This window comes from Nuphar pumila, chromosome 2 (assembly GCF_984573655.1).
Source record: "Nuphar pumila chromosome 2, dmNupPumi1.hap1.1, whole genome shotgun sequence".
Classification (NCBI taxonomy): domain Eukaryota; kingdom Viridiplantae; phylum Streptophyta; class Magnoliopsida; order Nymphaeales; family Nymphaeaceae; genus Nuphar; species Nuphar pumila.
Genome location: NC_143250.1, coordinates 111,608,650 through 111,680,738, shown reverse-complemented (window position 1 = coordinate 111,680,738; position 72,089 = coordinate 111,608,650). Strand labels below are relative to the sequence as shown.

Genomic DNA, 72,089 nt, shown 5'->3' with positions numbered 1-72,089 from the left:
ATCATGTCCGTCGCTAATCTGTCGCAACTTAGCGACGGAAGTAGCGACAGATAAGTTCTATCGCTAATTAGCGACCAGAATTATGCGACAGACGCTATCTATCGTTAATTCGTCATCAATCCGTCGCTAAACTGTTTAGCGATGAATTAGATACAGATAGCGTCCGTCGCTAATCCACGTTTTTCTTATAGTGATTCTTAATTAGTCCAACTAATTAGTTAAATAATAATAATTAACAAATAGCAATTTTTCATGCAACTAATTAGGTAAATAATAATAGTTATGCAAGTTACTATGTAATAGTTATTTTATTTTTAAAAAATATTATTAAAAAATTAATAAATAACTTAAACTCGGGCTTAAAATCATGGCCCAAACCCAGCCCATGGCAGGCTGGGTCGGTTTGGCCCATTAGGCTGCCGAGCCGGTTGCCCAGTACCCCTAATTTAACTTAGGTTATCACTAACCTAAGATGAGTTAAGAGTAAATTTACTAGTTAACCCTTCAAATAAAGACTCCTTCAATCTTTTTTATATGCGTTTTTTAAAATATGGAGTTCTGCCTAAATTGATAGTTTTACATCACATTTAACAGGAAACTTGACTGTAGTTATAAACTCGCGAGCCTTTATAATTAACCAGTGTTTTAATGCCCAAACTTTAGGTGCCTGCAGAAATATCATCGAAGGCACCCAATTCAATAAACGAGATTAAAAACACAAAACTTGGGGATAAATGTCTAATACAATCTTGGGAAGTCGTATCAGATGCAGTCACATTGCATAAAGTGCATGCGCTCCTGCACCTGACTGCCACACATCTATCAGACAGCCTGTGAGCGATCGTGCCCAAGAGCTGATGGACGGTGGTCAGGCGCAAAGGCACATGCACTTTATGCAATATGATTGTACCTGAATCCAAGTCAGAAACAAGCTGCAGAACTACCTGCCAAATGTCCCAAACCGGAAGTGCCCAAGGGAACCACCACATACTTTATGGATCAAACACCAGATTCTATTATGAGCTACCCATATATAATAACGTGGATTAGATAAACTGAAAAAACTTCAATATTCCATCAACCACCTTCTATCGGAGCCTACAAATCATATTTATAAGGGGAAAAAAACCTTAACCTAAAATGGACTTTGGAGAGATCCAAACTTCTATAGAAGTTCAAGCAAAACAAAATAGTAATTAGGACCCACACAGATCCGGGATCTTCAGTAGCCTCCCATCTTCTTCTTGCCCTTCTTCTTTTTAGTGGACCGCCCTGGAATCGGTTCTGCTGGTGCAGCAAAACTTTAACCAGCTTGCACACTTAATTTAGCCATGATTTTGCCTCTTATCAGAGCACATCGTAGAATTAATTTATGAAATGGGCTGCCTTGAGAGACCATGAATGCCAGTTATTTATTTGCAAAGCTATAGACTTGGAATCAATACCATCGTATCTCCTACTCCAAAAGCTTGTTCCAGGTTATCAGAAAGATTCTCCATACCAACCACCTAATGAACACTTTTTTTGGGGGAAAACTTAAGAGAGAAACCACCATTATGATTCAAAGATCCCATTAGATTCAGAGCATGTTTCTTATTACCAAACAATTTATAACAAACATCCTATAATGACATAAATATTTGTTACTAATGTGCATACCATAGATTTTATATCAAAAAGCAAAAATCTTATTACTCAATAAACTTTTAATTAGTACATCTAACCACATGTATCTGTCATAGTTTACTGTAAGACATATATACTTGGAATCAGTAAATTTAAAATCTAAGCTACATTTTAAAGAAGGATACATAAAGTTCATGGGTCTAAAAATATAATAAAAAAAGTTCCCCAGATCTAGTTTGTATTGAAACATGATTTGTACTAAATAATCCATGGTAAACAAATCTAGATCAGGTACGATCACATTTCACACATTAAGTGTGCCGCTGCAGCTGAGCACCAGGCATCTGCTGTTAGGCCTCACAGATCATATGATGTATCCCAAAGATGTGTTGTGCTCTAGGTGCGGAGGAACACTTAATGTGTGCAATGTGATTGTATAGTCTGTATACTTGAAAAAACATGAATAGGTGAGATTCCATATTTGTTGATATTTTATGCACATCGATCTACACCAGAAACTTATCATAAAAGGGGGATTAGCAGTTTTTCCAAAAAAATTGAACATATCTTGTTATGCTTACAGTAAATGTTTTTCCTTTTCTGGGTTACATGGCTGGATCACCAGAAAATGAATATATCTTGTTATATTGTTTAATATAATTCTTAACAAATTGCTCACAGGCACCTTGATTTTAAATTTTAAGATAGATAGATACCCTTTGTATTTATTCCAACCAACCAGCATTGGATGGATGGAGCTCATGGCAGTGGGGCCCACTGTCGGTGGCATCTCCACCCTCCACCAACCTCAACCACCCCCTGATCAATTTGAATATATATATATATATATATATATATATATATATATATATATATATATATATATATATATATATATATATATATATATATATATATATATATATATTGTGGTGCCAACAACAACAACAATCATATGGGCAACTCTATTTCATTGAAGAAAGAGTACGGATGCCCTTATCCCTATGAGAAATGAGGGGCAGATCAGGTCACATTGTACTTAACTAGATTCCCTAGTTATATTAAATTTCCTTTGGCACATCTCACTGGATGGAGATGTGAGCGAACCAGGCCAATTCTCATGGTTTCCGAGTGAGATGTCCGGTGAGGATTGAATACGAACCTCATTTCTTCTCGAAACGACGGTAGCTAGATTCATTGATAGGGGATGCTATTCTACTAAAGATCATGAATCGAACCGCGGGCGTGCTGCATGAAAGTTCGGGACGAAATCCAGTGATCAGACTGAGTACCTTAATTGCATGCCGCTCCCTCCATATCATTGTTAGGTACTCTCAGCTGATGACAAAACAAATTTATTCATTTAAATCTCGATGGGTTTCATTGAAAATTTATGAAGGCCAAGCAAAAGTACAGCATATCGATCCTTGCAAGGAACTCTCGGCTGATGACTGAATCTGCTCCTGCCAAGTTGTATCAGTGAGAAGTAGAGAAAATTCCAAGAGGCTGTGTTCTGTTTGGATGGATGAACAGTGACAGCCATTTTGTTTTCAAAGTCCTTGTTAAACGTACAAAAGGGGAATATTGTGCAAAAATGGATGTTAAACACAGATCACTGAGGAAGAAATAGTTGGCAATGCAAAGATTATATCAAGACATTCAAACTCTTTTGGTACATACATGTATGTCACTTGGACACGTCAATTTGGTTGTGTGTTTGAACTTGCTAGTCCAACCTGCCTCACCTATCAGGTCGTACCCATATCAATGTGACAGTGATGGAAATTTGAAACTTTCATGCAGTAATTAGTGGGACCGAAGCTTGGAGGCATGCCGCAGGACGTTTTCTTAAAAGTGATTGTTTTTCACTGGGGTTGGACCTGGGTGCAGTAGGATTGAACACTACATCTCTTATGAGATACAAAAGTATGTAACTCACGTGTAATACATGGCTATCTTTAACAACTTTACTGAAAATTGAGAGAGAGAGAGAGAAGAATTAATGATTAAGCTCATTGACAGACCGACATGAGGCAATTGTGGTTTATATAGACCCTGACAGAACTGCCTAGATGACCATGTTCATGTGTCCATAAAAGCTAATTAAAAGGGTGGCATGCATCCATTTGAAACTCAAACACGTAGTATGCACTCATTAAAATCCAAATGGGTAACAAGTAGCTATTAAGGCCCAAATGACCATCTACAATGGGCTGCATGTACTCACTAACATGTCAACATGTTTAGGGGACATTGAAACAAACTATTAAGGCTAGGTGTCGCTACCCAGTAAGTTATAAAATATCCTTTGACAATCTTGGTCAACGACCAAAATGATTTAGAAACTAAAAGCTTTTAAGAGGTATAAAAATTATAGAAAATAAGTAATAAAAAGACTTGTCCGACCAAGACCGAATCAAATTGAACCAGGTTATTCGAATTTGAATCCGAATCCAAGTACAAAGCTAAAGTCAAATCCAAGTTCAAAACCAAAGTTAAATCAAGTCCAAGTCTGAGTCTAAAGTTCAATTGGCATGCTCCTTGAGGGCCTTGCCCTCTAAGTCAACTCTACATATTTTTAAACCCACGTGTTTTCTCAAAAATATTTAATATGAGACTAAAAAATATTTCTTAAAGTGAACATTTCCTCCAAAACCTGTCTTCTAAAAACCAAGGCAAAGAGAAGGTCATTTGGCCAAAGAACTTGGTTCAAAAAGCTATAAATTTTAAGCCATACAACAACACATATGGTATATAAGAATTTGATGTGGCATCATTTATATTTTGTTAAGAAGAAAGAAATTTTCATGTAGCATCAGATGTAACAGGAGGACCTCACTTGCTTGAACACCCAATCACAAAATAAATGTATGGATGTGACTGAGAATAAAAGATGGTTACTATTGGGGCATTGATGTTATTGAGGAGTATATATGATGCGAATACAAGGAGCCCTAGCGTTTTTAAGACCTAAAGGCAGAAACGGAAGTGGTCCAATCAGTACAATAACCTCAAATGAGTATAACTTTTGATGCTGATATGAGATTGGATCACTCTTGCATCATTGGAAAGCTTATCCAAGAAATGTTGAGATTGTAAATCATGCATCTTCTGGGTAGTGTAGAATGATAAGAATCATAAACACCAACTCTTTTAGGGGTTGATGGCCTTGACCAATAATTTGGTGTCAAAAGAAAAAGCTTTAGTGACTTATTAAGGAGAAGAGGATTGAGAAGCTTAATCAATGGTTAAGCATCTTACTTCAATTATGAGGTTTACCTTATAAGCATGACTAACAAATTTTCTCAGCTCTTAAGACCAATCACTGAAGTTTTCATTTTAATTACAATTATTTTCTTGTGAATTCAAGAGCATATTGTGCATTAATGAGTAAGGTTATTATTATTAATTTGTATATATGATGAGGAAACCCTCACCAACAACTGGATTTAGTAAGAGTTTGATTAATTTTAAGGAGACATTTTTCTTCCCTCATCTATTATTATAAAAATGAGCAATTCAGACATTCCTTGTCCATATTTAGAATGCACGTGGTCAGTTTAGGGTAAATATTGGTTACTAGAACTAATAAGCAGAAATCACCATTTTCTTTAAAAAAAAATATTTATTTTAGATGGTTAGGAATGTTTTTTTGTAAAAAAACTTGTTTTGAATCATGTGATTATGACAAATAAATAAGTTTTTAAAGGGGTTGAAAAATCAATGGCCTACAATGTGCCAAAATTTCACAACTCAAAAGATCACATTTTTACATTAGAAAAGCACAATCCAAGACTTGATCCTTAGCAAAAAGTTAGATTGAGTTGATACAACTTGCACCTATGATTTCTAGCTCATTAATTAGTAGCAAATATTTTTTAGGTTTCTCTTATCTGTGGAAGATCAAAACCCTGAACTCAAAGGTGCATTCTCATGATTATGATACTCTCTCGCAGAAACTCACTCTTATATCTTTATTTGATCAACCTGACCCTATAGATTCAACATGGTTCATTTATTAGAACACACACTTTCAGTTGAGAGATTTTGATATAAAAGTATCACTTGTTCGGTCATGAAACTCTAATATATTGTGGGCAATTGATTTTTGAAGCTCCTAAAAAATCTGTTTGTACAATGCAATCAGACGATCTAAAACAAATTTTTGACTAAAATAAACCATGTATATATATAGCATATCCATACGACTTTATTTTCACAAAAAAGACAACAGAGTGTTCAAAAAAATGGGTTCTTTCCACTAAAGAGTATGGTGCAATCTAGTGTAATTAACTAATATTCTCCTATGAGAAAGAGGTCCTTCTTTGAATTGCCACCTGTTGATGTGTATGTAGAGTATAAGTTTTGTTGAGGAAAAGCATTGGCCAAGAACAAATGAAAACGTTTGACTTGCTTCACATGTGGTGCAACAAAGCATATAATGTAGAGTTGAGTGATTAGGCACAGCCAGTTGCTAAGATTGTAGGGGTGTGTCAAAATTAAACAGCCTTTCCCTTGCAACATATATACCTCTTGTTTGGTAACGTCAGCTTGTGTTGGGATGTTGCAAGTTCGAATCCCAATGGTATATATAACTGGTAGGGGTCAGACTAACATCAGCTTGCCTTTCAAAAAACAAAAAATATCATGACTGGTTCAATCATGTAAACCCATGTATAACCCATAAGAATACGAGTGGGTATAGTAGTGGTACACTTTGCTCTTTAGGCTTTTCAAGAGCATAATGAACGTGTCCACTTAGACTTTTAAATTCATCGGATACGTAGCATACCAGCTAGCTAGAATTTTATTAGTTGAAACTTGTTTCCTTTACCCCTTTTTTCCTTTGTCATTGTTGCTGCTTGCTTGTCTGGCAGGAGCAGTAATTAAGTGAGCGTCACCTTGTGTTGGGACGTTGGAAGTTCGAAATCCAATGGTACGTTTGTATAACTTGTAGGGTCTGCTTAACCCAGCATTCCTTATATCGCACACCTAAATCCGAGAGCAGATCAAGTGATCAAAAGTGAATTGGCATCGTCAACGTCCACAAGGACCATGAGGAATGGACGGTGAAGATGTCAAAATCACTTTACGAAAGTGATTTGACAGATCACCGGATCTGCTCTCGTGAATTTCAATCACCACGTTTGGCATCGATCCCTACTTGGATTTTAGCACAGATGTGGGTCCAACAAATCGTTAAAGCACATTTTGACAGAGTTTACCTGAACACGGATCACATCATTTGAAATAACTTCAACTTTAAAACATTCGCCTTATTACGGGGGTTTGTACTGGTGCAATCTGGTCTTATTACACCTCCACCAATTAACCTATACTTTACCTGAAATTATTAAGAAAAAAAAAAAAACCTCTCCTGGTTGTGATTGGGATATTCTATAGGCTCCAACAAAGAAATTATATATTAGCTAACCAACGGTGGTTGTGGTGGAGATATTTGACGTCCCTACACTAAATTATTCTTGGCTAAAAGCATAATGACATTGGTGTCGGCAGGACGTAATTAAAAACCGCAAAAAAAAAAATTTATGAAAAACGTAAAAAAAAATGTGCAAATGCGTTAAAAAGGGCCTTTAGCGGATTTTTTGAAGCACCTTAAACGTCTCAGTTCCATTGGGACCTTTAGTGGCACCGCTAAAAGCCCTAAGGATGTGCCTAACATTTAAAAAAGGGATTTTAGCCATGCTTCAGAAATGCCGCTAAATTCCCAAAAATGCATTTAGTAGCATTTTTCAGCATTTTTTGCACACAAAAAAAAGTTGAGTGTCCATCCTGCGATCAAGTATGTATGGATCAAGCAGCTATCACTCTCTCTCTCTCTCGCTCGCTATATATATATACTAAATGCCCACAATGTAATAATCGCAAATTTTATAGAATTACCTAGAAAAATTGTGTATATACATATTTTTTTAGCATGATTTGGGCCTAGGATCCGTTACCCGAATCCAAAAAGAAAAAAAAAATGGGTATAATAGCAAATAAACTGGTCGAATCCAACGTTGGACCCAAGTGGATCCAACCCATGGATCCACTATTGTTCACACGACATAGATCCACATTTTTTTTTATTCCCCGGATCCAAATCGCTACCGGGTTCAGCGTCGCGGGTCGCGGTTCGGACCCGGACCCGGCCCACACCCTGTAAAAAAGATACAGGGGCTGCCCGATAAACATAACAAGAGAGGAGTTGGGAGAACCCCTCCCCCCCCCCCCCCCCGATATATCGGGTGTTAGGGTTCAGCTGAACCCTAACACGCAAAGAGATGGGGAGTTGGGGGAGCACCCCGCAGCCGCCGGAAAGGTAAGATTTCCTCCCTTTTCGGGAGGCCACCCACCTACATAGGGGGGGGGGGGGGGCGAACCCCTCTTTCCCTCTCTCTCGACATCCCATTCTCTCTCTCGATATCTCTCTCTTGTTCGAATCGCCCCCGAGCTCGGGCCTGCTGTCGAAGCTTTGTCAGGAGACGCAACCGACCTCCTCTCGTAGCTGCCGCAACAACTTCGCCGGAAAATAGTAGGATTCTGAAATTTTTCTTTTGGGTATTGACTGTGTTCGGTCATGTTGAGGTGGGTTGTCCAAAACCCAGATGGGTCGACTTGCAAGGGGGGGGGAAATCTTTAATGTTGGGGTTGTCTGTCAACCCCAAACCGAAAACCCCAAATTTTTAATTTGGGGGTTTCGGATTTCTGTTTTTTTTAGGGATCGATCATGTGTGTGGGGGGGGGGGGGTTCGGATTTTCTGTTTTTAGGAATCAAGCATGTGTATGTGTGAATACCCTGTACATTAGGTCCAGCATATACTTGCATGTTTGTTAGGTTGAAATCAACGACCTATCTGCGTGCGATTGTTTCTACTTATGGGTTATGTTATAATTAACGACCTAAGTGTGTGTGACACGTTGATTATGCTGTCATGTCAAGTTTTTTTTTTAGCCTCAGCAACATATACTGCTACTGCCTTTGTGCTGAAACGTTTATAATTGCTTGTGTTTCAGAATTTATAGTGAATAGTTGGTTGACTTTTTATAGTGATCTGCAGTTAAGTCAGTAGGGCTTTATCTACTTCAGCTTGCGCAATAACAAGATAGTCGTCGGTTAGTGAGGACATTCTGTTTTATATAAAGTTGCACATGGATCTGATGCTACTGCCCATTAGGAGAATATACTGTTTTCATAAGAAGCTGCATATAAATTTGATGCCAATGTATCTGGACATTTAATAGGCATTTAAACTTATGATAGGTTGCATGATAACCCTATAAATTATGCTTGTATAGAAATAGATTAAGTGGTTATTGGAATTACTATTTTGCTGTGCATAAATTTTATATGAGTATAAAGTTAATTTGGATGTTTGTTAGGTTGGAATTAACGACCTATCTGCGTGTGATTGTTTCTACTTATGGGTTACATCATGCTGGTTATGTTATAATTAACGACCTAAGTGTGGGTGACACGTTGTTGATGCTGGCCAATTGGTACAGCTGTTGCTTTGTGATTATAAGTCTTCCCTGCTAATTCTGATCACCCACTTGATATTCTTGTTATTGCTCAATGTTGATGGTTTAGTCTGTGAAGTTATGCTGAACTTAGCATAGTTATAATTAGCCTATGTTGATTTAATTATTATGTAAATCTATGTTAAACATAACATAATTTATGTTGACTGATGCTAATGGTTTCATCCTGTAAAATATAGCATGTTTATGCTGGCCGATTGACACTATTCCATTATGTAAACCCTAACTTGTTTAGGTAAATTCCTGTTAGCTTATTTTATCTATGTATTATGTTGGGAGATGTGGCATGCTTATGATAACTCATGTCAACTATTGAAGATACTGGTAGTTACCAGGTTTGTTGGAAATTGTCATAATGAGACCCTACATGATAATAAATTTTGCTGAGCATACATAGAAGTGGTTACATATTAGATGAACATATAACTTGGTGTACACTGAAATCTTTAGACATGTGCCTTGTCTAATGGGCAAGACAGATTGGACTACCCGATCCGGGTTAAGTACCTAACGAAGGTGTGTGGTCTGGTTCAAGTATGTTGGTAAGGAAATTAAATAATAACTTGTGTGCTTGACTGGTTTAAAGGCACCGGAGCACTGTGGGTGGGTTATGTAATTAAAATGACTGAGACTGTTATATACACCTGGGTAGAATGACTAAGGTTGAGAATCCTACTACTATGATAATAGAAAGAAGTTGGGGAAATGCCCCATACTTCGGGAAATGAACTAATGAAAAGAGTAACCCACTCAGTTTTGGGCTTACCTTGGAGAGGGTAAGTGGTACAAAACTCTGGGGACATGTGTTTGGTTTCGAGCGTAAAGCGACTCGTTGGTCCCAGTCCTCAGAGTCGGGGGACCCGGACTACCAATTGTGTCCTAGGCGGTAGTTCCATGTTCTTCTGCAGAAGTTAGGGATGCATCCTGTTTTGGTTTTGGCCTTTGGGAGTTTCTCTCGGTCACTGGCCGCTCCCTTGGGGATTTCAGTCACAGTTAGAATGTTCGGGTAAATAATACAACCCTGAATAATATACCCTCGGACATTCTCTTCTGTGATGGTTGCCTTGGCCCGTGTGTACCCGCGGGATAAGAAAAGATAAACATTAATTAGAACAGTTAGGTATCACTATGTTGGAGTCATTAAAGAGACATTTGCATACTCTTTCATCATGCTTTATACTCGGTATTTATGATGAAGCGACATCCTAAACTGTGCATAGATTAGTTAATTGAATTCATATTAAGGATGTTATGTTGATGTTATTCATGTTAGTGTAAGTTCTGCTTTAATTGCTTAATACCTTACCTGCTTAATTGTTGTAGTCGCATAAACTGTTTCTTTGTGCTTAAGTATAACTGTTACATAATCTACCTTTCTATTTAGACATATGTCTGTTATTGCTGTTGCTTCTAATTCCTTAAGTGTTTATGTTTAGACTGAAATTTAAATACGATACCCACATCACACACCTGACACATGATCTACTTGCAAGAATAATTACAGTTTTCCTACTTAGACGTGGTAGTCTAATTCCTATAATTTTTATTATTTTCAGGCACAGAGTAGTCTATGAGCGGAACGGGATGAGGCGCAGACCGAGACTTGATCCATTTGTTCCCTGGCGGTTCTGCTTACTTTCGGATTGAGATTTTTGTTTTGAGACTAAATGTGAAAACTCTGATGTTGGATTTTATTATTATTAAAGTGGAAATAAATGGTGTGGTTTGCTTTTACCTTCCTGTATCGTTCTGAAATGCTTAACCCGAGAATTATTAGTGTTTCCGCTTTTAAAAAAAAAAAAATTCCCTAAAAAATTGGGTTAAATTTCGGGGCGTTACACACAGTGCTAAATGAAACTGTTATTAGATTTTCAGTGTCTTTTAAAATTTTTAATCCCATAAATATGTTCAACATGATTGATTTTCTAGAATACAATACTTTGATCATGCATTTTGGATGAAAAAAATGATATTTGGAGCCTCCAAAATTTACGAAAATTATAGGCCTTTGATTTTTGAAACCTGATAAAAATATTGACAGTAGTAAACTCTTGGAACTTTTCAATTAATCACGGTATTTTTTAAGTGTATTTTTAATTTTTTTCAAAACTTAGGTGCTTTCCTCATTAATGCCCAAATTTTAGGTGCCTTTTTTAAAAACATCCCTTTTAAAATATGATATTGAGGGTAAAGTGATAATTTCACATCACATTTGACAGTAGTAAACTTTTGGGCCTTTTAAATTAACCAGAAATTTTTAGGCAAGTCTTTTAAATTTATCAAAGCGTAGGTGCCTTTTTGACTAATGCACAAACTTTAGGTGGGTTTTTGAAAAATTTCCTTCATTTTTGGGTTCTTTTTATCATTTTCTTAAAATAATTTTTACAAGAAGCTCCTAATGACCAATCCACCCTTTCTTTTAAACCCCTGCCCTTTCCCCTACCTCTTCTCCATGGTTGCCCACACATGACCAGACACCCACAGTGCTCAGCTTAGGCATGATTCATTAAGCCATTTAGCATATCTTTCTCTCTCTAAACAAAGAAGGGTGTTTTCGGTGTTCCATATCTAGGTTATGCCATCGATCCACTCAACCCTATCTTCACATCCCATGTCATACCCTTGTTAGATTTTATTTCAAAAAATTTTCAAATACCCCCCAAACTTTTTGGTCTACCGGTCCAAGTTTTCTTATTGCTTAATCAAATTACCTCAATCATAAAACTGACGTTGGATTGTTCTTAGGTCAATGCTAATTCATGTTTAATCATTTTACCCCAATAACTGGTAAAATAGAATTATTAGCTTACCCCTATTCTAGAAGTATGAATAAAATGTATTTAATGTAAAAGGTTTACTAACTACAATGATAATTGAATCATTGACCTCTCGAACAAATAATTAAACAAGATATTAACCACTACACCATATAATTTGTTGTTGGCAAGTTTTAAAAAGCTTATATGTAGTTAATTGCAGCAAGTCAATCAACCCAATTAGGGGTGTCAATGAGTCGTGTTTGGTTCGGACTCGGGTGAGACCAAACCCAAATTTGATTTAAGATGTTGGTACCGGATTCAGAGTTGGGTCCAATAGAGAAGTCACAATTCACCACCCTTTATATATATATATATATATATATATATATATATATATAGAGAGAGAGAGAGAGAGAGAGAGAGAGAGAGAGAGAGAGAGAGAGGTCATGATTCACTACCCTTGAGTTAAATGAAAAAAAATGAAAGTTTCCTAAAAACTAGGCCTCCTTAAATGAGAACATTCGGTGGATGGCATGGTCATTTTAATAAATTTAAAACAAAATTTATTAGGGGCAACTAAATTGGTAGTCATTTGATTAACCCAGGTAAAAACTTTGGTATGCATTTGCAAACTCTGAATCGTTGGTGTGCAAATGACAAAAAGTTTGAAAAGTATTTAAAAAAATTTCTTTCATTATTGTGGTTGTTTTTGTCAACTCCGACAACATAATTGTGATCTACATGTTCCATTTTGGCAACAATCAACCCTAAATCTGACTTGCATGCAGGATTTTTTGGCGATTTAAAAAACAACAGACTATATAAACGTCACAATTGCCCCAAAGGGGTTTGGTGTAGTGGGGTGGGGCCTTGGCTGTTAGACAGGCAGTCAAGGTTCGATTCTCATGAGTGTCACCCTTTTACGCAAGCCAATACTTATCATAGGCCGCAGCACGATGATAGTAGGTATGGCAAGCTGAGCCAGCGTGACTAGGTCTTTGTGCTGGGTGAAGTTTCTTCCGGTTATAAATTCAAAACATATATAAACAGCATAAATTTATAACTAAAAATTCATTATTAAAGGTCAATTCTTATCAAATTAACTATGCTAAATTAAACTACTGTGTCACAGGTTTGATGACAACAACTTACAACAAAGAGATCTCACATTGGATATGACATTAAGGTACGAAGATAAGGATGAGTAGATATTGTTCATGCATGAGGGGGCCCCAGCGACCCTCTCTATCTTGATCGACCAATCATGAAATCCATAACCTCATGAAATTAGAAGAATGAAAAGAAAGAAAGAAACAGAATTTGTAGAAGGGCAGTTGGGTTACACTCATCCCTCTCTTCATACCCCCATATAAGATCTCATTGACTCAAGTTGTTTTAATCAAATCTGAAAACTTATATGGATTTAGTGTAGTCAATTTGATAGGAATCAACCTTTGGATTGCAATTTTTTTTGGACAAAGTAAAATCCCAATTTTTTAAATCAACAAAATTTAGAATGTTTATAGTCGTTGATTTTTGAATCCTCATAAAATCCTATACAAAGGTTTGAAATTCACTAAATACACCATGTAGATCATATCTATGAGTTTAGATTTGACCAACACAATTGAGATCTCAAGATAAAATATGAAGATAGGAATGGCATTAGGGTATGAGGGATATGAATCTCTATTACTTGCACTGTTGCACAGTTGCGGGGCCCACCTCTCAGGAAGAAGTGTCGTTAGTTTTCTTCCTTTTTCTCTTTAAACAGTAAGTTATTCATACTTGACATGCATTAGATAATACATCAACGGCTCTGGAAATTTCCAGCAAAGCAAGAATCTAAAACGTTACTTTTGGAAAGCAATGAGTCATGTACATTTTCTTACATACCCTTTACAAGAACGACGCAAAAGATGATACCCATCAAATCATTGTGGCTCCGTTTTAGGTGATACATGGAAATAAATTAAAAATGAGGACCACCCTTTTCCTTTCTTTTCCATCCATTTTTAACTAGGGTGAGTATCTCTATAATTTTTTCTTTTTTTTTAAATATTTCTATAATTTCTTTTTTATGTGAAATTGATATTTCTATGATTTCCACAATCGTGGGGTTTGATTTGTCACACTGTCCGAAAACGAAAGATAAAAATGACCCATAACGCTCTTTTGCTTACTCCAGCCGTTACATTAGTGAGAGAGAGAGAGAGAGAACATTCACCATTCAACATTACCAAAATACATCCAACAGAGAGAGAGAGAGAGAGAGAGAGAGAGAGAGAGAGAGAGAGAGAGTATAACACCAGTATTCAATGCCAAAATACGCCGTTTCCGGAATAGGGTGCCTGAGATTTTGAGTCCTTGAAGATTCTTACCGTCCTAAACGAAACTTGGTCTCCACCTCAAGGGTTGTCAATGGGTTAGGTTGTGGCTGTTGGGGTCTCATTGTCATTGTTGTGCATACGAATATTCAGTCATTTCTCAGCTGCCATGAATGGGGAGTGGGCGAAGGGTGGGGGCCAAGAAGAAGATTCAGGCAACCAAGGTTCATGGCCTTCATGGTTGAAGCCTCTCCTTGAGACCACCTTCTTTTCGAGTTGCAGGTTCCATGGGGAGCCCAGCAACATGTATTGCCTGGGCTGCATGAATGGCGCATTCTGCTCCTCTTGCCTCATCTCCCACCGTGGCCATCATGTCATTCAGGTCTCTCTCTCTCTCTCTCTCTCTCTCTCTCTCTCTCTCTCTCTCTCTCTCTCTCTCTCTCTCTAAGTGCTTTGAGACACCCAATGATCTAGAAAAGTGGAATAAGTTGGGATATTGCATTGCATTTTGCTCCAAAATGCAATGTCCCAACCTCTCTCTCCCTCAATTTTGGGGCACCCATTTATCTAGAAAAGTGGGATAAGTTGGCATTATATGTGGGATATTGCATTGTGTTCCAAAATGCAATATCCCAACTTATCCCACTTTTCTAGATATTCAGAGAAGGCTTTTTTTCCATTTCTTTTGTCCAGCGGAAACAAGAGGTCGATATTATAGGACATGGGCAATGCAGATCAGACGGTCATCATACCACGACGTGATTCGGGTGTCCGAGATCCCGAAGGAGTTGGACGTATCCGGGGTGCAGACCTACGTGATCAACAGCGCGAGGGTCGTGTTCTTGAACGAGAGGCCCCAGCTGAGGCCCACCAAGGGAAGCGTCCCTAATGCCTGCAGGACCTGCGAGAGAAGCCTCCTTGACTGCTTCAATTACTGCTCCCTCGGTTGCAAAGTAATAACTCAAAACCTCCCTCTCTCTCTCTCTCTCTACCATTGTCCCAGGCCACAACCTCTGTCATTGATTCACCAGTACCACCAATGCTTGCCTTCATATTTGGTGCATGTCTCTAGCTAGCATACATTCTCATTTCACTTTTGTATTGAAGATCGCCGGGATATCGAGTAGCCAACACCCGAGACTGTCGCCGCCGACATGTTCAGACTCTGGGGACCCATTCTCCGGCCACCAGAAAGATCAACCGCCACCGGATTCGAGGAGAGAGAGGCGAAGGAAGGGGATTCCTCGCAGGGCACCCATGGGATGTTGCTAAGTATAGGGAGAGAATTTCATTCATTTTACACTGTAAAGAAGAGTAGTTGGGATGAGAGAGAATCAATTGTGATTGTGGATTCGAATTGTAAAGGTCCAGCACAAAGGTCAGTGATTTAAGAATAAGTGAAAGATTGTGGGGTGTAATTTAAGATCTTTTCCCAAGGGGATTGGCTCTCTCACATGCTTAATTGGCTCGAACGTGCTTCGAATGAAAGGGAGGAGCACGTGCACGTGCATGCATGTGGTGGACCATCATTATTGCTTAAGGGATACAACCCTTTGCTTTCCTTTTTATTTGCTATTTTTTTCCCTTTTTTATGTTTATTGATATCTTATCGGTCTATTAGTGAAAGGATCAGGTGCAATGTAATTACATACTTTTACTGTGCCGCTGCATGATCGCCTTTCATCATTGCTTAGGCCGCACAGCCCACAGGCTGTATCCTAAAGCTGAAGGGTGATCAGGTGATATAGCACACTAAAAGTGTGCAATCACATTGCACCTGATCCTCCCTCACTCAATGATGGCTATGCACCTTTCAAGTTTTACCTTTTCTCGTAAGTTATGGTTAGTGGGGGAAGCAGGGCGAGAGGATAGGTAGCGTGAGAAAGGTGCTGATGGATGTTGAGATGCATGCATGGCTGGTGTGACATTGGAGATGTGGATCCAGGAAATTGAGTTAAGGTGAAATGTGATTGCCAGTAGGGATCACATCAGTTGACATGCATAGGATGAGTTTCATTCCGCATTAAATTGTAGCCGTCCAATCAATAACTAAGATTGGTCCACATTTTCACTTGGATGTAGACTGATCTTAACCGTCAAATTAAGGCTAGAATTGCCATAAGATTGAACCCATATGTCAACTTATGGAATCGTTTCTGTGTGATTGCACACTTTAAGTGCCTTGCTGCACCTCATCAGTCATCACCCACCATCTTCAGCCCCACAGCTGAGTCTGTATTCGTGGTTGATCAGGTGCAGCAGCACACTAAAAGTGTACGGTACCATTGCACCTGATCCTCCCTCGATAGAGTGAGTACAACGTTGCATGGTCCCAAGTGGTGGGCTCAAGCCTCGAGAAGATGGCAAATTAAACATTGGGGCTGGTGTTTATGATATCATTGATCTATATACAAGGTCTGATAAATTTGATGCCTTCATGGTCTAACGGATGGAAAAGCCAATTAATTTTGGTGTTTTTGATACATGCTGCACAGGATCCGTGCTGCCATGGTTAGGTTGCATGAATACCATCAAACCATGTCCACCAATTAGCACTCTCTCTCTCTCTCTCTCTCTCTCTCTCTCTCTCTCTCTCTCTCTCTCTCTCTCTCTCTCCAGTGTAGCCCATTCTTGCCTAAGTCTGTTTAATTGGAGCAATAACAATGACAAAAATCATGATAATGATGCATGATATGTGGGTTAATAAGATGGCACCCAAAACCATTAAACAGAATAGTCTCCACCTAGATGGGCCTCACAAAATTTCTTTTTGTCATCCATTTTCTAGATGAATGGCAGCCGATTGCAGAAAAAATGAATGGTTGAAATTCATCCAAAACATCCACACCTTTAGTACAATTTTGGGTGCGGTTCATTTTCTTGATGTACGACATCCATGAGGCCTTGGACACCTTTCCGTCCAATGCCCCTTGGACCTGATCTGCTCTCCCATTCTTGGGTCTCACAACTGGCAGGCTGAATCTCAAAGATGGTGGGTGATAAGGTGTAAGCACATAATGTGTGAAATTAATCATATTACACCTGATCCTTCCTTCATTTCATGCTGGACCCTTGGTTTTTCACCTATCCCCATCTTGCCATGGCACATCAAGGAGGGCACAACTATTCATATTATCCAACCTTAGTTATGCTTTAAGGGATCTCCTAAGTGCATGGGGAATTATGAAATAAATGGCTATTTTAAGCATGATTGAGCTGGATTGAAGGCTATACATACATGGACACCCTATCTTTGGATTGTTAAACAAGAGTAGGGTTGACTCACCAACTTTTCTAGTCCAAATTCCACCTTTATTTTTTACGCCCTACAAACTGTAAGATCGATTATGTGTGCGGAACGTGTGGACCCAGGGTCGAAGGTGTGTGCAGTGATGCAAGAAATCGTCATGGATTGTTACAATACTCACAGCCTCTTGCCTTTCAGCCTCATTTCTTGTTTTCGAAAATTAGTAATCTCTACACTTGCATCATTTGTAGAACCAGCTCCGAGGGCCTTTTTGTAATCCTGAAAGGGGGCTGAATTGAGACATGTATAATGGAGAAGTGCCCCCTTCAACCCCAAAGGTTACAACCCTTGAGACAAACATTGTAATTATCTTTTTCATATGTTTTGTTTAACTTCATTTAAGTTTAATTAATTGTTATATTAGATAACTACTGTAGGCCTGTTGACTTGTCTTATGGTCATTTATCCATATATCTCCCACTTGGCCGAAAGGGGGTAACATGTGCTACCAAGCTTGTTCACAACTTTGGACTTTGCATTGGTACACATTCTTGAGTTGTATATTATTCGCACAATTAATATGGACTTATAAATTCACCACTTTAGACATACTTCGTCTGACTCACATGTCTAGTGAAAACTTCTTCAATGATAGCTTTTATCAACAGATTTGCCACCATGTCACCTAAAAAAATATATTTCATTGTTATTTTATTTTTCATAAACAAATCATACACATATTAATATTTAACCTAAATATGCTTACTCTTAGAGCTATCTTCTCTTGTATACCAGTTTTGTTATCACAATAAATTTGAATTGGATCTTTTGAAATATCAAATTTTAAGTTATTTAGGAAGCTATTTATCTAAACATCAAAAGTGGCTGCCATGTTACATGTCATATATTTAGCTTTTTGGGTATGTTGTGCTACACACCCTTGTATTATGCATGACCGCGCAACTGCTCAACCTCTTAAAATAAATACATAAATAGAGGTGAATTTTGTGTCGTCTCTATCACCAACAAATTATGCATATGAATAATCCACAAGCTTTCGCCTATATGTTTGATAGCATATCTTGACTTCTTTTGTTCTCTTTAGATATCAAAATATCTTCTTCATTGCTTCCCAATAAAGAAACCAAGGATTGCTCTAGTATCTACTTACTCAACTCACAAAAAAAATCAAATCTGGTCTAGTGTGTAGGAGAGCATACATCTGGCTTCTAATTGCCTGAGCATAGAAAATCTCTAATTTCTTTTGTTCATCTTTTAGACAATCATTCTTGCTTAGTCTTAGACCTTTAACCACATGAGTTGACTTTGCTTTGGGACCTTTTGTTCTAAACTTTCTTTGAATGTGATCAATATATTTCTCTTAACTTAGGCATAACAATCTTAATTTTTTATCTCTTTAAATTTTAATCCCAAGTATATATGATGTTTTACACATATCTGCACTACATAAAATAGATCATTATTGACCAAAAAAATAGCGATAATAAATTATCGTCATCACTAAGAATTTAATCTCAATGATATATAATGTCATAGTGAAAAGAACTATTGTCGATGATAATTTATCATCTCCCTTATCCTGTCGACAATATGAATAGAAGACATTGAAGATGGTCAAAAAGAGATATTACCGATGATATTATTGTTAATTTGAAATTATGATGATAATTAATCAGCATAACTTTTTTTATAATTATGACGATAATTAATCATTGCCAATTACCAAACGACGATCATTATCATCACTTTTAAAGTACCATAGATAACGAATATTTATCATTGGTATTAAGAATATAGCCAACCAGTTTTATCATCAGTTATGCCCATTTTTTAATTTTGAAACTAACATAGCCGATGATAAATTATTGTCGCTCTAAGAAAAATAGATGACAATTTTTATCATTGTTATATCTATTTTATATTTTCAAACTAACATAACTGACAATAAATTATCATTGGTATAAGAAAAATAATCAATGGTGTTTATCATCGGCTATGTTAGTTTCAAAATTAAAAAGCAAAAAACAAAAAATTGGATATAGATTATGATAAAAATTGTCCTCTATATTTCTAATACCGACGATAATAAATCATCGGCCATGTTAGTTTCAAAATTAAAAAAAGATGGATATAGCCGATGATAAAAATCGTCGGCTATTTTACTTATACTGATGGTAAATTATCCTCGGCTGAAAATTATATTGCTGACAATATTTATTGTCAATTTTAAGCTAACATAGCAGTTCATAGATTACAAGTAATTAGCATATAGATGATGATAATTATTTTCATCAATAGATTACAAATAATCATCATAACTTATTTTATTGAGTAACTAAGAGTGAATTTAAACAGAAAATGATCGTAGTGTATGGAAAATATCACTAAAAATGAAATATGCACAACGTTTCTAAGAAAATCACTAATTTTGCATGATATCTGGTGGAAAACTCTCGATAATCTTTGCAAAAATCCCTCATGAGTTTTGCAAATATACTACTATAATCACGACAATCCTTGCAAAAATCCGTTAGGTGTGAATTTCATCAAGAGTGCCATAATGGTAGTTGCAAAAGTGTACTTTCATTGCAAAAATCATGAAAATTTTATGGAATTGATGAAGTTTTGCATGTAGTAGACTTTAAGAGATGCAAGATTTTGTTTTGGCATGAAAATTTACTTGTGTATATATATATATATAGGGTTTGTGTTTATTTTTTTATTTTTTCACTTGTATGTGAAAATAGTGGTAACACTTTCCCTTTAGAACCCTAACCCTTTTTGTTGTACCCCTAGGATGATTCATGAAAGTTTTTTTGCTTTATTCTGTTGTTTAGAAAAACCTTTTGAAAACAACCATCGTTTTGAAAAAATTATAAAAAAATAGGACCCCTGTTGCAAGATGTGCAACGACTTCTTCTTGAAAAACCATCGCAGGGGATCAAAGGGCGAACGAGCCTTCGATCATCTGCTCTCGCCTCACCCATCGATCCCTAACCACCTCTCAAGCCTTCTCCCCCTTCTCAATCATTTTCCCCCTTCTATATAAACAGGCATCAAGAGGAAGGGAAGGGATCCATTATTCGCCAAAGACCATCCATTAAGCGCATCCATCATCATCGATCGCTCTTGTATCATTCTGCAATTCTCCTACCATCGCATTCTTGCTCCTGATCAGGTTTTCTCATAAGTGCTTCTAATCCCCTCTCCTTCTTGATACAAGAAAAGAGTTCCACGAGAAGGAGAAAGAAGAATTCCCTCCTTCAGAGCCCCTGCAGTGTTTCAGTGAGTACCCTTTCATCTCTCAAACTCTTTTGTTGGTCTTTTTCCCTTGGCCTTGTAGTGTTTTTGTTTTGTTGTTGTGGATGTATTATGTATGTTTCCTGCTGTGAATATTTTATTTATGTAAACCTATGTTTTATTTAATATTTGACACATAAAAATTAAGTCAACATGCATAGATGGTGTGTGGGTGAGCAGTATCCCCCAATTAAGTCCACCTGCATTCTACCATTTTAGCAATAAACCCAGTTATAATAGAAAAATAGAGTCATACAGAAAGAGAAATAAGAGTATAAGGGCCTAAGGAGAGGGTCCTTGCATGCATGAGTGAGCCATCAAAGAGCAGTCCCTCCTCCATGACATTCTCTGGTGTCTTGGGAGCCTTCCTGAACTGCATGACATCCTCATAGTCAGTATTTAGCTATTAGTTTTTAATGAGTATTCTATTATAAATTTTTTTTGTAATTTATATAAGGTTTTCAATGAACTAATATAAAGTTTTATGTATGTTGTATATATCTTAGGTATCTCGTGAAATTCCACTAGAGGGGGGGTGAATAGTGAAGTACGATAAAGATCGATAAAATAAAATAATCAGGCAATAAGGCACAACACATGAAACACAGAATTTATACTGGTTTGGTCAGTACCCAAACCTACATCCAGTCCCCAAGCAAACCACTTAAGCTTTCCACTATAACATCCGAGTCACTGGATAAATAGTACAACACCCTCTTCCTCAGAGGTCTTCTTCTCTCAACAGAGAAGGACAACACCCTCTTTCACAGAGGTCTTCTTCTCTCAACAGAGAAGGACAACACCCTCTTTCACAGAGGTCTTCTTCTCTCAACAGAGAAGGGCAACACCCTCTTTCACAGAGGTCTACTTCTTTCAACAAAGAAGGAAAACAGTGAATAACAGAGTTACAATACTTCCTATGGAACCTTCAGAATGATATGAATGCACGAATGAAGGATTCTCAGAATGTTCTGTTTGTCACTCAGAGGATGCTCTTTGTCAAAGAGCTGGACTTGACTTTTTCTCTTTTCTTTCTTTTCCTTTTCTCTTTCTTTTTCAAGGCGCTCTTTTCAAATATCGAATAGGAGTTTTTCTCGTTGTAAGCACACACGTCTATTCCATTCCATGTTTGAATAGTTTATTTGAGTGTGTTTATATAGCTTTAAAAAAATAGTCGTTACATTTTGAAATCGTAGCCTTTTTGAAATGTGAAATGTTATGTCATTTCAAAAAATATCTTTAGAGAAATTCGAGAATGCCTTTTTCTATAAAAGAAAAATATAGGGTACACTAGTCATTGTAATCTTTTTAGGTAATACATATTTTATGTAAAAAGTCTATTTCTTACAATAGTACATTGAACGTTGGGTTGTAGTTTTGTGTTTATTCTAATTAATGATTTGAGGTACATAAGTACTTCTTTACTTTAAATGAGTGTAAGTACAATGAGTGCTTTGAGATATTTATTTGTACATAGTCATGTCAAGTGTTTTCTTTATGTTGTGTTTTTCAAAGTCTTCAGAGAGAATGAGGACTTAAAGAAGGTCGACATTCTTTGAGAAGGATATTAACAAGGATTTGTTACAGGAGGTATTTAATGCTTTGTACAAAAGAGAATGATGACTTCAAGTAAGTCGACATTCTATGGTTTTGTAAAAAGGTAACTAGAGTCCTTTCAAAAACATATTATATTTGTTTTTCTTTTGTGTAGCCGATTTTATGTTTTTGTATTCTTCTTATATTAAAATCATTTCTTTAAAGAAGGTAACTAACATATTATATTTGTTTTTCTATGTAGTTGATTTTATGTTTTTGTCTTTTTCTTATATTAAAAACATTTCTTTAAAGAAGGTAACTAACATATTATATTTGTTTTTCTATGTAGTCGATTTTATGTTTTTGTCTTTTTCTTATATTAAAAACATTTCTTTAAAGAAGGTAACTAGAGTCTTTTCAAAAACATATTATATTTGTTTTTCCCTATGTAGACAATTTTATGTTTTTGTCTTTTTCCTACATTTCTTTTTCATGTTGTCTTGTATATAGTGTAAGGTACAATTATTACATGACAAAATATATTTTTCATAAAGGGTTGTAAGAAGGTACAATTATTGTTTTTCAAAAAGAAGCTTTTTGAAACTATCGTATACTTTTATGATATAGTTTTTATGAATGAGTATGTAATATGCAATATGCATGTTCCTGAAGGTTCTGTTACATATGACTCTAAAGAAGAAAAAGGTCTTCATCTTGAGGTAGCCGATCTCTTCATTTGAACTTTAGGAATGCATGGCTCATCAAGCTTTTTCTTCAAGGAGTATGATTGCACCATAGTTGTACTTGAACATGAAGTCTCCATCCTTATTGGGTGAGATATCCTTGCATCAAATACTCGTTAGATTTTATGGCAAAACATATTCAGTCATAATATAACATTTTTCAAGAGGACATATTATCATATCATATAAAATCAAATACGACAGTGTATCATATTATGTGACATCAAAACAGAGTTTCTCAACATCTCGCGATGTCTGCTACGTATAGACATGGTGCAAGAAAGGCCTACAAGTGTAGGCCACTAGCCCCAAGCCACCCCCAAGCAATATTTCATTTGAGGTAGCTAAGGTATAATTATTAATGTCGCGAGTTATGTGTGTATACAACCAATGGTACTTGCATGTATATGTTGATATTCAATTTTAATTGACGATGAAAATAGAGTAATGAGAATGAAAAAGGTATGCAGAAGCCAAAAATTAGTGAAGTGCTTTTGTTAGGAGAAGAACAGTTATTGATCAATGAAGTATATCACGTCGTTTAGTTGTTTGTTTGTTATGTTTGTATTTGGATTCATTTAAATCTAACATAAATGTATCACTTATTTTAATGATGCAGTACCTAGAAAGATTCATAGAGATACTTCAAAATTTGCATATGGAGAATTCCAAAAAGATACATGACTATAAAAGACCATTTACCTTGCCCCGTATTTCTTTGTCAGTCTTGAAGTGATGTTTCTATTATTTTTTTATTATCAAATAGAAATTAATTGGTAAATATTGAAATTTATAACAAATGCTCAATAGGCCAAAAAATCGAGAAGGGGCTCGCAATTTCTTGGAGGCTGACCACTTGTCATATCCATTCTATGAATATGACAAGGTATGCTTAATGTTTACATTTATATAACATAAATTTTTAATTGCACAATGACCTTAAACTCGATTTATGTTACAAATCTTGATTATTGTCAACTGGAGCAATTATCATTGTGTTCTTTGGAAAATAAATATGAATGTAAAGGAGTTTGGGTTGTACAATTCAACGAAGTCTACAGATCTTGTTGATCAGAACCTTAGAGATATTGTATGTTAACATTACTTATTCAATAATGTGCTTATTTTTTTCAAGTACTCATCAAGTTAAATGTTGTATTGCAAGTTATTTTTTTATAGGGTGGTTTGGCTACGATGTTTACATCGACTGGAAGGCCATTGTCGTGCAAGATATTCCTAAGCAAGCGAACTCGTAATGATTTTGCACATGTTTGTTAACTCAATGGATATATGGTCATGTTATTGACTTGCTATATGATTTTTACATCTATGATTGTAGAATATTTATTCTCATGTACATGTATTGCTTAGACTTATGAAAAGATTCAAATTTCATGCAGATTACTAATAACCCTTATTTTATTGTGGCTTATGCATAGAATATTTGTTGTTTTTATTTTATATTTTAAGCTATTGTTAGAAAGTTACTAATATAACTCTTATTGCAAACTGATGCAGACACATACAAGAAGCGGATGATAAAATTTTATAAACATGAAAGGAAGAAGGTCTAGCAACAATAGACCAAAGTAATTGCTGAGAAGAAAGAAAAGAAGGATGGCAACGTCCTTAAGGAAAATCATGCTGAGGAGGATGAAGAGAGGGTCGAGGGGGAGGAAAAGAAGGTAGGCAACGACCTTAAGAAAGATCATGCTGAGGGAGAGGAAGAGAAGCCATTGGATGATGAGTTGCTAGATAGTGAGGAGAACTTAGCTGAGCTCTGAATACAATTTATTATACAATGGATGTAATATTGATGTAAACTTCATTCATAGTTGTATTTAAAAACTTTGTTATAATTTTGATGTAAACTTCATTCATGGTTGAAATTTATAATTGTTTATTTATGTTTGTTCCTCAATTTTAGATGTAAACTTCAAGCTATGTCGTGCATCGAAAACTATGGAGGGATGGTGGGTGTTGGAGGAATTGAGGAAAAGAGGTCGTAAGCTGAATTTTATCGTGTACAACATTGTGATCAATCCCTAAGAGCTCAAGTGCCCGAACTTTATCCCTTCTTTGAGAAAAGTATAGATTCATTTGGGTTGGATTCAAATCCAAAAGATCCTTAATCCATATCTCATCCATAATTTTTATAAATAAGGGTCGACCCTAGAACATGAACATTTAGAAATTCCATGTCTGAGTGTTGACTTTAGAGAGAATGAGTCCCTGGCATTGCCCTCACTCTGCCCCTCTCTCCCTAAACTACTATACCCTATGCGGAGGTGTTGTTGATTGGGAAAAGTCAGTCAGAGCTTGAAAGACAAACAGACCCCAAAGTTCATAAAAATATGATTTTCAGATCAATTTTTTTATTCATTTTTGTTTATATATTCAATTTGTTTTGTAAGTGCTCATACGTATTTGATACCCATTTGATCTTACTTACATCTCGTTTCGTGGGGAGTTGGAATCTTGAATCTATATATATTCTCGTTAGAAAGCTTCGAGTTTATGAGGTCGAAACCTGCTCTTGCTTTACCTTCTTGTGGAGAAAGACAACCGAGGCTTGAAGCTCACATTTTAGATGACCATTAATTTCTTAATGTTGGCGGAAGAACGTCATCAAGTAAGCAATGATTTGCAATTCGCAGGACTATAAAAATCTTAAGAAATTGAAAATTGCAGTCAGAGATATAACAAAGTTCACAAGGTGGTGCTCTGGAAGCTCTGATTCATCTTCAAAATGCATTGTTCCTTTGCTTTTTATGTAACGCATATTGGAGCTTTCAAAACAAGGCCTGACCAAGCTAGTGTAATTACTTTGGTATGGAGAGAGTGGTACGAGTCATGGAAGGCGCTTTATCAACTTGAGGGATCCAATGACCAAGCCTAACAGCAGAGGAGCGCACGCTGTTGATGGGTAGAGCATGACAGATTGATTGGATAAAACTTATATATGTATTGCAGATAGGATTCCTAAACAAGCCGAGTTTGGGCTGTTGAGGCTCGGCTTGTTAAGGGTGCACCTTGCTCGGGCTCACGAGCCAAACCCAGCCCAGCCTGAGCATGTTACGAGCCCATCACAAGCCTGAATTACCTAATTCATCCACATTTTATAAAAATATTAATAAGAATTAAACACCTTAGCTCTTACATTAAATTGATCACCTCAAGTTCTTCCCAAAAATAAACTTAATTGTAAGTTCCATTTAACTTGGCTCTAAAGTCAACCATTCGAAGGTTGTCAGGTCCATTAGCAATTAATCATCTTGTCAAGGGAAAAAAATAAAACAAATAACTGTATGCAATTTAAGAAATTGCACACGTTATGATCAAGGTATAGCCACCTCAAAACAAGAATGGAAGACAAATAGAAATACAATATTATCAGAGTGACTAGTCCTATCTGGAAGATGCATCACTGTTGATACCTTTTGCCTTGGCGGAACCATTTAGACGGCTGTTGAATTCAGAATCATATACATGCCCCATCTTCTTACGCTGTCTCTAGATATCTCCAGTTTTCTGTTGTTATTGGACACAATAAAGGAACTCGGCCTACAATGGTCAAACCATAACCCTTCAGTCCAATGTATTTTACTGGGTTGTTGGTCATCAGCCTCATCGTTCTAACGCCCAGATCTTGCAGTATCTGCAAACCAAAATGCAAACACACACACATATATATATATGTCATGTTTCTGTTCAAGCAAAATAAAGGGAAGCATTCTCATTGTTTCGGACCGCCATGCTTTTCACCTTTTTGCTCTGATGTGTATTCCTCTTTGGCACTCTAGAGTGCCCCAAAAGGCCTTACGGCCTAAGTACCCCGTGTATTCGGACTCTCTCTTCCCCTCTTGATGTACTTTGCTTTCAAGTATCTATAAAGAAGCTTTTTGCATCTCTCTCTCTCTTGTGCTTGTGCATACACGTACTCTTGCTTCCGCTCGTGCGCGTGTGTTGTGCGTTGCTTGTGCGCTTAAAAGGCCTGCCTTCGGTGTGTGATTGCCCGAAGCCACGTCACGGGGGCCTTCGCTTCCCAGCCCGTGACAAGTTGGTATCAGAGCCTTGTCGACATTGGGAGTGACAATGGCGCCGAAGAAGATTGCCATGACTTCTTCAAGCAGTATGGTTCCTGCTGAAGAGGACTTCATGGCCGATGATCGGGTGTCAGCCATCTCGCGCGATGTGGAGGAGCTGACTGGGTCAGTGACCAACATGGAGAAGTTGGTTAATGGAACTTGTGTTGCTTTCAGAGATCTCAATGCAGAGATCAAGACAGCAGTAGAGGGAGTGGAAGACTCGGTGGAAAGTCTTGCCACTAAACTTAACTACTTGGTGGAGGACTTTTCCACCAGATTTGATGATTTGTTGGGTCGGTTCAACATCATGGCTGCTGAATTGGATGTTGTTCGACGAAAGAATGAACAGTTAGAGCGGCAGTTGAGAACTGCCCCGGCTGGCGGTGTTGCAACATATGTGGAGAGACCACGTTACAGGCTACCTGAGCCCGCAAAGTATAAAGGCACGTGGGACTCAAAGGATCTCGAGAATTTTATCTACGAGATGGACCAATTTCTAGAAGCTGCGAGGATAGAAGAGGACGCAGATAGGCTGCGCACCACAATAATGTACTTTGCGGATGAAGCGACCCTTTGGTGGAGACGTCGCTTAGGTGATGTTCGACGGGGATTGGTTGCTATAACCTCATGGGAAGACCTCCAGAAAGAAATGCGAGACTACTTTCTACCTAAAAATCAAGAGAAAATGGCCCGCAAAAGGTTATTGGCATTGAAACAGACAGGGTCAGTACATGACTATGTCAAGGCATTCTCTTCGATAATGTTGGAAGTGGAGAGAATGGATGATGAGGATCGGTTGTTTTACTTTGGCAACGGGTTGCAAGGATGGGCAAACCAAGAACTTATCCGGCATGACCCCGCAACACTAGCTGAGGCGCTTGCGGTTGCAGAGAAACTTGTCGAGCTGGATAGGAATGACCCTGCATTTCAAGGCAGACAACAGGGAAATGATCGCAACAACCGAAGGGACAATCGAAGAAATGACCAAGGACAAAATGTTGGTCGGGGAAACCAGTAGAATCATGGCCGTTAAGATGGCCAAAATAATAATCAGAATTGAAATAACTTCCAAGGTGATAATTATCGTCGCCGCGACTGTCGCATCTGCCACGGGGATCATTGGCAGGATACATGTCCCAATAGAAACCGCGGTCAAGAGAATGGAGATAACCGCGCACCCCGAGTTGCGAATGCTGTTCAGGGTGAGGAAGAGGATCAACTTGCAGAAGCGCCAACGGTTGGCGCAATGCAGATGATGAATGCAGTAAAGGTCGCAACCAGTGTGGAACCGATGGTATGCAAAGAATTGATGTATTTGGAACTTTTGCTCAACGAAAGACTTACCAAGGCATTGGTAGACACGGGTGCCACGCACAATTTCATCTCGCGTGAAGAAGCAGAACGGTTGGGATTACAGTGGGAACAAAAAGAGAGCCGCATGAAAGTGGTTAATTCAGAGGCTAAAGCCATCTATGGCATTGCTCGGGAGGTACCAGTGCGGATCCACAACTGGTCAGGAAGGATCGCGCTATCAGTCGCACCCATGGATGATTTTAAAGTCATCCTCGGGATGGAATTCTTGAGAAGCAACAAGGCAGTGCCGATGCCCCACCTCAACGTTGTCAGCTTTGAGAGTGAGAGTCAGCCCTGCATGGTTACTGCGATGACAGAAAAGTCTTGTGAGCGTTTGGTGTCTGCGCTCCAGTTGAAGAGAGGCATGAAAAGTGGTGACGAGACTTTTCTTGTCACAATCCGGGCTACAGATGAGGTAGAAAAAGTCGCGGATGTCCCAGAGGCCTTAGCGCCAGTATTAAAGGAGTTCGGTGATGTTATGCCCGCCGAGATGCCGAAGAAGCTACCTCCGAGGCGCGAGGTAGATCATCAGATTGAATTAATACCGGGTGCACGGCCACCCGCAATGGCTCCTTATCGCATGGCAATTCCTGAGCTGCAGGAATTACGCAGACAATTGGATGATATGCTCGAAGCAGGAATCATCCAACCATCCAAAGCTCCTTTTGGAGCGCCCATGCTCTTTCAAGCAAAGCACGATGGGTCGAAGTGGTTGTGCGTCGACTATAGGGCACTGAACAAAATGACGGTGAAGAACAAGTACCCACTTCATTTTGATCGCAGACTTGTTTGATCAACTTGGAAATGCGAAGGTCTTCTCTAAGTTGGATTTGAGATCGGGCTACTGGCAAGTGAGAGTTGCAGAAGGGGATGAGGCAAAGACTACTTGTGTAACGCGATATGGGGCGTTCGAATTCCTTGTCATGCACTTTGGCTTGACGAACGCGCCCGCTACCTTTTCGATCCTAATGAATAAGATCTTCTACCCGCACCTCGACAAGTTTGTCGTCGTCTATTTGGATGACATAGTGGTGTATAGTGACTCGATGGAGCAGCATGTTCAGCACCTTCAAATTGTGTTTCAGACTTTGAAGGACCACGAATTGTATGTCAAGCGAGAGAAGTGCCTATTCGGTCAAAAGGAAGTCCATTTTCTGGGGCATATTGTTGGAGGAGGCACTCTCAAAATGGACCACAAAAAGATTGAAGTTATTCAAGCATTGGAACCGCCCTCTAAGGTTTCTGAGTTGCGCTCTTTCTTGGGGCTTGTAAATTATTACCGATGCTTCATCAAGGGATACTCGCAGATTGCGGCTGCGCTCACAGATCTGTTGAAGAAAGATAGACCATGGCTATGGTCTGATGCCTGCCAGAAGGCTTTTGATGGGTTAAAACATGCCTTGACAAGGGAGCCTGACTGTCGGCAACCCTTTGAAGTGCAGACCGATGCGTCTGACTTTGCTATTGGTAGGGTGTTGCTCCAAGAAGGACATCCCATCGCATTTGAAAGCAGGAAGTTGAACGACGCTGAACGTCGATACATGGTGCACGAGCGCGAGATGTTGGCAGTTGTGCATTGTCTCCGCACATGGAGACACTATCTCTTGGGATCACACTTCGTTGTGCGCACTGACAATGTTGCGACAAGCTACTTCCAAACTCAGAAGAAGCTGAGTCCAAGGCAAGCACGTTGGCAGGATTTCTTGGCAGAATTTGATATGGTCCTTGAGTACAAGCTAGACAGGACCAATGTTGTGGCCGATGCCTTGAGTCGAAAGGCGGAACTTGCAGCTTTGCTCGCATGGGAGGGCAGTGTGAGCCAACCGACGAGCGACCTCCTTGAACAAGTGAGAGAAGCTTCGAAAAGTGACCCAATGACTCAACAATTGATTGCATTGGTAAAGGAAGGAAAGACGCGGAGATTCTGGCTAGGGGATGGTTTGCTCCGCGCTGCGGGCGATCGTCTATATATTCCGCGACAAGATACCTTGAGGAGGCGCTTGATGCACGAGTGCCATGATACTACTTGGGCGGGTCACCCAGGACAACAGAGGACCTTGGCATTGTTGGAACGTGCATTTTACTGGCCGCAGATGCGCGATGACGTAGATGCCTATGTGCGGACTTGCTTGATTTGCCAACAAGACAAGCCCATCAATCAGAGACCCGGTGGACTACTGGAGCCCCTACCTATGTCGAGTCGCCCGTGGGAGTGCATAACCATGGACTTCATTGTAAGCTTGTCGAAAGCACAAGGTTGCAGTTCGATTTATGTGGTTGTGGATAGGTTCTCGAAGTATGCTATCTTCGTGCCTGCTCCGGCCACCTGCTCAGCCGCTGATACTGCAAAGTTATTCGTGCGAAACGTAATTAAGCATTGGAGAATTCTAGAGAGCATCGTCAGTGACCGTGATGCACGCTTCACTAGCAAGTTTTGGCGAGAAGTGTTTCGCTTAATGGGGACGAACTTGCATTTCAGCACAAGTTTCCACCCCCAAACCGACGGACAAACAGAGAGAATAAACGACATGCTGGAGGAATACCTGCGGCACTTTGTCAGTGCCAACCAAAGGGATTGGGTTGATTTACTTAATGCGGCTCAATTCTGCTACAACCTTCAAAAGAGCGAGTCATCCGGCCATAGTCCATTTGAAGTCGCAACTGGACAACAGCCGCAGACTCCGCACTCCCTTGTTGCGCGAGGACGTGGAAAAGCACCTTATGCATACCAGTTTGTCAGGAACTGGCAAGATCAGACAGAGTTGGCGAAGGCATATCTAAACAAGGCAACCAAGCGCATGAAGAAATGGGCAGATGAAAAGCGTCGCCCAGCAGAATTTCGAGTTGGAGACAAAGTGTTGGCCAAGCTCTTTCCTGACCGCACAACTATCTTTCGGGACCACCACCGAGGCCTTATTCGCAAGTATGATGGCCCCTTCACCATTATCAAACGTGTGGGAAACTTGGCGTACCGGCTGGACTTGCCAACAAACTTTTAAGTGCACCCGGTATTCTATATATGCAACCTGAAGCCATTCCACAAAGATGAAGGAGATCCTCAACGGAGCATGCCTCAACGTGCTCTGATTCCGCAGCGAGCCCCTTCAACAGTTAGTGTACCAGGCAGAGATCCAGATATCATCCTCAACCATTCCAACAACTATCTAGGGGAAGTCAAAAAGTACTTAGTGCAGTGGAAGGGATTGCCAGAATGTGAAGCCACCTGGGAGAAAGCCAGCAGCATGTTTCAGCATCGACAGCTTGTAGAAGGCTACCATGAACAATTGGCGTCGAGGACGGCGCCAACTTAGGCGGGGGAGCATGTTCCGGACCGCCATGTTTTTCACCTTTTTGCTCTGATGTGTATACCTCTTTGGCACTCTAGAGTGCCCCAAAAGGCCTTACGGCCTAAGTACCCCGTGTATTCGGACCCTCTCTTCCCCTCTTGATGTACTTTGATTTCAAGTATCTATAAAGAAGCTTTTTGTATCTCTCTCTCTCTCTTGTGGTTGTGCATACGCGTACTCTTGCTTCCGCTCGTGCGCGTGTGTTGTGTGTTGCTTGTGCGCTTAAAAGGCCTGCCTTCGGTGTGTGATTGCCCGAAGCTACGTCACGGAGGCCTTCGCTTCCCAGCCCGTGACACTCATAGTGCCCCATCAGTGAAATGTATACAAATCTAATAGGCCAAGAGAACTGCCAAGAACAAAGAAATCACATCAAACACAGATGCAGCCAAAAAACTGTCATAGAGGGGACTGGCCGATGCAAATAGCAGCATATTTATATCAGCTATTTTTCAATAACATCTGGAGTTTAAGATTCTGAATCCTAAGCTTGTCCTAAGACATTTTCGACCCAAGAACCGGACCTTGTCATTATGCAGATTAAGAACTCTATATGGCATCCTTCAGATTTGAGATCCATGTTACATGGACATTCCATTTTTGCCTCCCGTTCCATATCTCTTTATGTACATGACATATTGGAAAAACTCAGAAAAATCACATCCCCGTACCCACAGCCGTATCCATGTGACATAGCTTGAGATAAATAGAAATGTAGAAATGTAGAAATGTAGACATCCAAATGTTTGATATGGCTTTATATAATTCATGTTTTTGTAACAAGCACTAAATTTGATACCAATACAGAGATTACGAGTGGAAATTGGACAATTTTCTGTTACCTGTGCACCAATGCCATATTCCCTTGAATCAACTGGCAATCCTAGTTCCTCATTGGCTTCCACTGTATCGCGTCCATCATCCTGGAGGTTATATGCACGCAGCTTATGACCAAGCCCAATACCCCTTCCCCCGTGTCCACGTAGATAAACAAGCACACCCCTTCCAGCTGCCTCAATCTGCTCCATTGCAAGTGCTAGTTGGTTCCCGCATTCACATCTGGCAGATCCAAATATGTCTCCAGTAAGACACTCTGAATGGACACAGACCAGTATGTCTTGTCCATCTCCAATCTCTCCCTATTCATTAAAATAATAAAAGAAATTAAATAACAAGTAGAAATGGGAAGTCAATGATAAATTAAACTAATGTCAAACACCATTTCTCTGACTGTGGAAGATTAACAAGCAGAAATTAGTGTCATAAAGATCAAGTGGGATGCAGTGTCTAGAACTGGTTTGGCTCAGAGGGGGTCATGGCTCCAAAACTGCTATAACACCACTTGCAAGAGCTTGAATGGCCTAAGTGCCTGGAGTTTGGTAGCAAATAAAATTGTGGCACCTTTACATCAGGTCCCACTTATCAGAAATAGAGAAAGAACATTATGATTGACAGCATGCCTACCTTAACAAAGGCTATGTTCTCAATTCCATTCAACTGAGATTGATAGCAATATGCCTGGAAAGGGCCCCATTTAGTAGGTATACGAGCAACTGATGCTTGCTGCACCAACTTCTCCCTCTTCCTTCTATACCTGTTCATGAAATGGTATTATCCATATTAGCAGAACACTGTAAGCCTTTTGATATTCTATTGTTGATGACTTTTCAGTTAACGTGGCTTTTAAGTCAGATGGTTTAGGCAACCCCTTTGAGTGTAGGTTAAAAGTCATTGCACTAAACTCGATACCTTGAGCATGTCCTGTGTCAATTCAAAGTCCAAACCTACCAGGCTTGGTGAATCTTATGAAAAAACTGAACCTCCAGGACTTGGTTGACTAGAGGCAAACACACCCCAACTCTATAGTGATACTGATATGTAACAGTCAAAAGCCTCGTGCATGTCCACCAATAGGAGTCACCCAAGTGAGACTCAGAATTCACTTATTCAGAACTTAAGTGATGCATTTCAGACAAGGAATCCAAATCCAATTTTATAATGATAATTGATATGTTACAATCAACTGCACTGCGTGTGCATGTCCATTGAAGGGGGCATCTCCAGTGACTTGGAATTCGCTTGTTCAGAACTCAACTGACATATTAGGGCAAAGGCATCCAAGTTGACCAAATCTGTGGCAGAATATCTTCAAGTCTGTTGATATTCTATCAATCCTGGCTGTTGAGTCAGGCATAAAACAAGTGAACCCAACCCTGACTCTCCACTCAGAACCAAAACAAGGTGAAACCCTGATGTGGTGAATGCCACGTCTCTGAACCAGATATGCAAGACAAGGTTAAAGAAAAGTGTGTCTCTCCAAAGATAACACTTTTAGTTGAATGTATCAAAAGACTTTATGAAAAATGTTATGTTTCTCCAAAGATAACACTTTTTAGTTGAATGTATCAAAAGACTTCATGAAAAATGTTTATGGCCAGTTCTCTAACATCCTTGTGTCAACATGTGAATGAACCTAAACCAAACAAGCAACATCTCATCTTACAAAATCTCTATTACTTTTAAGCAAATAATTATAAAATATAAAGGCAATTCAACACTCAAATTTTTCACAAACCTAGTGAAAAGATGAAACAAAATTACCCAGAATGGTAATTCAGTCCTTTAGAACTTAGTTTACCAAAAGAAAATTAGTTTAATACCTACCTGACCAAGTCAGCAATTGATATTATCTTCATGTTCTCCTTTTTGACAAATTCACGAAGCTTTGGCAATCGGGCCATGGAGCCATCATCATCATCCACAATTTCACATAAAACTCCAACAGGATCCAACCCAGCTAGCATAGCAAGATCCACAGAGGCTTCTGTATGTTCAGCTCTTTTGAGAACACCACCCTCCCTGTACTTCAGAGGAAAGATATGACCTGGACTGTTGAAATCCTCAGGCTTTGAGTCAGGAGATGCAAGAGCCAAGATGGTATAAGCTCTATCTTTAGCAGATACTCCAGTGGTTGTACCAGAGTTACCAGAAGCGCCTAGATAAAAGGGGAAGCGTGCTTCCCCGAAGCGCGCTTCGGAAGCGTGAAACGTCGCGCTTCCAAAGTGTGAGGGGAAGCGTCCCCCTTTTTTGGGAAACGTGTTTCCCTTTTATGGGAAGCATGGGAAGCGCGCTTCCCCCTCGCTTCCCCATTTTTCCATTTTTTCGCTTCCCCTCGCTTCCGGTTCGCTTCCTAAGTCACTTCTGGTTCGCTTCCTAGGTCGCTTTCGAGACGGATCAGAATTTTCTTCTAAGTGGTCCCATGCTTCCCCGCTTCCTAAATTTTTTAAAGTGCCTTGATTCCCGCTCCCGCTTCCCATATCGCTTCCCGCTCCCACTTCCTCGACTGGTAACTCTGGGTTGTACCTACTTTTGCATCCTACAAGTAAATACACAAGTATATAACAGTTGAAATGGCTGATGTGCTATGTCACATGGGTGCGGGTGTGGGTGCGGGTGCGACAATATATATATATATATAGTCCAAAAGTTGGACATAAATGACTCTGGGTGCGTTGACTGCACCCAGGGTCAGGTTGATCGCATCGGGTGCTAGTGCGTGTGCGACACGGGTGCGGCACCTAATTGGAGAATTCCTGACATATAGGGCAAAAAAAAAAAATTCTTGGCAATTTTTTTTTAAGTTCGAAAATTGGACCAAAATGACCCTGGGTGTGTTCACCGCACCCGGTGCCTCACCGGCACCCGCATCGCGTCGACGCGGGTGCAACACCCTGCTAGCCAAATCCCTGTGACATAGCTGATGTGCAACCAATCAAAATACATAACTTTCAGATCTTGCAATACACCATCTGCAACTATAACTGATTAAAGGTGAATAACAATTGGAAATCAAAGGCACCACAAACCATAATTGACAAACTCGTGATTCAGAGTCGGATCGCCCAACCCCTTGACCCACAAGTCAGCAGATTGACTCGGTAACTCGAATGAGTCAGGACTATGCATTTTCTAGTGTTAAGATATGAAAAAAATCAAAATTCATATTGTATAATCACTAAATTTAGCACATGACATCAATGAGTAAGCTATATAAGTACTCAACTATACATAATTGTTAATATTTATGATTTAAAAACATATAATTCTTTATAACAAGTATTCTTTTGTGGAAATTATGCATTAAAATCACAAAATGCATGAAAAACACATAAGAGGCATGTGGATCGGCAGTCCTGAATCGGTGACCCAGTTGGGGTCCAATCCGGGCCAACTCGCCGGGTTTGCCAACTATGCCACAAACCCTTTCATATAGATAACTAATATTAATGCTTCTTGATCAATTGCTTCAAGCATGCAAAATAAATAAATGGCATCGTACTTATAGTCGGTCAAATGAAAGGTATTAGATGAACTCATAACTGAGCCGACTGCACGTCAGCAAATAAAAGAGATTGGACAAACTCATAAATGAGTGATAGCATGAAGAACAATTTAGTCGTTGAACTCAAGCCAACCTTAGACCCTGTGATTGACAAACATCACCTACATATATATTCATTCCCATAGGCAACCATACATCATTGAGAATTTACAAGGTATAAAGCCTAAAAATCAAAGCGCTCAGTGCATGATAATAAAATTGATTACATAATAAGCAGCCAGTACAAACCACTGATACTGTGAATGCAATACAAAGCTTCTCTTTGTTTTCTTTGTGTGACACCATTAAAGGAATATCTAACCTCTCCAAGTGTTCTCCCTTCATGGCCACACACACAATTCCAGTGCCATGCTTTACAATGAAAGCCATCGCTTCTGGTGTTACCATAGAGGCTGACATTATAAGGTCTCCCTCGTTTTCTCGGCTTTCATCATCTACAACAATTACAAACTGCAAATTCAAATAGTAGTTATCGGAGAGTACAATAAGAAGCTTAACAGTAGAAACAGAAATTATGGGAAGAAAAAAGTTGTATGGTGAAAATTTACCTTGCCTAGGCTAATATCCTTGATAGCTTCTGGAATGGAGGAGAATCCTTCCAAAGGACGATCCAAATCCCCATCAGGGCCATGTAGGCGTTACCTGAAACAACATACACAGAAAGCATACTTGTGTATCTGTTGATGCCACAGAGCGTGCGTGCGGGTGTTTCGGCATTCTCCTCATCCGGTCGACACCCACGATGAGCCCTGGCCTTAAGTCAACGGTGAGCACGACCTTATACCACGTAAATCCGAATGTGGAATTTAGGTAGGCCATTGCCACGAATCTCTCATCATCTTCGTAGCAGCTAACCCCCTTATATAATGGGAAAGAGGCAGTTACGTACGTAACTGCCACCCACTATCACACCATTAGTGGGCCACATTAGTGGACGACAGTTACGTACGTAACTGCTTCTTTCCCATTATATAAGGGGGTTAGCTGCTACGAAGATAATGAGAGATTCATGGCAATGACCTACCCAAATTCCACATTTTGGTTTACGTGGTATAAGGTCTTGCTCACCGTCGACCTAAGGTCGGGGCTCATCGTGGGTGTCGACCGGATGAGGAGAATGCCAAAACACCTGCACGCACGCTCTGTGGCGTCAACAGATACACAGGTATGCTTTCTATGTATGTTGTTTCAGGTAACGCCTACATTGGGTTATGGGCCCACTGGATGCCCAACGGCTTGACAGAGCAGAGGTAAAAAGGGCACGACACCAGCAACGACCTATGTCGCCCAACGACGACTCACATCGCTTGTCGGCGACCCACACCGACGGCCTGCTCACGGTGGAACCTCCATCGACCGAAAAAAAAAAACCAACCTAACTGCTGAAGAAGCAGGGGGGGTGCCGGATTGCTGACATCCGTCTGGCAACACATAGAATCCGGGGATTAAAAACCCCATTTCTCTTTGGCCATGGGGCTGCAGAGTCGACAACCATCGTCGGAGAATCGGGATGATCGTTGTGGGGCGATATGCCAGAAGGAGCGGCCATTGGTTCGTCGCGCCGGCGAAGTCCCTTGATCGCACGGCCTGAGATCCCATGCACCATCGGGTTGCAGGGTGGTCGGCCTATGCCGAGGTCACCGGAGCTGTTGTCAGGGTTGGAGATCACCGGATGGCCGACGTCTGGGGTTTGAATCCCCCCCCCTTTCTCTGCCCTGCTTCTTCAGCCGTTAGGCTAGGCTTTTTTTTTTATCGATGGAGGTTCCGCCATGAGCAGGCCACCGGTGTGGGTCGCCGGCAGGCGATGCGAGTCGTCGTTGGGCGACATGGGTCGTTGCTGGTGTCGTACCCTTTTTACCTCTACTCTGTCAAGTCGTTGGGCATCCAGTGGGGCCATAACCCAATGTAGGCGTTACCTGAAACAACATATATAGAAAGCATACCTGTGTATCTGTTGACGCCATAGAGCGTGCATGCGGGTGTTCTGGCGTTCTACTCATCCGGTCGATGCCCACGATGAGCCCTGGCCTTAGGTCGACAGTGAGCAAGACCTTATACTACGTAAACCCGAATGTGGAATTTGGGTAGGCTATTGTCACGAATCTCTTATCATCTTTGTAGCAGCTAACCCCCTTATATAATGGGAAAGAGGCAGTTACGTACGTAACTGCCACCCGCTATCTCCCCATTATGTGGTCCACTAATGTAGCCCACTAATGGTGTCAAACTGGGTCACCCAAATGGGTTGGACCCAAATCCGTTATGTCTAACAGGTCATTGCTCTCCTGTACAAAAATAGTTATCACTGTTTGACATGACTTTGATTGCATCTGTTCCAATTGCCACAACATTAGTTTGATTTTCTGCAATATTTTCTGACGACAGATTGTTTCGAAAGGAAGATTTGTCGTCTCCAGTTCTTTGTGCAACAACAGCTCCACCATCATCGTTCCCACTAAAGCAGATTGTATTTACTTTCCTTAAGTTGATTGACAATGACTTCCAAGTTCTTAAATTTCCAGATGGTGGATTAATAAATCTCATCCCTCTAGCGTCGTGTAGTAACTTCTAACCCCTGATAAAAAGGGAAAAACAGACAGATGCAATCAAATTATCTGAGGTAAAAGAACTCATATCTAATGATGCACAAGAATATTTTAACATTAATAACTGACAGTTATCAGAAAATTACATCTGCAACACTTTATAAAACTCAAACAATTCTCAGTTAAAACCTAATCCCATGCAAAGGTTTAACATTTATCTAAGCATTACATTCATAGCTATCCAGCTCTGCCCCAGTGATTCAACAACTCAACCAAACAACAGATTTGGCATATCTCCCACCATGCTTCATTTTTTCTTATATATATATATATACACACTAAAATGGGCAACAGGGTATGCTAGGTGCCTAACCAATTTACCAAATGCATAAAGTCAAGTCCTTAGACCACCAGAATCCTAACAATCCACCAGGTTCGGCAGCTGACATCTTCGGCGGGAGATTCTAGGATCGTTTTCACTCTCACCAGGTAGCCATTTTCTTAAGACGCCCCTTTCAGGATTTGAACTTAAAACATGTTAATTGCTCTGATACCAAATGTTCGGTGCCTCACCAATACACTAAAAGGCCGTAAGGTGATTAAGGTGCCTAAAAGTCCTTAAACCACCAGAATCTTAACATGGTAATCTTAATATTTAAAATGAGAAATAGACTAAACTGATGGGAAAACTAGTGGATGTCAATATGAATATTCAATCAAACAGACAAGTTGAGTCTGAACTTTATCTCTAAAGCCAAACCAAGTAAGCTCTTATCACGATCTATTTGCTCGACACCCACCAAAAGAACAAAGAAAAAAGATTAAAAATGAGATAAACTAGGCCCAGAAACTCACGATGATCGAGGGATCTCCATCGTGGGGCAAGATACTCTCAAAGAACTCAATCTGCTCGCTCCTGCCATCGTGATGAACGAAATTGAGACGTTGGGTTGCTTCAGAAGCGAAACTTAGTTGATCTGCAGTAAAAAATAGCGCAACCCACAAAGGGAAAAAGAAAAGAGAAGGATCACCCATCACTGTATCAACGAATTTAAATCAAATTGCAGTTTAACGACGTACCTTCTCTTTCAGAGCGACGGAGACACCGAGCCCCCGCATCTAACCGACGGTGGTGATTCTCAATTCGGCCACGTGGCTGATGAACACCCGCCCGATGGATTCTCGAGGAGAAACACAGCGACCGGGAGAGAGAGAGAGTTGGGAGGGAGAAGGAGGTTTCGGTGTATAAATATATAACAATTTACGTCGTTGTTTCTCTGACTTGACCTCCTTTCCATTTTCTCTCTCTCTCTCATCCACCACCAAATTCACCAATGAGGATTGAATTCCTGAAAAGAGTGCAATAGCCAACTGGATTCTGTCACAAGAATACAGCAAAAAAGACACGAGATATGCCATTTTATGGTATTTTTTCATTAAGAATGGCGTACACAAGGACACGACAGAGTAACTTGCAGTATCTCTGTGAATAGACTAGAAGTGCAAACAAGCTTTATCATTTATTTAACGTGTCACAAACCTTTCTTTATGAAAAATGTGTTTCTTTTGAACCTGGGCCTGTTTCATGGATTGGACTTTGTTTGTGAATTTCTGTGTGGGACCCAGGGGTCAGTGCGCCAAGCCAAATCGAGATGGGTCTTTTTTGTGTGATTTGGAATCACAGATGTGAGTAAATTCACCCAAACGGTGAGCTAAAATTAGGGGTGGCAAAATCTGACACGACCCGCCAACCCGACCCGCTTCTTAGGTAGGTTCGGGTTTGGCTTAAACGGGTTCGTGTCGTTAACGGGTTGACCCGCCTAACCCGTTTATTAAACGGGTTGGGTTCGTGTTAGGGGTATGCCAACCCGCCAACCTGGCTGACCCGTTTAGTAAACGGGTTAGGCAGGCGGGCCAACCCGTTTACCCGAACCTGATCCGCCAACCCGTTTACCCGACCCCGACCCGCCCGCCAACCTGCCAACCCGCCCACCAATCCGCTCGCTAACCCGTCAACTCATTCGCTAACCTGTCCGCCAACCCGCCCGCCAACCCGTTTACCCGACCCTGACCCTCCCGCTAACCCGCCTGCCAACCTGCCCGCAAACATGAACCTGACCTGCCAACCCGTTTACCCGACCCGACCCATTTATTAAATGGGTTAACCGTGTCAGGTTACCCATTTAATAAATGGGTCGGGTTCATGTTTGCCACAACTGACCCGTTTAATAAACGGGTCGGGTTCGTGTTGAGGTATGTTGACCCGTCAACCCGCCGACACGACCCGCCAACCGGACCCGATTGCCACCCCTAGCTAAAATTGGGTTTGTGGCTACTTTATCATATGGTTCAATTGGAATATATGCATCTTAAGATGGGATGGACCTCTACCTTTTCACTTTCTTGCTTTACAAGAGGCTGACAATGAAATGCTAGCCACAAACTTAAAAAGGAAATTATTTTTAGTTTTTATTTCTCTGCCATGTGGATAGAGAAAGAAGTCGAGTTTGTTTTCTATTTTGTTTCTAAGGCTATTTAAGTGTTGTGGCTTGCACCCTTTCCCACCATAGGATAATCAGGCATGCAGGCATGATGGTGAAAAAGTGTCATGTGAAAGAATCTCCCCTTATGTGAGAATGAAAAAGACTAGAATTTGGATCAGGTGCAATCATATTGCACAAAGTGCATGTGCGGCTGCACCTGGCCCATTTATTGTAGGGATGGTAGTGGACCGGGGTAGGGGAGGACTTCACCCCTGCTCCATCTAAAAATCCTGCCCTCCATCCCTATCTTCATTCTCACATGGGTTTTGATTTTAACCTCCATTCCCATTTCATGTCCTCCATCCCAGATTCAAACAGGGTGTGGCCCCGTTTTCCTTTGGTCCACTGTCATCCCTAAAGAAGGATTGGGGACAGGGTGAGATAGGGTAGGGCAGAGAATGAAGACGAGGATAGGACAGGGCGAAGAAAAGTATAAGTCAATCTCCGCATGAGTTTTGATTTTAATCTACATCCCCATTTCATATCCTTCATCCCTGTTCTAAATAAGGTGGGGCGGGGCGGGGCAGGGCCCCATTTTTTTCCGATCCACTTGTAGTCGGGCCACAGCTCACATGCTGTGTCAGAAAAATGAATGGCGGTCAGGTGTAGCGGCACATGCATTTTATACAATGTGATTGCACTTGTTGATCTGGCTTAAAAAAGTAGGCATTAAAAGAGAGTGGAAAGACACCACATTTCAGAGAGAAAGATTCCCTCTTACTCTCTAGTCTCAATTGAATTTCATTGAACGTTTTGTGAGTCTGGCCATAGAATATGAACTTCATGGACTTTATAGTTTAACTTGCATCGGATTGAAATGTTTTCATGTATATACAGTTCTTCAATGATAGCTTTTATCAACAGATTTGCCACCATGTCACCTAAAAAAATATATTTCATTGTTATTTTATTTTTCATAAACAAATCATACACATATTAATATTTAACCTAAATATGCTTACTCTTAGAGCTATCTTCTCTTGTATACCAGTTTTGTTATCACAATAAATTTGAATTGGATCTTTTGAAATATCAAATTTTAAGTTATTTAGGAAGCTATTTATCTAAACATCAAAAGTGGCTGCCATGTTACATGTCATATATTTAGCTTTTTGGGTATGTTGTGCTACACACCCTTGTATTATGCATGACCGCGCAACTGCTCAACCTCTTAAAATAAATACATAAATAGAGGTGAATTTTGTGTCGTCTCTATCACCAACAAATTATGCATATGAATAATCCACAAGCTTTCGCCTATATGTTTGATAGCATATCTTGACTTCTTTTGTTCTCTTTAGATATCAAAATATCTTCTTCATTGCTTCCCAATAAAGAAACCAAGGATTGCTCTAGTATCTACTTACTCAACTCACAAAAAAAATCAAATCTGGTCTAGTGTGTAGGAGAGCATACATCTGGCTTCTAATTGCCTGAGCATAGAAAATCTCTAATTTCTTTTGTTCATCTTTTAGACAATCATTCTTGCTTAGTCTTAGACCTTTAACCACATGAGTTGACTTTGCTTTGGGACCTTTTGTTCTAAACTTTCTTTGAATGTGATCAATATATTTCTCTTAACTTAGGCATAACAATCTTAATTTTTTATCTCTTTAAATTTTAATCCCAAGTATATATGATGTTTTACACATATCTGCACTACATAAAATAGATCATTATTGACCAAAAAAATAGCGATAATAAATTATCGTCATCACTAAGAATTTAATCTCAATGATATATAATGTCATAGTGAAAAGAACTATTGTCGATGATAATTTATCATCTCCCTTATCCTGTCGACAATATGAATAGAAGACATTGAAGATGGTCAAAAAGAGATATTACCGATGATATTATTGTTAATTTGAAATTATGATGATAATTAATCAGCATAACTTTTTTTATAATTATGACGATAATTAATCATTGCCAATTACCAAACGACGATCATTATCATCACTTTTAAAGTACCATAGATAACGAATATTTATCATTGGTATTAAGAATATAGCCAACCAGTTTTATCATCAGTTATGCCCATTTTTTAATTTTGAAACTAACATAGCCGATGATAAATTATTGTCGCTCTAAGAAAAATAGATGACAATTTTTATCATTGTTATATCTATTTTATATTTTCAAACTAACATAACTGACAATAAATTATCATTGGTATAAGAAAAATAATCAATGGTGTTTATCATCGGCTATGTTAGTTTCAAAATTAAAAAGCAAAAAACAAAAAATTGGATATAGATTATGATAAAAATTGTCCTCTATATTTCTAATACCGACGATAATAAATCATCGGCCATGTTAGTTTCAAAATTAAAAAAAGATGGATATAGCCGATGATAAAAATCGTCGGCTATTTTACTTATACTGATGGTAAATTATCCTCGGCTGAAAATTATATTGCTGACAATATTTATTGTCAATTTTAAGCTAACATAGCAGTTCATAGATTACAAGTAATTAGCATATAGATGATGATAATTATTTTCATCAATAGATTACAAATAATCATCATAACTTATTTTATTGAGTAACTAAGAGTGAATTTAAACAGAAAATGATCGTAGTGTATGGAAAATATCACTAAAAATGAAATATGCACAACGTTTCTAAGAAAATCACTAATTTTGCATGATATCTGGTGGAAAACTCTCGATAATCTTTGCAAAAATCCCTCATGAGTTTTGCAAATATACTACTATAATCACGACAATCCTTGCAAAAATCCGTTAGGTGTGAATTTCATCAAGAGTGCCATAATGGTAGTTGCAAAAGTGTACTTTCATTGCAAAAATCATGAAAATTTTATGGAATTGATGAAGTTTTGCATGTAGTAGACTTTAAGAGATGCAAGATTTTGTTTTGGCATGAAAATTTACTTGTGTATATATATATATATAGGGTTTGTGTTTATTTTTTTATTTTTTCACTTGTATGTGAAAATAGTGGTAACACTTTCCCTTTAGAACCCTAACCCTTTTTGTTGTACCCCTAGGATGATTCATGAAAGTTTTTTTGCTTTATTCTGTTGTTTAGAAAAACCTTTTGAAAACAACCATCGTTTTGAAAAAATTATAAAAAAATAGGACCCCTGTTGCAAGATGTGCAACGACTTCTTCTTGAAAAACCATCGCAGGGGATCAAAGGGCGAACGAGCCTTCGATCATCTGCTCTCGCCTCACCCATCGATCCCTAACCACCTCTCAAGCCTTCTCCCCCTTCTCAATCATTTTCCCCCTTCTATATAAACAGGCATCAAGAGGAAGGGAAGGGATCCATTATTCGCCAAAGACCATCCATTAAGCGCATCCATCATCATCGATCGCTCTTGTATCATTCTGCAATTCTCCTACCATCGCATTCTTGCTCCTGATCAGGTTTTCTCATAAGTGCTTCTAATCCCCTCTCCTTCTTGATACAAGAAAAGAGTTCCACGAGAAGGAGAAAGAAGAATTCCCTCCTTCAGAGCCCCTGCAGTGTTTCAGTGAGTACCCTTTCATCTCTCAAACTCTTTTGTTGGTCTTTTTCCCTTGGCCTTGTAGTGTTTTTGTTTTGTTGTTGTGGATGTATTATGTATGTTTCCTGCTGTGAATATTTTATTTATGTAAACCTATGTTTTATTTAATATTTGACACATAAAAATTAAGTCAACATGCATAGATGGTGTGTGGGTGAGCAGTATCCCCCAATTAAGTCCACCTGCATTCTACCATTTTAGCAATAAACCCAGTTATAATAGAAAAATAGAGTCATACAGAAAGAGAAATAAGAGTATAAGGGCCTAAGGAGAGGGTCCTTGCATGCATGAGTGAGCCATCAAAGAGCAGTCCCTCCTCCATGACATTCTCTGGTGTCTTGGGAGCCTTCCTGAACTGCATGACATCCTCATAGTCAGTATTTAGCTATTAGTTTTTAATGAGTATTCTATTATAAATTTTTTTTGTAATTTATATAAGGTTTTCAATGAACTAATATAAAGTTTTATGTATGTTGTATATATCTTAGGTATCTCGTGAAATTCCACTAGAGGGGGGGTGAATAGTGAAGTACGATAAAGATCGATAAAATAAAATAATCAGGCAATAAGGCACAACACATAAAACACAGAATTTATACTGGTTTGGTCAGTACCCAAACCTACATCCAGTCCCCAAGCAAACCACTTAAGCTTTCCACTATAACATCCGAGTCACTGGATAAATAGTACAACACCCTCTTCCTCAGAGGTCTTCTTCTCTCAACAGAGAAGGACAACACCCTCTTTCACAGAGGTCTTCTTCTCTCAACAGAGAAGGACAACACCCTCTTTCACAGAGGTCTTCTTCTCTCAACAGAGAAGGGCAACACCCTCTTTCACAGAGGTCTACTTCTTTCAACAAAGAAGGAAAACAGTGAATAACAGAGTTACAATACTTCCTATGGAACCTTCAGAATGATATGAATGCACGAATGAAGGATTCTCAGAATGTTCTGTTTGTCACTCAGAGGATGCTCTTTGTCAAAGAGCTGGACTTGACTTTTTCTCTTTTCTTTCTTTTCCTTTTCTCTTTCTTTTTCAAGGCGCTCTTTTCAAATATCGAATAGGAGTTTTTCTCGTTGTAAGCACACACGTCTATTCCATTCCATGTTTGAATAGTTTATTTGAGTGTGTTTATATAGCTTTAAAAAAATAGTCGTTACATTTTGAAATCGTAGCCTTTTTGAAATGTGAAATGTTATGTCATTTCAAAAAATATCTTTAGAGAAATTCGAGAATGCCTTTTTCTATAAAAGAAAAATATAGGGTACACTAGTCATTGTAATCTTTTTAGGTAATACATATTTTATGTAAAAAGTCTATTTCTTACAATAGTACATTGAACGTTGGGTTGTAGTTTTGTGTTTATTCTAATTAATGATTTGAGGTACATAAGTACTTCTTTACTTTAAATGAGTGTAAGTACAATGAGTGCTTTGAGATATTTATTTGTACATAGTCATGTCAAGTGTTTTCTTTATGTTGTGTTTTTCAAAGTCTTCAGAGAGAATGAGGACTTAAAGAAGGTCGACATTCTTTGAGAAGGATATTAACAAGGATTTGTTACAGGAGGTATTTAATGCTTTGTACAAAAGAGAATGATGACTTCAAGTAAGTCGACATTCTATGGTTTTGTAAAAAGGTAACTAGAGTCCTTTCAAAAACATATTATATTTGTTTTTCTTTTGTGTAGCCGATTTTATGTTTTTGTATTCTTCTTATATTAAAATCATTTCTTTAAAGAAGGTAACTAACATATTATATTTGTTTTTCTATGTAGTTGATTTTATGTTTTTGTCTTTTTCTTATATTAAAAACATTTCTTTAAAGAAGGTAACTAACATATTATATTTGTTTTTCTATGTAGTCGATTTTATGTTTTTGTCTTTTTCTTATATTAAAAACATTTCTTTAAAGAAGGTAACTAGAGTCTTTTCAAAAACATATTATATTTGTTTTTCCCTATGTAGACAATTTTATGTTTTTGTCTTTTTCCTACATTTCTTTTTCATGTTGTCTTGTATATAGTGTAAGGTACAATTATTACATGACAAAATATATTTTTCATAAAGGGTTGTAAGAAGGTACAATTATTGTTTTTCAAAAAGAAGCTTTTTGAAACTATCGTATACTTTTATGATATAGTTTTTATGAATGAGTATGTAATATGCAATATGCATGTTCCTGAAGGTTCTGTTACATATGACTCTAAAGAAGAAAAAGGTCTTCATCTTGAGGTAGCCGATCTCTTCATTTGAACTTTAGGAATGCATGGCTCATCAAGCTTTTTCTTCAAGGAGTATGATTGCACCATAGTTGTACTTGAACATGAAGTCTCCATCCTTATTGGGTGAGATATCCTTGCATCAAATACTCGTTAGATTTTATGGCAAAACATATTCAGTCATAATATAACATTTTTCAAGAGGACATATTATCATATCATATAAAATCAAATACGACAGTGTATCATATTATGTGACATCAAAACAGAGTTTCTCAACATCTCGCGATGTCTGCTACGTATAGACATGGTGCAAGAAAGGCCTACAAGTGTAGGCCACTAGCCCCAAGCCACCCCCAAGCAATATTTCATTTGAGGTAGCTAAGGTATAATTATTAATGTCGCGAGTTATGTGTGTATACAACCAATGGTACTTGCATGTATATGTTGATATTCAATTTTAATTGACGATGAAAATAGAGTAATGAGAATGAAAAAGGTATGCAGAAGCCAAAAATTAGTGAAGTGCTTTTGTTAGGAGAAGAACAGTTATTGATCAATGAAGTATATCACGTCGTTTAGTTGTTTGTTTGTTATGTTTGTATTTGGATTCATTTAAATCTAACATAAATGTATCACTTATTTTAATGATGCAGTACCTAGAAAGATTCATAGAGATACTTCAAAATTTGCATATGGAGAATTCCAAAAAGATACATGACTATAAAAGACCATTTACCTTGCCCCGTATTTCTTTGTCAGTCTTGAAAGTGATGTTTCTATTATTTTTTTATTATCAAATAGAAATTAATTGGTAAATATTGAAATTTATAACAAATGCTCAATAGGCCAAAAAATCGAGAAGGGGCTCGCAATTTCTTGGAGGCTGACCACTTGTCATATCCATTCTATGAATATGACAAGGTATGCTTAATGTTTACATTTATATAACATAAATTTTTAATTGCACAATGACCTTAAACTCGATTTATGTTACAAATCTTGATTATTGTCAACTGGAGCAATTATCATTGTGTTCTTTGGAAAATAAATATGAATGTAAAGGAGTTTGGGTTGTACAATTCAACGAAGTCTACAGATCTTGTTGATCAGAACCTTAGAGATATTGTATGTTAACATTACTTATTCAATAATGTGCTTATTTTTTTCAAGTACTCATCAAGTTAAATGTTGTATTGCAAGTTATTTTTTTATAGGGTGGTTTGGCTACGATGTTTACATCGACTGGAAGGCCATTGTCGTGCAAGATATTCCTAAGCAAGCGAACTCGTAATGATTTTGCACATGTTTGTTAACTCAATGGATATATGGTCATGTTATTGACTTGCTATATGATTTTTACATCTATGATTGTAGAATATTTATTCTCATGTACATGTATTGCTTAGACTTATGAAAAGATTCAAATTTCATGCAGATTACTAATAACCCTTATTTTATTGTGGCTTATGCATAGAATATTTGTTGTTTTTATTTTATATTTTAAGCTATTGTTAGAAAGTTACTAATATAACTCTTATTGCAAACTGATGCAGACACATACAAGAAGCGGATGATAAAATTTTATAAACATGAAAGGAAGAAGGTCTAGCAACAATAGACCAAAGTAATTGCTGAGAAGAAAGAAAAGAAGGATGGCAACGTCCTTAAGGAAAATCATGCTGAGGAGGATGAAGAGAGGGTCGAGGGGGAGGAAAAGAAGGTAGGCAACGACCTTAAGAAAGATCATGCTGAGGGAGAGGAAGAGAAGCCATTGGATGATGAGTTGCTAGATAGTGAGGAGAACTTAGCTGAGCTCTGAATACAATTTATTATACAATGGATGTAATATTGATGTAAACTTCATTCATAGTTGTATTTAAAAACTTTGTTATAATTTTGATGTAAACTTCATTCATGGTTGAAATTTATAATTGTTTATTTATGTTTGTTCCTCAATTTTAGATGTAAACTTCAAGCTATGTCGTGCATCGAAAACTATGGAGGGATGGTGGGTGTTGGAGGAATTGAGGAAAAGAGGTCGTAAGCTGAATTTTATCGTGTACAACATTGTGATCAATCCCTAAGAGCTCAAGTGCCCGAACTTTATCCCTTCTTTGAGAAAAGTATAGATTCATTTGGGTTGGATTCAAATCCAAAAGATCCTTAATCCATATCTCATCCATAATTTTTATAAATAAGGGTCGACCCTAGAACATGAACATTTAGAAATTCCATGTCTGAGTGTTGACTTTAGAGAGAATGAGTCCCTGGCATTGCCCTCACTCTGCCCCTCTCTCCCTAAACTACTATACCCTATGCGGAGGTGTTGTTGATTGGGAAAAGTCAGTCAGAGCTTGAAAGACAAACAGACCCCAAAGTTCATAAAAATATGATTTTCAGATCAATTTTTTTATTCATTTTTGTTTATATATTCAATTTGTTTTGTAAGTGCTCATACGTATTTGATACCCATTTGATCTTACTTACATCTCGTTTCGTGGGGAGTTGGAATCTTGAATCTATATATATTCTCGTTAGAAAGCTTCGAGTTTATGAGGTCGAAACCTGCTCTTGCTTTACCTTCTTGTGGAGAAAGACAACCGAGGCTTGAAGCTCACATTTTAGATGACCATTAATTTCTTAATGTTGGCGGAAGAACGTCATCAAGTAAGCAATGATTTGCAATTCGCAGGACTATAAAAATCTTAAGAAATTGAAAATTGCAGTCAGAGATATAACAAAGTTCACAAGGTGGTGCTCTGGAAGCTCTGATTCATCTTCAAAATGCATTGTTCCTTTGCTTTTTATGTAACGCATATTGGAGCTTTCAAAACAAGGCCTGACCAAGCTAGTGTAATTACTTTGGTATGGAGAGAGTGGTACGAGTCATGGAAGGCGCTTTATCAACTTGAGGGATCCAATGACCAAGCCTAACAGCAGAGGAGCGCACGCTGTTGATGGGTAGAGCATGACAGATTGATTGGATAAAACTTATATATGTATTGCAGATAGGATTCCTAAACAAGCCGAGTTTGGGCTGTTGAGGCTCGGCTTGTTAAGGGTGCACCTTGCTCGGGCTCACGAGCCAAACCCAGCCCAGCCTGAGCATGTTACGAGCCCATCACAAGCCTGAATTACCTAATTCATCCACATTTTATAAAAATATTAATAAGAATTAAACACCTTTGCTCTTACATTAAATTGATCACCTCAAGTTCTTCCCAAAAATAAACTTAATTGTAAGTTCCATTTAACTTGGCTCTAAAGTCAACCATTCGAAGGTTGTCAGGTCCATTAGCAATTAATCATCTTGTCAAGGGAAAAAAATAAAACAAATAACTGTATGCAATTTAAGAAATTGCACACGTTATGATCAAGGTATAGCCACCTCAAAACAAGAATGGAAGACAAATAGAAATACAATATTATCAGAGTGACTAGTCCTATCTGGAAGATGCATCACTGTTGATACCTTTTGCCTTGGCGGAACCATTTAGACGGCTGTTGAATTCAGAATCATATACATGCCCCATCTTCTTACGCTGTCTCTAGATATCTCCAGTTTTCTGTTGTTATTGGACACAATAAAGGAACTCGGCCTACAATGGTCAAACCATAACCCTTCAGTCCAATGTATTTTACTGGGTTGTTGGTCATCAGCCTCATCGTTCTAACGCCCAGATCTTGCAGTATCTGCAAACCAAAATGCAAACACACACACATATATATATATGTCATGTTTCTGTTCAAGCAAAATAAAGGGAAGCATTCTCATTGTTTCGGACCGCCATGCTTTTCACCTTTTTGCTCTGATGTGTATTCCTCTTTGGCACTCTAGAGTGCCCCAAAAGGCCTTACGGCCTAAGTACCCCGTGTATTCGGACTCTCTCTTCCCCTCTTGATGTACTTTGCTTTCAAGTATCTATAAAGAAGCTTTTTGCATCTCTCTCTCTCTTGTGCTTGTGCATACACGTACTCTTGCTTCCGCTCGTGCGCGTGTGTTGTGCGTTGCTTGTGCGCTTAAAAGGCCTGCCTTCGGTGTGTGATTGCCCGAAGCCACGTCACGGGGGCCTTCGCTTCCCAGCCCGTGACAAGTTGGTATCAGAGCCTTGTCGACATTGGGAGTGACAATGGCGCCGAAGAAGATTGCCATGACTTCTTCAAGCAGTATGGTTCCTGCTGAAGAGGACTTCATGGCCGATGATCGGGTGTCAGCCATCTCGCGCGATGTGGAGGAGCTGACTGGGTCAGTGACCAACATGGAGAAGTTGGTTAATGGAACTTGTGTTGCTTTCAGAGATCTCAATGCAGAGATCAAGACAGCAGTAGAGGGAGTGGAAGACTCGGTGGAAAGTCTTGCCACTAAACTTAACTACTTGGTGGAGGACTTTTCCACCAGATTTGATGATTTGTTGGGTCGGTTCAACATCATGGCTGCTGAATTGGATGTTGTTCGACGAAAGAATGAACAGTTAGAGCGGCAGTTGAGAACTGCCCCGGCTGGCGGTGTTGCAACATATGTGGAGAGACCACGTTACAGGCTACCTGAGCCCGCAAAGTATAAAGGCACGTGGGACTCAAAGGATCTCGAGAATTTTATCTACGAGATGGACCAATTTCTAGAAGCTGCGAGGATAGAAGAGGACGCAGATAGGCTGCGCACCACAATAATGTACTTTGCGGATGAAGCGACCCTTTGGTGGAGACGTCGCTTAGGTGATGTTCGACGGGGATTGGTTGCTATAACCTCATGGGAAGACCTCCAGAAAGAAATGCGAGACTACTTTCTACCTAAAAATCAAGAGAAAATGGCCCGCAAAAGGTTATTGGCATTGAAACAGACAGGGTCAGTACATGACTATGTCAAGGCATTCTCTTCGATAATGTTGGAAGTGGAGAGAATGGATGATGAGGATCGGTTGTTTTACTTTGGCAACGGGTTGCAAGGATGGGCAAACCAAGAACTTATCCGGCATGACCCCGCAACACTAGCTGAGGCGCTTGCGGTTGCAGAGAAACTTGTCGAGCTGGATAGGAATGACCCTGCATTTCAAGGCAGACAACAGGGAAATGATCGCAACAACCGAAGGGACAATCGAAGAAATGACCAAGGACAAAATGTTGGTCGGGGAAACCAGTAGAATCATGGCCGTTAAGATGGCCAAAATAATAATCAGAATTGAAATAACTTCCAAGGTGATAATTATCGTCGCCGCGACTGTCGCATCTGCCACGGGGATCATTGGCAGGATACATGTCCCAATAGAAACCGCGGTCAAGAGAATGGAGATAACCGCGCACCCCGAGTTGCGAATGCTGTTCAGGGTGAGGAAGAGGATCAACTTGCAGAAGCGCCAACGGTTGGCGCAATGCAGATGATGAATGCAGTAAAGGTCGCAACCAGTGTGGAACCGATGGTATGCAAAGAATTGATGTATTTGGAACTTTTGCTCAACGAAAGACTTACCAAGGCATTGGTAGACACGGGTGCCACGCACAATTTCATCTCGCGTGAAGAAGCAGAACGGTTGGGATTACAGTGGGAACAAAAAGAGAGCCGCATGAAAGTGGTTAATTCAGAGGCTAAAGCCATCTATGGCATTGCTCGGGAGGTACCAGTGCGGATCCACAACTGGTCAGGAAGGATCGCGCTATCAGTCGCACCCATGGATGATTTTAAAGTCATCCTCGGGATGGAATTCTTGAGAAGCAACAAGGCAGTGCCGATGCCCCACCTCAACGTTGTCAGCTTTGAGAGTGAGAGTCAGCCCTGCATGGTTACTGCGATGACAGAAAAGTCTTGTGAGCGTTTGGTGTCTGCGCTCCAGTTGAAGAGAGGCATGAAAAGTGGTGACGAGACTTTTCTTGTCACAATCCGGGCTACAGATGAGGTAGAAAAAGTCGCGGATGTCCCAGAGGCCTTAGCGCCAGTATTAAAGGAGTTCGGTGATGTTATGCCCGCCGAGATGCCGAAGAAGCTACCTCCGAGGCGCGAGGTAGATCATCAGATTGAATTAATACCGGGTGCACGGCCACCCGCAATGGCTCCTTATCGCATGGCAATTCCTGAGCTGCAGGAATTACGCAGACAATTGGATGATATGCTCGAAGCAGGAATCATCCAACCATCCAAAGCTCCTTTTGGAGCGCCCATGCTCTTTCAAGCAAAGCACGATGGGTCGAAGTGGTTGTGCGTCGACTATAGGGCACTGAACAAAATGACGGTGAAGAACAAGTACCCACTTCATTTTGATCGCAGACTTGTTTGATCAACTTGGAAATGCGAAGGTCTTCTCTAAGTTGGATTTGAGATCGGGCTACTGGCAAGTGAGAGTTGCAGAAGGGGATGAGGCAAAGACTACTTGTGTAACGCGATATGGGGCGTTCGAATTCCTTGTCATGCACTTTGGCTTGACGAACGCGCCCGCTACCTTTTCGATCCTAATGAATAAGATCTTCTACCCGCACCTCGACAAGTTTGTCGTCGTCTATTTGGATGACATAGTGGTGTATAGTGACTCGATGGAGCAGCATGTTCAGCACCTTCAAATTGTGTTTCAGACTTTGAAGGACCACGAATTGTATGTCAAGCGAGAGAAGTGCCTATTCGGTCAAAAGGAAGTCCATTTTCTGGGGCATATTGTTGGAGGAGGCACTCTCAAAATGGACCACAAAAAGATTGAAGTTATTCAAGCATTGGAACCGCCCTCTAAGGTTTCTGAGTTGCGCTCTTTCTTGGGGCTTGTAAATTATTACCGATGCTTCATCAAGGGATACTCGCAGATTGCGGCTGCGCTCACAGATCTGTTGAAGAAAGATAGACCATGGCTATGGTCTGATGCCTGCCAGAAGGCTTTTGATGGGTTAAAACATGCCTTGACAAGGGAGCCTGACTGTCGGCAACCCTTTGAAGTGCAGACCGATGCGTCTGACTTTGCTATTGGTAGGGTGTTGCTCCAAGAAGGACATCCCATCGCATTTGAAAGCAGGAAGTTGAACGACGCTGAACGTCGATACATGGTGCACGAGCGCGAGATGTTGGCAGTTGTGCATTGTCTCCGCACATGGAGACACTATCTCTTGGGATCACACTTCGTTGTGCGCACTGACAATGTTGCGACAAGCTACTTCCAAACTCAGAAGAAGCTGAGTCCAAGGCAAGCACGTTGGCAGGATTTCTTGGCAGAATTTGATATGGTCCTTGAGTACAAGCTAGACAGGACCAATGTTGTGGCCGATGCCTTGAGTCGAAAGGCGGAACTTGCAGCTTTGCTCGCATGGGAGGGCAGTGTGAGCCAACCGACGAGCGACCTCCTTGAACAAGTGAGAGAAGCTTCGAAAAGTGACCCAATGACTCAACAATTGATTGCATTGGTAAAGGAAGGAAAGACGCGGAGATTCTGGCTAGGGGATGGTTTGCTCCGCGCTGCGGGCGATCGTCTATATATTCCGCGACAAGATACCTTGAGGAGGCGCTTGATGCACGAGTGCCATGATACTACTTGGGCGGGTCACCCAGGACAACAGAGGACCTTGGCATTGTTGGAACGTGCATTTTACTGGCCGCAGATGCGCGATGACGTAGATGCCTATGTGCGGACTTGCTTGATTTGCCAACAAGACAAGCCCATCAATCAGAGACCCGGTGGACTACTGGAGCCCCTACCTATGTCGAGTCGCCCGTGGGAGTGCATAACCATGGACTTCATTGTAAGCTTGTCGAAAGCACAAGGTTGCAGTTCGATTTATGTGGTTGTGGATAGGTTCTCGAAGTATGCTATCTTCGTGCCTGCTCCGGCCACCTGCTCAGCCGCTGATACTGCAAAGTTATTCGTGCGAAACGTAATTAAGCATTGGAGAATTCTAGAGAGCATCGTCAGTGACCGTGATGCACGCTTCACTAGCAAGTTTTGGCGAGAAGTGTTTCGCTTAATGGGGACGAACTTGCATTTCAGCACAAGTTTCCACCCCCAAACCGACGGACAAACAGAGAGAATAAACGACATGCTGGAGGAATACCTGCGGCACTTTGTCAGTGCCAACCAAAGGGATTGGGTTGATTTACTTAATGCGGCTCAATTCTGCTACAACCTTCAAAAGAGCGAGTCATCCGGCCATAGTCCATTTGAAGTCGCAACTGGACAACAGCCGCAGACTCCGCACTCCCTTGTTGCGCGAGGACGTGGAAAAGCACCTTATGCATACCAGTTTGTCAGGAACTGGCAAGATCAGACAGAGTTGGCGAAGGCATATCTAAACAAGGCAACCAAGCGCATGAAGAAATGGGCAGATGAAAAGCGTCGCCCAGCAGAATTTCGAGTTGGAGACAAAGTGTTGGCCAAGCTCTTTCCTGACCGCACAACTATCTTTCGGGACCACCACCGAGGCCTTATTCGCAAGTATGATGGCCCCTTCACCATTATCAAACGTGTGGGAAACTTGGCGTACCGGCTGGACTTGCCAACAAACTTTTAAGTGCACCCGGTATTCTATATATGCAACCTGAAGCCATTCCACAAAGATGAAGGAGATCCTCAACGGAGCATGCCTCAACGTGCTCTGATTCCGCAGCGAGCCCCTTCAACAGTTAGTGTACCAGGCAGAGATCCAGATATCATCCTCAACCATTCCAACAACTATCTAGGGGAAGTCAAAAAGTACTTAGTGCAGTGGAAGGGATTGCCAGAATGTGAAGCCACCTGGGAGAAAGCCAGCAGCATGTTTCAGCATCGACAGCTTGTAGAAGGCTACCATGAACAATTGGCGTCGAGGACGGCGCCAACTTAGGCGGGGGAGCATGTTCCGGACCGCCATGTTTTTCACCTTTTTGCTCTGATGTGTATACCTCTTTGGCACTCTAGAGTGCCCCAAAAGGCCTTACGGCCTAAGTACCCCGTGTATTCGGACCCTCTCTTCCCCTCTTGATGTACTTTGATTTCAAGTATCTATAAAGAAGCTTTTTGTATCTCTCTCTCTCTCTTGTGGTTGTGCATACGCGTACTCTTGCTTCCGCTCGTGCGCGTGTGTTGTGTGTTGCTTGTGCGCTTAAAAGGCCTGCCTTCGGTGTGTGATTGCCCGAAGCTACGTCACGGAGGCCTTCGCTTCCCAGCCCGTGACACTCATAGTGCCCCATCAGTGAAATGTATACAAATCTAATAGGCCAAGAGAACTGCCAAGAACAAAGAAATCACATCAAACACAGATGCAGCCAAAAAACTGTCATAGAGGGGACTGGCCGATGCAAATAGCAGCATATTTATATCAGCTATTTTTCAATAACATCTGGAGTTTAAGATTCTGAATCCTAAGCTTGTCCTAAGACATTTTCGACCCAAGAACCGGACCTTGTCATTATGCAGATTAAGAACTCTATATGGCATCCTTCAGATTTGAGATCCATGTTACATGGACATTCCATTTTTGCCTCCCGTTCCATATCTCTTTATGTACATGACATATTGGAAAAACTCAGAAAAATCACATCCCCGTACCCACAGCCGTATCCATGTGACATAGCTTGAGATAAATAGAAATGTAGAAATGTAGAAATGTAGACATCCAAATGTTTGATATGGCTTTATATAATTCATGTTTTTGTAACAAGCACTAAATTTGATACCAATACAGAGATTACGAGTGGAAATTGGACAATTTTCTGTTACCTGTGCACCAATGCCATATTCCCTTGAATCAACTGGCAATCCTAGTTCCTCATTGGCTTCCACTGTATCGCGTCCATCATCCTGGAGGTTATATGCACGCAGCTTATGACCAAGCCCAATACCCCTTCCCCCGTGTCCACGTAGATAAACAAGCACACCCCTTCCAGCTGCCTCAATCTGCTCCATTGCAAGTGCTAGTTGGTTCCCGCATTCACATCTGGCAGATCCAAATATGTCTCCAGTAAGACACTCTGAATGGACACAGACCAGTATGTCTTGTCCATCTCCAATCTCTCCCTATTCATTAAAATAATAAAAGAAATTAAATAACAAGTAGAAATGGGAAGTCAATGATAAATTAAACTAATGTCAAACACCATTTCTCTGACTGTGGAAGATTAACAAGCAGAAATTAGTGTCATAAAGATCAAGTGGGATGCAGTGTCTAGAACTGGTTTGGCTCAGAGGGGGTCATGGCTCCAAAACTGCTATAACACCACTTGCAAGAGCTTGAATGGCCTAAGTGCCTGGAGTTTGGTAGCAAATAAAATTGTGGCACCTTTACATCAGGTCCCACTTATCAGAAATAGAGAAAGAACATTATGATTGACAGCATGCCTACCTTAACAAAGGCTATGTTCTCAATTCCATTCAACTGAGATTGATAGCAATATGCCTGGAAAGGGCCCCATTTAGTAGGTATACGAGCAACTGATGCTTGCTGCACCAACTTCTCCCTCTTCCTTCTATACCTGTTCATGAAATGGTATTATCCATATTAGCAGAACACTGTAAGCCTTTTGATATTCTATTGTTGATGACTTTTCAGTTAACGTGGCTTTTAAGTCAGATGGTTTAGGCAACCCCTTTGAGTGTAGGTTAAAAGTCATTGCACTAAACTCGATACCTTGAGCATGTCCTGTGTCAATTCAAAGTCCAAACCTACCAGGCTTGGTGAATCTTATGAAAAAACTGAACCTCCAGGACTTGGTTGACTAGAGGCAAACACACCCCAACTCTATAGTGATACTGATATGTAACAGTCAAAAGCCTCGTGCATGTCCACCAATAGGAGTCACCCAAGTGAGACTCAGAATTCACTTATTCAGAACTTAAGTGATGCATTTCAGACAAGGAATCCAAATCCAATTTTATAATGATAATTGATATGTTACAATCAACTGCACTGCGTGTGCATGTCCATTGAAGGGGGCATCTCCAGTGACTTGGAATTCGCTTGTTCAGAACTCAACTGACATATTAGGGCAAAGGCATCCAAGTTGACCAAATCTGTGGCAGAATATCTTCAAGTCTGTTGATATTCTATCAATCCTGGCTGTTGAGTCAGGCATAAAACAAGTGAACCCAACCCTGACTCTCCACTCAGAACCAAAACAAGGTGAAACCCTGATGTGGTGAATGCCACGTCTCTGAACCAGATATGCAAGACAAGGTTAAAGAAAAGTGTGTCTCTCCAAAGATAACACTTTTAGTTGAATGTATCAAAAGACTTTATGAAAAATGTTATGTTTCTCCAAAGATAACACTTTTTAGTTGAATGTATCAAAAGACTTCATGAAAAATGTTTATGGCCAGTTCTCTAACATCCTTGTGTCAACATGTGAATGAACCTAAACCAAACAAGCAACATCTCATCTTACAAAATCTCTATTACTTTTAAGCAAATAATTATAAAATATAAAGGCAATTCAACACTCAAATTTTTCACAAACCTAGTGAAAAGATGAAACAAAATTACCCAGAATGGTAATTCAGTCCTTTAGAACTTAGTTTACCAAAAGAAAATTAGTTTAATACCTACCTGACCAAGTCAGCAATTGATATTATCTTCATGTTCTCCTTTTTGACAAATTCACGAAGCTTTGGCAATCGGGCCATGGAGCCATCATCATCATCCACAATTTCACATAAAACTCCAACAGGATCCAACCCAGCTAGCATAGCAAGATCCACAGAGGCTTCTGTATGTTCAGCTCTTTTGAGAACACCACCCTCCCTGTACTTCAGAGGAAAGATATGACCTGGACTGTTGAAATCCTCAGGCTTTGAGTCAGGAGATGCAAGAGCCAAGATGGTATAAGCTCTATCTTTAGCAGATACTCCAGTGGTTGTACCAGAGTTACCAGAAGCGCCTAGATAAAAGGGGAAGCGTGCTTCCCCGAAGCGCGCTTCGGAAGCGTGAAACGTCGCGCTTCCAAAGTGTGAGGGGAAGCGTCCCCCTTTTTTGGGAAACGTGTTTCCCTTTTATGGGAAGCATGGGAAGCGCGCTTCCCCCTCGCTTCCCCATTTTTCCATTTTTTCGCTTCCCCTCGCTTCCGGTTCGCTTCCTAAGTCACTTCTGGTTCGCTTCCTAGGTCGCTTTCGAGACGGATCAGAATTTTCTTCTAAGTGGTCCCATGCTTCCCCGCTTCCTAAATTTTTTAAAGTGCCTTGATTCCCGCTCCCGCTTCCCATATCGCTTCCCGCTCCCACTTCCTCGACTGGTAACTCTGGGTTGTACCTACTTTTGCATCCTACAAGTAAATACACAAGTATATAACAGTTGAAATGGCTGATGTGCTATGTCACATGGGTGCGGGTGTGGGTGCGGGTGCGACAATATATATATATATATATATAGTCCAAAAGTTGGACATAAATGACTCTGGGTGCGTTGACTGCACCCAGGGTCAGGTTGATCGCATCGGGTGCTAGTGCGTGTGCGACACGGGTGCGGCACCTAATTGGAGAATTCCTGACATATAGGGCAAAAAAAAAAAATTCTTGGCAATTTTTTTTTAAGTTCGAAAATTGGACCAAAATGACCCTGGGTGTGTTGACCGCACCCGGTGCCGCACCGGCACCCGCATCGCGTCGACGCGGGTGCAACACCCTGCTAGCCAAATCCCTGTGACATAGCTGATGTGCAACCAATCAAAATACATAACTTTCAGATCTTGCAATACACCATCTGCAACTATAACTGATTAAAGGTGAATAACAATTGGAAATCAAAGGCACCACAAACCATAATTGACAAACTCGTGATTCAGAGTCGGATCGCCCAACCCCTTGACCCACAAGTCAGCAGATTGACTCGGTAACTCGAATGAGTCAGGACTATGCATTTTCTAGTGTTAAGATATGAAAAAAATCAAAATTCATATTGTATAATCACTAAATTTAGCACATGACATCAATGAGTAAGCTATATAAGTACTCAACTATACATAATTGTTAATATTTATGATTTAAAAACATATAATTCTTTATAACAAGTATTCTTTTGTGGAAATTATGCATTAAAATCACAAAATGCATGAAAAACACATAAGAGGCATGTGGATCGGCAGTCCTGAATCGGTGACCCAGTTGGGGTCCAATCCGGGCCAACTCGCCGGGTTTGCCAACTATGCCACAAACCCTTTCATATAGATAACTAATATTAATGCTTCTTGATCAATTGCTTCAAGCATGCAAAATAAATAAATGGCATCGTACTTATAGTCGGTCAAATGAAAGGTATTAGATGAACTCATAACTGAGCCGACTGCACGTCAGCAAATAAAAGAGATTGGACAAACTCATAAATGAGTGATAGCATGAAGAACAATTTAGTCGTTGAACTCAAGCCAACCTTAGACCCTGTGATTGACAAACATCACCTACATATATATTCATTCCCATAGGCAACCATACATCATTGAGAATTTACAAGGTATAAAGCCTAAAAATCAAAGCGCTCAGTGCATGATAATAAAATTGATTACATAATAAGCAGCCAGTACAAACCACTGATACTGTGAATGCAATACAAAGCTTCTCTTTGTTTTCTTTGTGTGACACCATTAAAGGAATATCTAACCTCTCCAAGTGTTCTCCCTTCATGGCCACACACACAATTCCAGTGCCATGCTTTACAATGAAAGCCATCGCTTCTGGTGTTACCATAGAGGCTGACATTATAAGGTCTCCCTCGTTTTCTCGGCTTTCATCATCTACAACAATTACAAACTGCAAATTCAAATAGTAGTTATCGGAGAGTACAATAAGAAGCTTAACAGTAGAAACAGAAATTATGGGAAGAAAAAAGTTGTATGGTGAAAATTTACCTTGCCTAGGCTAATATCCTTGATAGCTTCTGGAATGGAGGAGAATCCTTCCAAAGGACGATCCAAATCCCCATCAGGGCCATGTAGGCGTTACCTGAAACAACATACACAGAAAGCATACTTGTGTATCTGTTGATGCCACAGAGCGTGCGTGCGGGTGTTTCGGCATTCTCCTCATCCGGTCGACACCCACGATGAGCCCTGGCCTTAAGTCAACGGTGAGCACGACCTTATACCACGTAAATCCGAATGTGGAATTTAGGTAGGCCATTGCCACGAATCTCTCATCATCTTCGTAGCAGCTAACCCCCTTATATAATGGGAAAGAGGCAGTTACGTACGTAACTGCCACCCACTATCACACCATTAGTGGGCCACATTAGTGGACGACAGTTACGTACGTAACTGCTTCTTTCCCATTATATAAGGGGGTTAGCTGCTACGAAGATAATGAGAGATTCATGGCAATGACCTACCCAAATTCCACATTTTGGTTTACGTGGTATAAGGTCTTGCTCACCGTCGACCTAAGGTCGGGGCTCATCGTGGGTGTCGACCGGATGAGGAGAATGCCAAAACACCTGCACGCACGCTCTGTGGCGTCAACAGATACACAGGTATGCTTTCTATGTATGTTGTTTCAGGTAACGCCTACATTGGGTTATGGGCCCACTGGATGCCCAACGGCTTGACAGAGCAGAGGTAAAAAGGGCACGACACCAGCAACGACCTATGTCGCCCAACGACGACTCACATCGCTTGTCGGCGACCCACACCGACGGCCTGCTCACGGTGGAACCTCCATCGACCGAAAAAAAAAACCAACCTAACTGCTGAAGAAGCAGGGGGGGTGCCGGATTGCTGACATCCGTCTGGCAACACATAGAATCCGGGGATTAAAAACCCCATTTCTCTTTGGCCATGGGGCTGCAGAGTCGACAACCATCGTCGGAGAATCGGGATGATCGTTGTGGGGCGATATGCCAGAAGGAGCGGCCATTGGTTCGTCGCGCCGGCGAAGTCCCTTGATCGCACGGCCTGAGATCCCATGCACCATCGGGTTGCAGGGTGGTCGGCCTATGCCGAGGTCACCGGAGCTGTTGTCAGGGTTGGAGATCACCGGATGGCCGACGTCTGGGGTTTGAATCCCCCCCCCTTTCTCTGCCCTGCTTCTTCAGCCGTTAGGCTAGGCTTTTTTTTTTATCGATGGAGGTTCCGCCATGAGCAGGCCACCGGTGTGGGTCGCCGGCAGGCGATGCGAGTCGTCGTTGGGCGACATGGGTCGTTGCTGGTGTCGTACCCTTTTTACCTCTACTCTGTCAAGTCGTTGGGCATCCAGTGGGGCCATAACCCAATGTAGGCGTTACCTGAAACAACATATATAGAAAGCATACCTGTGTATCTGTTGACGCCATAGAGCGTGCATGCGGGTGTTCTGGCGTTCTACTCATCCGGTCGATGCCCACGATGAGCCCTGGCCTTAGGTCGACAGTGAGCAAGACCTTATACTACGTAAACCCGAATGTGGAATTTGGGTAGGCTATTGTCACGAATCTCTTATCATCTTTGTAGCAGCTAACCCCCTTATATAATGGGAAAGAGGCAGTTACGTACGTAACTGCCACCCGCTATCTCCCCATTATGTGGTCCACTAATGTAGCCCACTAATGGTGTCAAACTGGGTCACCCAAATGGGTTGGACCCAAATCCGTTATGTCTAACAGGTCATTGCTCTCCTGTACAAAAATAGTTATCACTGTTTGACATGACTTTGATTGCATCTGTTCCAATTGCCACAACATTAGTTTGATTTTCTGCAATATTTTCTGACGACAGATTGTTTCGAAAGGAAGATTTGTCGTCTCCAGTTCTTTGTGCAACAACAGCTCCACCATCATCGTTCCCACTAAAGCAGATTGTATTTACTTTCCTTAAGTTGATTGACAATGACTTCCAAGTTCTTAAATTTCCAGATGGTGGATTAATAAATCTCATCCCTCTAGCGTCGTGTAGTAACTTCTAACCCCTGATAAAAAGGGAAAAACAGACAGATGCAATCAAATTATCTGAGGTAAAAGAACTCATATCTAATGATGCACAAGAATATTTTAACATTAATAACTGACAGTTATCAGAAAATTACATCTGCAACACTTTATAAAACTCAAACAATTCTCAGTTAAAACCTAATCCCATGCAAAGGTTTAACATTTATCTAAGCATTACATTCATAGCTATCCAGCTCTGCCCCAGTGATTCAACAACTCAACCAAACAACAGATTTGGCATATCTCCCACCATGCTTCATTTTTTCTTATATATATATATACACACTAAAATGGGCAACAGGGTATGCTAGGTGCCTAACCAATTTACCAAATGCATAAAGTCAAGTCCTTAGACCACCAGAATCCTAACAATCCACCAGGTTCGGCAGCTGACATCTTCGGCGGGAGATTCTAGGATCGTTTTCACTCTCACCAGGTAGCCATTTTCTTAAGACGCCCCTTTCAGGATTTGAACTTAAAACATGTTAATTGCTCTGATACCAAATGTTCGGTGCCTCACCAATACACTAAAAGGCCGTAAGGTGATTAAGGTGCCTAAAAGTCCTTAAACCACCAGAATCTTAACATGGTAATCTTAATATTTAAAATGAGAAATAGACTAAACTGATGGGAAAACTAGTGGATGTCAATATGAATATTCAATCAAACAGACAAGTTGAGTCTGAACTTTATCTCTAAAGCCAAACCAAGTAAGCTCTTATCACGATCTATTTGCTCGACACCCACCAAAAGAACAAAGAAAAAAGATTAAAAATGAGATAAACTAGGCCCAGAAACTCACGATGATCGAGGGATCTCCATCGTGGGGCAAGATACTCTCAAAGAACTCAATCTGCTCGCTCCTGCCATCGTGATGAACGAAATTGAGACGTTGGGTTGCTTCAGAAGCGAAACTTAGTTGATCTGCAGTAAAAAATAGCGCAACCCACAAAGGGAAAAAGAAAAGAGAAGGATCACCCATCACTGTATCAACGAATTTAAATCAAATTGCAGTTTAACGACGTACCTTCTCTTTCAGAGCGACGGAGACACCGAGCCCCCGCATCTAACCGACGGTGGTGATTCTCAATTCGGCCACGTGGCTGATGAACACCCGCCCGATGGATTCTCGAGGAGAAACACAGCGAGCGGGAGAGAGAGAGAGTTGGGAGGGAGAAGGAGGTTTCGGTGTATAAATATATAACAATTTACGTCGTTGTTTCTCTGACTTGACCTCCTTTCCATTTTCTCTCTCTCTCTCATCCACCACCAAATTCACCAATGAGGATTGAATTCCTGAAAAGAGTGCAATAGCCAACTGGATTCTGTCACAAGAATACAGCAAAAAAGACACGAGATATGCCATTTTATGGTATTTTTTCATTAAGAATGGCGTACACAAGGACACGACAGAGTAACTTGCAGTATCTCTGTGAATAGACTAGAAGTGCAAACAAGCTTTATCATTTATTTAACGTGTCACAAACCTTTCTTTATGAAAAATGTGTTTCTTTTGAACCTGGGCCTGTTTCATGGATTGGACTTTGTTTGTGAATTTCTGTGTGGGACCCAGGGGTCAGTGCGCCAAGCCAAATCGAGATGGGTCTTTTTTGTGTGATTTGGAATCACAGATGTGAGTAAATTCACCCAAACGGTGAGCTAAAATTAGGGGTGGCAAAATCTGACACGACCCGCCAACCCGACCCGCTTCTTAGGTAGGTTCGGGTTTGGCTTAAACGGGTTCGTGTCGTTAACGGGTTGACCCGCCTAACCCGTTTATTAAACGGGTTGGGTTCGTGTTAGGGGTATGCCAACCCGCCAACCTGGCTGACCCGTTTAGTAAACGGGTTAGGCAGGCGGGCCAACCCGTTTACCCGAACCTGATCCGCCAACCCGTTTACCCGACCCCGACCCGCCCGCCAACCTGCCAACCCGCCCACCAATCCGCTCGCTAACCCGTCAACTCATTCGCTAACCTGCCCGCCAACCCGCCCGCCAACCCGTTTACCCGACCCTGACCCTCCCGCTAACCCGCCTGCCAACCTGCCCGCAAACATGAACCTGACCTGCCAACCCGTTTACCCGACCCGACCCATTTATTAAATGGGTTAACCGTGTCAGGTTACCCATTTAATAAATGGGTCGGGTTCATGTTTGCCACAACTGACCCGTTTAATAAACGGGTCGGGTTCGTGTTGAGGTATGTTGACCCGTCAACCCGCCGACACGACCCGCCAACCGGACCCGATTGCCACCCCTAGCTAAAATTGGGTTTGTGGCTACTTTATCATATGGTTCAATTGGAATATATGCATCTTAAGATGGGATGGACCTCTACCTTTTCACTTTCTTGCTTTACAAGAGGCTGACAATGAAATGCTAGCCACAAACTTAAAAAGGAAATTATTTTTAGTTTTTATTTCTCTGCCATGTGGATAGAGAAAGAAGTCGAGTTTGTTTTCTATTTTGTTTCTAAGGCTATTTAAGTGTTGTGGCTTGCACCCTTTCCCACCATAGGATAATCAGGCATGCAGGCATGATGGTGAAAAAGTGTCATGTGAAAGAATCTCCCCTTATGTGAGAATGAAAAAGACTAGAATTTGGATCAGGTGCAATCATATTGCACAAAGTGCATGTGCGGCTGCACCTGGCCCATTTATTGTAGGGATGGTAGTGGACCGGGGTAGGGGAGGACTTCACCCCTGCTCCATCTAAAAATCCTGCCCTCCATCCCTATCTTCATTCTCACATGGGTTTTGATTTTAACCTCCATTCCCATTTCATGTCCTCCATCCCAGATTCAAACAGGGTGTGGCCCCGTTTTCCTTTGGTCCACTGTCATCCCTAAAGAAGGATTGGGGACAGGGTGAGATAGGGTAGGGCAGAGAATGAAGACGAGGATAGGACAGGGCGAAGAAAAGTATAAGTCAATCTCCGCATGAGTTTTGATTTTAATCTACATCCCCATTTCATATCCTTCATCCCTGTTCTAAATAAGGTGGGGCGGGGCGGGGCGGGGCAGGGCCCCATTTTTTTCCGATCCACTTGTAGTCGGGCCACAGCTCACATGCTGTGTCAGAAAAATGAATGGCGGTCAGGTGTAGCGGCACATGCATTTTATACAATGTGATTGCACTTGTTGATCTGGCTTAAAAAAGTAGGCATTAAAAGAGAGTGGAAAGACACCACATTTCAGAGAGAAAGATTCCCTCTTACTCTCTAGTCTCAATTGAATTTCATTGAACGTTTTGTGAGTCTGGCCATAGAATATGAACTTCATGGACTTTATAGTTTAACTTGCATCGGATTGAAATGTTTTCATGTATATACAGTTTGTCAAAGAATTCTAAAAGTTAGTGGCCATAATGAATAACTTTGGCTTTTTATCTTCCGCTGGTTTGAATATCAATTGCTTGATAGATCTTATAATTAAGTTGCTTTATCTTTAGTCCGGTTGGGACGCTGCGGAGTAATAGAATTTGGAAAAGACAAGCCACCAGATTGGTTTTCATATCCTATTGCTTGTAAAACCTGCCGTGATCAGGTGATCTGCCAAATGCATCCTCACCCTTCACAAATTGCATAAAGACTGCGGGTCCTGATGGGATGATGCAATGGACGGTGAAGATGTCAAATCACTTAAAGTGATTTGGTGGATGACCTGATCTGCTTATCTCCAGCTTACCATTTCTAAAAAAGAAAAAAAAACTTAAAAAATAACTATAATTAAAGCATGTTTCTAATTAAACAAATCTTGACAAATACATAGGGATATCGGGCAGTGAACCAGGGAAAAAAGCATCCCACCCTGTTTCACCCCATTTGGAGGACATAAAATGGGGATGGAGGCCGGAACGGAGGTTAAAATCAAAACCCGTGCAGGAATGGAGGCAATGTTGGACTTACGCTTTCTTCTGCCCCACCCCATTCCAATCCCAATCCCCACCTTGCCCCACCATGTCCCCAATTCTTCTTTAGGAATGACAGTGGATCGAGGAAAAAATGGGGTCCCCACCCTGCCTCACCCTATTTAGACAGGGGATGTAGGACATGAAACAGGGATAAAGGTGAGGATGGAGGTTAAAATCAAAAGTAGTGTGGGGATGGAGGGTAGGATTTTGAGACCGGGTGGGGGTGGAGACCTTGTCCCCCTTCCGTGCTTGTGTGTTTTAACCAAATTAATCCCAAGTTTCAAACCAATTTGTAGCCCTGATTTCAACCCTCTCTCTCTTGTTGGTGTTCTTTAAAACACAACCGGAATGTGAAAGCAACAATACATACCGATACACGCCATTGATGAAGCGACGTGGGGGTGTTCGGTGTTCTCCTCAGCCTATCGACGCCCACGATAAGCCCAAGTCAAGTCAATGGTGAGCAGGACCCTGAACCCAAATAAAAATGAGGATACCTTTTTGTTTCATCATACAACTAGGACCCTTATTATAGGCTTCTACGAGAGGCCTATAGTAGGAGTGGGTGGATACCATTACTAGTGGTTACCCTGCATGGGCAATTACAATAACTGCCCCGTAACTCTCATGAGTTGTTTCACCCCATGATGTACCCATGTCAAACAGGGTCACATAGGTTGAATCCTATCCATATTTCAACCTCTCTCTCACACATCAAGTGAGGCTATCCTCACCTGACCCACCCACCCTTGATCCTGAGGCACGGGCTGCCTCTGGACAGGTGCCTTTGGCTGAGGTGTGATCGCTCAAGGCGATGCCTGAGACAGTCTGACCCGACTGCGGGGAGAGTGAGATTCAAAGTTGCAAGCAAAGACGAGAAAATGGGGACATTGAAATTCAAAGTCGCATTGGTGTCATTTTCTCACTTCTCATGTGATTCCAAATCACTGCATGATTTCAGTTCACAAGAGATGGAATCACATGGGATTAAAACAAACCCGCCCTGAGAAACTGTCAAGGGATTTTTGAAGTATCCACTTGAGTTTATTGGTGGTGCAAAGTGCCTAAGGGTACAATCATAGGATAGATGCCAATACCAGATTTGTTAAGTTGATGGTGGTCTTACTTCACAAGGCTGGGAGTATCCATTGTTTCTCATTAGCATTAACTGGACATTCTGTTGTAACTAGGCCTGGTTTACTTCTCTGCATTGCATCAGTTTTAGAATCTTGTCCCAATTCTGTACACAGGAGCCCACTGTAGCCTGGCACAGGTTGGACCCGTGTGCAGCTTATATCTAAGTCCTAGTCATTCTTTTTATTTAGATTGTGGCCCGTTTTGTTAGTCTTTTAGTCGATACTTGCCGCCTGTTTTGGACCAGATCTTAGTTCGTTTATTACATTAGACATTGCATACCATAATTGATATAATTTATATACTTTTTTGCTCTGTCTACTTGTTCCTTTTCATTCATAAAGTTCAGATATCATGCCTGTCTGTGCACTGCTTAGGAATGCTTAGGGATCTTTTTTTGTGTATACAAGGACGCGCTTTGGTGGGAGTTCTTTAGGCATGGTACTTTTGATTTTTAATACTTTTGACAGTATTATACTGAATCTTGTGGAGAAAGAAAAAAAAACCATGTCTGAGAATTTTATTACTTTTGACAGTAATATACTGAATCTTACGGAGGAAGAGAAAAAAACCATGTCTGAGGAATTTTAATACTTTTGATTGTGTTATACTGAATCTTATGGAGGAAGAGAAAAAAACCATGTTTGAGAATTTTAATACTTTTGGTTGTGTTATACTGAATCTTATGGAGCTGATTGTAATGAAGCACAAGTTCAGTATGTCTTGAGTTTGAAGTAGTCCCAACAGTTTTATTTAATGGAAGCAACCACTTTTGGTTTTCAACAAACTTGTCCAAAACTCTAAATTTCATACAATTTTATTTTCTAACAATAATTAAATTATTTGCCAACATATTTTTCTTTGGTAACAAATATATGTGTTTTATTTGTCCAGCATTTATGAAAAGCGCTGAAATTTGTTGAGGTCTTTATTGTCATTGTGAAATTTTAATGCCTATATGTGTATAAAAAAGCAAGGCTAACCCAGAAAATTTATTTTAAGGATGTGAAAAATATGTACGTTTTTGCTATAAATAACAAATTTTAAATATTTCAGTAAGATTATGATTTAATTTTTTTTTTTTTGTAAATGTTTCAGAGAATTGCTAACTTTTGTGGCTTTTTTCAACAGTATTGTAAACCAAACAATGTGCACTTAAAGCCTAAAGGGATGGTGAAATTTTTGGCTGCCAAATTGGAGGAGGCACGTAAAGAATTAGTATGTGTACACGAAGAATGTCGACAACTGAATGAAGTAAAGTAGCATCATGGGGTCTAATCGTGCATCCACATCTTATGAAGCAGTAGTTACTAGATTATAAAATTTGAGTATAAACAATTATGTTAACTTTTATATACTTCATGCTTGCACGAAGCACATTGAAATCGACTTTCATTTCGTGCGTGAACTGGTTCATCAGAAAATTTTCATCATCCAATTTATATCCACAAGTGATCAGGTAACCGATATTTTTCACAAAACCTTTGAGCTCAAACAGATTCAATCTCCTCATATCTAAGCTTCAAGTTAGGATAGAACTGTTAGTTTGCAAGGGACTATTAGAGTAAATTAATTTACTCCATGTGTCCAAGATCTAGGCAACCTAAATCAAATGGTCTTAGATAACCATCCACAACATAAGGTTATCGACAATAGGGAAGTTATAACTGAAAAGTCTTTATCAGTTGTAAACTATTACAACAAAAGCAGTTACCCTCGTACTAGGGATAGAGATAAACCTCAAATGTAACCAATGATGATCGTGTATTTATGGTGCTCAATGAAGAATGGTCACATACGAGAGATTATCGTGTGATTGGCCTTGCCACCATTGATGTAGGTTTGAGTAAAACCGAAGGAAGTAAATCTGTGAGCCTCCTGTGTATTGTTTTTTTTCTTCAGTTCTGATATCCTTCAACCAATAAGTAAAGAAGCAAGCTTTAGAATCTTCACTATGACGTAGTTGAAACTGCAAGGTGTAACATCTTTCCAGAAACACTAAACGAACCACAATGGCAGTTCATAAGCATTTGTTCAAACACTTGCAAGGCAAGCAAAATGAAGAACCAAAAACCATAAGCGTACAATCACGTTTGGGCTTATACCACAGTGTAGATGGAGTTCCTAGGATCCAGTTAGGATTTTCTTAGTAAGGTAACCAAAAACACAACCTAAAATAAGGCTTTACAGCAAAACACTTCAAAATAGGGAATAAAACAGGAAAATGTAATGGAGGCACCAGTTTTGCATTGGAATATACCAGCACATAGGTTGTTTTTTTTAATATATGTAAGAGGGAGACGAGCCCAATCAATGGCGCAAGAGGAGCCAACAAGCACTTCGGTGATGGCGGAGGAGCCCACCGACCAGTTCGGTGTTGGCATCCTCCTACATTGGGCAAGCGTAAGGAGAGGGTGTTGAGTGTGCACCCTCGGAACACGCATCGTAGCTACAATGCGTGTTTTGGGGTCCCCACTGAGCATCGCGTGGCCCTCAGTGGGGTGTACGGGAGAGCCATACACTGCCATACATCAGCATGCAGGATGTACAGTGGTGTACGGCTCTCCCGTATACCGCACTGAGCGCCACACGATGCTTAGTGGGGACCCAGGAACGCTGCGTCTTTCTGGGGGGGGGGACATATAACCTGCCCGCGAGGGAGAGGGAGAGGGCGAAGTTGAAGGAGAGGTTGAATCGGTTTTTCAGGGTTTTTTTAGTTTTATTTTTAAAAAATTTACCGTATTAGGGATAGACTCTTGAAGTGTTTAATTTCGACACATGGGTTTTTATAATGTTCAAGTCCAAGATCTTTATTAATTTTTGAGAATTCAAATATTATTTTTTCATCAAAGCACATGATCTAGGTGTGGATTTCAACATATTTATCGAGTCAAAACTGTGAAGAAACATTGAAAGAGCAAAAAAACTTATTTAGCATGTACCCATTACTATATATATATATATATATAAATAGAGAGAGATTGAGTCCTCAAAATATGGTGAAATGATAACTAATCAGAACTCACCATTGCTCACTGGTTCCCACATTTCAAAATTGATCTAAGGTTAGACTCATACGTGAAGCATTATTTTTTTTTTTACTCTTTTTCTCTCTTTTACGAGAACTCTAGTTCTCTTCTCTCTTTCCCTCAGTTGATTATGACCATGGCAGTCTTTAGATCATTCTCTCTCCCTCACTCAGGCGACGATAATGGTTGATGTCAGTTTTCAAATCTCTCTCTCCTGAATTTCACCTCCAAATTTCAGGCGACTGGACGATCATAATCTGATCCCATCTCCACTCTCCCTCGGTTGGTTTCAGCTTTGCACCTTCCTCCTGAACCAAAACCCTAAGTTTTGCTTTTTTTTTTGGAGCGATAGATTTATCCTTCCTTTTGTTCTTTTCTGTTTAAGTCGACCTGATTCGTGGCATTGATCTTTTGTTTCAAATTTTGAGATTTTGTTGCTTATGATCATGATTTGTTATTTTTAGTTGCACTCATCATCCAAAAAATTGGGCCTTTTGGTTTTTATAGGAATCAACACTTTCAATATTGCATAAATAACTAACTGGATATCTTGATGTTCATGACTATTGATCTCTTTACTTTAGAGGTATGTTTTAGCATGAATCCCTTCCTTTTTATCAGGAAAGGTCCAGAATCCTTCTCGAAGTGAGCTTACAACAAACAACAACAACAACTACGCCTTCATCCCAAAACAATTGGGGTCAGCGATATGAACCAAAAAAGAAATTCATTTTGGGTCTTCCACATGAATCCTTTTCCTCCAATCATTTCTATCCAACGCCATGTCCTCGGTGAGGTTCAAAGCATTCATATCCTTTCCTATCATCTCCATCCAAGTCTTCCTAGGCCTACCCCGACCTCTTTTAACTAATATATTTTCCCATTTCTCCAACCTTCTAACTGGAGCATCATTAGGCCTTCGCCGAATATGTCCAAACCACCGTAAATGATTCTCTCGCATCTTATTTTCAATGGGTGCAACACCTACCTTCTTACGTATCTCTTCGTTCCGAATCTTATCTTTTATTGTATTTCCACACATCCATCTAAG

At 40.2% G+C, this 72,089-nt stretch overlaps 2 protein-coding genes across 2 annotated transcripts; both read right to left on the bottom strand.

Moving 5' to 3' along the window:
- Positions 1-26,512: 26,512 nt before the first annotated feature.
- On the bottom strand, positions 26,513-37,110 carry LOC149846751 (bifunctional riboflavin biosynthesis protein RIBA 1, chloroplastic-like). Its single transcript, XM_089992358.1, is given in 9 exon segments — positions 26,513-26,612; positions 26,614-26,762; positions 32,732-33,028; positions 33,354-33,483; positions 34,554-34,884; positions 35,253-35,265; positions 36,520-36,741; positions 36,840-36,917; positions 36,961-37,110. Coding segments are annotated over 9 exon segments (1,470 nt in total).
- A 13,475-nt stretch (positions 37,111-50,585) lies between these two features.
- LOC149846750 (bifunctional riboflavin biosynthesis protein RIBA 1, chloroplastic-like) lies at positions 50,586-61,187 on the bottom strand. The gene is given in 9 exon segments (XM_089992344.1): positions 50,586-50,685; positions 50,687-50,835; positions 56,805-57,101; positions 57,427-57,556; positions 58,627-58,957; positions 59,326-59,338; positions 60,597-60,818; positions 60,917-60,994; positions 61,038-61,187. Coding segments are annotated over 9 exon segments (1,470 nt in total).
- Positions 61,188-72,089: the final 10,902 nt, after the last annotated feature.